We start from the raw sequence: 72089 nt of genomic DNA, 5'->3' as shown, positions 1-72089 counted from the left end.
TCTATCTTTTACCTCAGAGAAGATATACTCAAAAAATTCTCACCCCCTATTCCTACCTCTGGTACTGCTTCCAGGGCATCTTCAAATTTCACGTTCACAAACTGGTAGTCAATTTATAGTGAAGGTGTGCTTGATTTTAGTTGTTTGAAATCAAATCTTTGATTACATAAGTGATTAGTACTCTTTTTTGCTAATAAATGAATGATTTGTATCATAACCCACCATGTATCATTGTTTGTCCCTGTATGAAACACCCAATGGTATTTAGTGAGACAACTTGTACATGCTGGAATGCCCCCTTTTTCCTTCAGTTGAAAAGTGAAAAATCTGAAAAAAAATACTAATCTATTGTCCTGATAATGGGCTTTCATTTGTGCTATAAACCATTTCTTTAGTCAACCATTTGATGTCATTTTTTTGTGTAAAAAAAAAAAAACACCCTAGTATATAGTACTTTCCCCTACACAAGAGGGAGAGAGAGAGAGAAACAATTTATTATAACAAAAACACAAAAACAAATACAGTTTAATAGACACCCCAAAAAATAAAAACTTGTCTTAATGGGTGGCAAAAATCAGCACCACAAACATTATAATAAAACATGTTCAACAAATGTACTATTCTATTTATAAGCCTAGGACTTGTAATTATTTATTTATTCATTTACTTCCTAATATTCTTTGTAAAATCCTCTCAAATTCATTGAACTACTTACCTTTCTAAGTCTAATAGGCCTTTATTTTTTTTAGTCTAATATAACTTTATAAGGTCAAACAATAGCCACAATTTTCAAACTACCTGTGTCATCCTTAAGTGTATTTCTGCTCAAAAATTAAAAAAAATTAAAAAAAAAAAAAAAAAATCATCTCTAACCAAAATATGTGAATTTCCTTCCTCCATAAACCCACCAAATTCAGCTCCTGCAGAATCCAAAGCAAAGATTTGAAAGCAGTAATCAGATCTTTATTGTGAACTAAATCTGGGTTTACTCTTCAATGATCTTTGTTACTACACATACACATATTAAAACTCCCACAAAAGTCCCTAACCTTTGAATCCGTTTTATCAAATCAATTATAAAAACTTCTTGAAAAAGAACTTTTTCAAAAAAAAGTAAAGGGCCACATTAAACATAGAACCAGCAGTGAATCCAGTAATAATTCAAACTGGAACAGTTTGAATTAAATAAAAAGCTTCTGTTTGTAGCAATCTTTAATCATTTCAAATTTGACTTGAATATTCAATTAAAATTTACTCATTTTAAGATATATCTATTCATCTTTTTATTCCCTGTTATCTTTATGTTAGCTATGATTGTGAATTTCTGATTATGATTGTGACTTTATGATTGTGAGTGTGAAATTATGATTGTTAAATTCATTTTAATTTCTGTTTATTTTAAGGTTTTTTTATTCTTTAATAGAAATTTCTATTTGTTTTGAGTTTGACTTATTTGGAGAACTTGTTTTGACAAAACTTTTTTTTCTGAAAAAGATTTTTAAATTAATTTCTGTTTTTTTTTGTTAATATTTCTCCAGTTGTACATGTCTCTGGTTCAAGAATTAAAACATTTTATTATAATTTAATAGATCTAATTAGTGTTTTTTGCTTTATTTCAACATCTCTCTCATTATTCCCTGAAAATTTCAACTAAATACCATTAGCCATTCCTGAAATCTTTCAGATACATCCTTTTGAAAACTGGGATGCATGTACTATCTTTTTATTGAGCTTAACATCTCCTCGATTTTCTCTGAAAGTTTTGTTTTGATGTATTTAAGGAGAAAAGGGGGCTGGTTGCCATCCAATCCCTTTTCACTTATATAGCCTATAGGGCATTTGAATTTTTTAATTTGCAATCAAAGGAGCCCCTTCTGAAATTTATAAAACCACCCCTTCCATGTGAAGAGGCTCTGAGAAAAAAAATGATAAGACATTGAAGCCTTATGGCTCTTTACTATAGGCAATTTTAGAGTATTGCCTCAGATAGTTTATGGTTTCCCATCATAAATGCAAAACAAATTGTTTTTTACTCTTTTTCAAACAAACCTTACTAATAATAAAATAAAATTGTATTTACATGAAAAAGCTAATAAATTTTGAACAATTTCTACTTTTACCATTATGACATCTTTGTATTATGTTTTATGCATCAAAATACTAGTTTATGTTAATTAGTTCTTTCCAGTCATCTTGATAATTATATCTAACTCTGCCTGTTAGGACCCATGCCTCTTGGGGGTCAGTGAGCAGCCTTTCCCAAGCCAGGAAAGGAGGAGGGTTGGGTAATGGGCCAATCCCCTATCCCTGTAAAATTTTTAGATGATTTTTAAAATGACAATGAAAAGCCTTGGACCTAATTTGATCTCTCTGGTAACTTACAAACATGTTTTTAAAAATTTGGTTATTATGGGCTGTTTTGAGCCCTTTAAGGGCTCAAAATGTAATTTCTCCTAAAATTAATTACTGAATTATGGAAGAACATAAAAAAGGCACCAAGTGATATATTCACTTTCTTCCTAGCCAAATTATATTGTAAACTGCAGGTTTACTATGGAATCTTATACATATTGGCTTTTTCTTTTTTTTTTCTATTTGATTTCTGTCTAACAAGTAGACCTGGTAAAAATTTAGAATTGTGCCCCTGATAAGGAGACATGTTAAGAAAACAATTCTTACTTTAAACTATGCATAATGATACTAGTTAACTTATTATCCAAGGGGAGAACCTTTATCATCAAGTCCTTCTTTTTTCCTTCTTTTTCCAACTTAAAAGAAACAAATTAAAATTTTTTCTACACTCTCAACACAATGCATAAATCTCTTGAAATTGCTGCTATAAATTGTTCTTATAGATAGCATTCATCCTGGTCATTGTTAATTCTATTTTTTTTAATGATAGATAAAGCAGTGGCAAAAATTCAAAATATTTCTATAAATATACATATACATACAGAGTATATACCCCCACCCCCCTAATGTGGAAATCATGGGCGCCCAAAAGCTGAATTCCAGGGGGGGGGGGCAAACTTTGTCTAATTGCTACTTTTAATGCTATATAATAGAAATCTCAGAAAAAAAATATAAAAATAAGGCAGCATCATTCAGCCAGGGGGGGGGGCAAGAGCCCCCCTGCCCCCCCCCATATGGGCGCCCATGGTGCAAATATATAACCAAAATTGTATTCTGATTCTAAATATAACCTTCATTTACATCACAAATAAATGTTGCCCCCACTCCCCTGATGAGCAAATATAAACCCTGATTTGGATATATTTGGACATCCACCATATGGCTAATATGGGAATAAAGTTCATTTGTGATGCAATTGGATATTATATTTAGATTAAGGATGCAATTCTCAGTATATATTTGCACATTAGGGGGGTGGGGGTATATATTCTGTGAATATATAGGTCCTAAGGAATTTGTGAATTTCTTAGAAAAAATGGAAAAACAAGGAAAGAAGTGAAGATAAAGGCTATCCCCCCTGCAAAATGTGTTAACTAGGATTATTCTGCGTATCACGAATTAAGAATTGTTTTCTTAATATGTTTCCTTATGTCCAGCTGGACTCCTAGGCTTAAAATACTGGTTGGCCAGTTGGCTAATTTAAAGATTTGTCAAATTAGCCATCTGGCTAATTTGACATATACACTGTCATATACAGTGTATAATCATATACACTGTCAAATTAGCCATCTGGCTAATTTGACATATACACTGTCATATACAGTGTATAATCATATACACTGTCAAATTAGCCATCTGGTGGTATCCTGATATATTTAGGGGTTGGGGTACAGTTCATTTGGTTATATTTAGGTTCAGAATGCAATTTTTGTTATATATCTACACATTAGGGGAGTGGGGGTGTATACTCTGTATGTATATGTATATTTATAGCAATATTTTGTATTGTTGCCACTGCTTTATCTATCATTAAAAAAAAACTAAATTAACAATGACCAGAATGAACACTATCTATAAGAACAATTTATAGCTTCAATTTCAAAAGATTTATACACTGGGTTGAGAGTGTGGCATAAATTGTAATTTTTTTCTTTTAAGTTGGAAAAAGAAGGAAAGACTTAATAATAAAGATTCTCCCCTTGGATAATATGATAACTAGCCTAGGATCATTATATACATTTTAAAGTAAGAATTGTTTTCTTAACATGTCTCCTCATCAGGGGCCACAATTCTAAAATTTTTCCGCTTTTATAAATAAAAATAATCATTTCTAGATAGACATGTTTGAAAATGAAGTCTTTATAGCCTACCAGAGACTAATAGTCCCCAAATGAAAGTGTTAAGCTGTTGTTTTCGAATTGAAAAGTTTGCTGTTTTACGCTATCTATAACTACATGTTTTAAACATTTTTTACGCCCTTTACAATAGATGCGTGCAAAAGACGGGGCTTTTTGAGGGTTTTCTGTGTTTAATCATCAGTCATTACGGTATGGAGGGGGAACTTCTATCATTTTCCAGGGGATGGAAAACGTGAAATCAGGGGAAATAGAATTTATTTAATGAGACGGGATGGATGGGGCATTTAGACAGGGAGTAGGGCTCATGATGAAAACAGAAGCTGCTAAGTCCTGTTTAGGTTGGAGTGGTATTAATGATAGAATGTTGAGTATTAGTCAACAGTATGGATCATAGTAGTATGCACCCCCTGTAGAATCAACGAACAGAAATAATTGCGACTCTGATTAATTTTAATTAAGGCACAAGAACAAATTGTCAGTCGGGTATCAAAAGGACGTATCTCAATAATTATAAATTTTCAGAAGAGCAAAATAAAACCTCACAACTTTTTATTTCTCCTCCGATAACCATAAAATAAAAAGGGATAGACATGTGAAATTAATATATATCAATCCATTTTTGTTTTACGGAATCCCAGGTAGACATTAGGCGTTTTCAATAGGATATTTTAGGTCTCTTGTTGATAGAAATAAGGATAGATGGTATCCAAGCCTAGGTAAATTTTGTGTAGGAAAAGAAAACAGCAATAGCCACCGCTACAGACTGCTGTAATTTTGTAGGTATATTAATCTAGTTAAAAACAATGCAGTATTTGCTCATAAGACGGCTAATAGGATAACATGGTATTCACATGGTGATAAAACAAGTAACTAAGCTGAACTAAGGTGGTAAGTTGAATACTAAAGAATATTTGTGAAAAATGCTTTATTTTTTATAGAGAGGAGGAGAGGCCTTTCAAAAATTATCTGAGTGATAGATCATACGAAAATATAAGGAATATAAATAAAGTAGAAAAATAATTAAAGTATGAAGTAAGGGCATGTGAAGTTGAGCCCAGGGATAAAATTGCTAGGGATCTGGAAGATGCAGCTAGACGACATAATAGTAAAATATTGTACTGGCCTGGTAAGGAATTGAGAGGAGTAGTCTATCTTGACTTTTCCTAGTTGAAGATAGGATCGGAGTCACAATTAGTGATAAGGAAGGAGTTAAAGAGAGATGGGCTTTGAGAATGTGCTAAACAATAAAATACAATAATAGTACAATCATAAGTGCTGATAGTGTGGTAAATGGGTTTCCTAAAAGTGGTGGCTATGAGGTTAGAAATAAACTATTTAAGATTAGGAGTATAATTATTGAAGAAGGGGAAGTACCTAATCTTTTCAAGAAAACCCCAATTAACCCCTTGAATAAAAAAGACGATGAGAATGAATGTGGTAATTATAGAGGCATTAGCCGGGTTTCTTTAGGTAGAAAAGTACTAAGCATGATGATACTTTTCAAACGTAGAGATGCTGAAGACAAAGTCTTAAGAGAAGAACAGTGCAGTTTTAGAAAGGGTAGAGGATGTATCGATCAAATTTTCACTATTAGGTTATTAATTAAGAAGTGCCTGAGTCAGCAAACACCTTTAGTCCTCAGTTTTTAGATTATGAGTAAGCGTTTGATTCAGCTGATAAAATACTTTGAATTAAATAAAAAGCTTCTGTTTGTAGCAATCTTTAATCATTTCAAATTTGACTTGAATATTCAATTAAAATTTACTCATTTTAAGATATATTTATTCATCTTTTTATTCCGTGTTATCTTTATGTTAGCTATGATTGTTAATTTCTGATTATGATTGTCTCATAAGATCTTATCCGTGTACAGACGAATCCATTACTGCTATGTACGAGAATAACAGTGCTGCGGATTAGGTAGTAGATGAGGTTAGTAGCTGGTTTTGTATTAAACCAGAAGCTAAGCAGGGCTACGTTCTATCCCAATTTATATGGGTCATTTTGAAGGCCTTTGTGCTAAGGAGCACAGGAAAGATGATGGAAAACCAAGGATCAAAATGGGGAAGTAAAACCTTCCTGGACTTAGATTGTGTTGATGCTTTAAGCATCCTAGATGATAATGTGAGCAAAATGAATGAACTTTTAGAGGTTTTGCGAGTTCAGGGTCTAAAATAGGAGTAAAAATTAATGTTAAGCAGAAAAAGTCGGTACGGCTAGGAATAAGTGAAGATTCAAAGGTGACATTAGGTAACGAAAAGATCGATCAAGTGGACAGCTTCGCTGACTTTGGTGGTATCATAGGCAGCGCAATCGCGCTGCCTAAGTAAAGAACAATGCATTGTTTATTTATTTATTTTTCATACCAGGGCACTTCGTATCTAAGGAGTTGTCGTAAAAACTTCGAAAAGGGCCAATTCAATTGGAAATTGGAGTGGCTAGTGCCCTTTTTAATAATCGAAAGTGATTAGAGGGCAACTAGCCCTCTAGCCCCACGCACATCATTTCCCCAAACACATCCAATCAAAATTTTGAGATGGCCATTTTGTTCAGCGTAGTTGATTTCCAGATAGAAAATATGTTTTTGAAGAGGTCACTCCACCACAACCCTCAAGACAAGGGTTTTAAGTTATACCCTGAGAGCACATAAGAACGGAGTTGGCAGAATGTATCACTTATTATTTTTTCCTTTAGACCAGGGCAGGTCGTATCGAAGAAGTCGTCGTAGAAATTTCGAAAAGAGCTGAGTCGATTGGATTTTGGAGTGCAGTAGGCCCTTTTTAATAGACGAAAGTAATTGGAAGGCTAGTAACAACCGTTCCACGCCCGCCATTTCCCGAAACACATCCAATCAAAATTTTGAGATAGCCATTTTGTTCAGCGTAGTTGATTTACAAATAGAAATTATGTTTTTAAGGAGGTCACTCCCCCACAGCCTTCAGGGCAAAGGTTATAAGTTATACCCTGGAGGCATATAAGGTTTTTATAGAAGGCGTTGTCGTAGAAACTTCAAAAAAGGCTCATTTGATTGGAGATTCAAAGGGCTAGTGCACTTTTTAATAGTCGAAAGTGATTGGAGAAAACTAACCCCCCTCTCACGCCCACCTTTTCCCCAAACACATCCAATCATACTTTTGAGATAGCCATTTTATTCAACGTAGTTTTAATCTCTGGAAATTAGGTCTTTGAAGATGACAACCCCCAACAGCCCTCAGAGCAAGGGTTGTAAGTAATGCCCTGGGGGCATATAAGGTTTTTATAAAACGTGTTGTCGTAGAAACTTCAAAAAGGGCTCATTCGATTGGAAATTCAAAGGTCTAGTGCCTTTTTTAATAGCCGAAAGAGATTGGAGGGCAACTAACCCCCCTCGCACGCCCACTTTTTTCCCAAACACATCCAATCAAAATTTTTAGATAGCCATTTTATTCAACGTAGTTGAAAGCTTTGGAAATTAGGTCTTTGAGGATAACCCCTCCCCCCCCCCCCCACAGCCATCAGGGCAAGGGTTGTAAGTTATGCTCTGGGGGCATATAAGGTTTTTATGAAAGCGTTGTCATAGAAACTTCAAAAGGGCTCATTCAATTGGAAATTGAAAGGGCTAGTGCCTTTTTCAATAGTTGAAAGTCATTGGAGAGCGACTAACAACCCTCTCGCGCCCACCATTTAAAACACATCCAATCCGAATTTTGAGATATCCATTTTGTTCAACGTAGTCGAAAGTTCTGGAAATTCGGTCTTTTAGGATGATAACTCCCTCAGTAGAGCCCTCAGTGCAAGGGTCGTAAGTTTTGCTCTGGGGGTATATAGAGTTTATATAGAAAGTTGTTGTAGAAATTTAAAAAAGGGCTCATTTGATTGGAAATTGAAATTACTCTTTTTAGTAGAACGATGTTCGCACAATGTATTATTTATTTATTTTTTTTCCATACCAGGGCACTTCGTATCGAAAGAGTTGTCGTAGAAACTTCGAAAACGTCTCATTCGATTGGAAAATGGAGTGGCTAGTGCTCTTTTTAATAGTTGAAAGTGATTGGAGGGCAACTACCCCCCGCCCATCCTTCCCCCAAACACATCCAATCAAAATTTTGAGATAACCATTTTGTTCAGCGTAGTTGATTTCAAGATTGAAAATATGTTTTTGAGGAGGACATACCCCCACAACCATCAGGGAAAGGGTTTTAAGTTATGCCCTGGGGGCATATAAGAACGATGTTGACACAATGTATTATTTATTTTTTTTTCCCTAGAGCAGGGCACTTCGTATCGAAAAATTTGTCGTAGAAACTTCAAAAAGGGCTCATTCAATTGGAAATTGGAGTGGCTTGTGCCCTTTATAATAGTCGAAAGTGATTGGAAGGCAATTAACACCCCTTGCACGCCCTTCATTTCCCCAAACACATCCAATAAAAATTTTGAGATAGCCATTTTGTTCAGCGCAGTTGATTTCCACTTAGAAATTATGTTTTTGAGGAGGACACTCCCCCACAGCCTTCAGGGCAAGGGTTGTAAGCTATGCTCTGGGGGCATTTAAGGTTTTTTATAGAAGGCGTTGTCGTAGAAACTTCAAAAAAAAGGCTCATTCGATTGGAAATTCAAAGGTCTAGTGCCTTTTTTAATAGTCGAAAGTAATTGGAGGGCAACTAACCCTCCTCTCACGCCCACCCTTTCCCCAAACACATCCGATCAAAATTTTGAGATAGCCATTTTATTCAAAGTAGTTTTAAGTTCTTTTTAATACTAGCTTCAATGCGGCTAAAAATTCTGGGTTCATTTCCTCTGCCGAAAGATATGATGACTCGAACAATTTGTTTGGAAAATGTTGACATTTATGCTGACTAAGGTAGAATGGCTAATACCCGCGCCCCAAAGGAAAGAATGAAAATCCACATTTTCCTGATCTACTTAAAGGCCTTATGGGATAATTAATTTTGCAGAAAATAAACGTAATTAAGCTATTAAATCATCATTCCGCTTTTTTTCCTGTTTTTGAATAAGTCAGGTAATATCTGATCTCACAAAGATTGGAGGATCGTAGAAAGAAGAAATCTGACTAGGTCTTGGGAAGAAATAGTACTTTAATCTGGATGTCCTCCAATCAAACTTGTTCCCTAACATTTTTTCAATAAAGGTGAAGATCAAATGAGGAATACCGGCCTATCTTCACGTTCACAGAAACAATGAAAATTTGCCCAAAAAGAAAATTCCAACGAACGGTAAGAAGTTCTATCAATTACGGGGGATTTCTTAGAAACCATAAGGGGAGGGGGTAGGCCCACAATTTCATAGTGCGTGAAAATTGGCAAAGTGTATCCCAGTGGTGGTATCCAGTTTCAGACCCTTTTAGATTAGTCAGATCTCTAAAATTTCAAGGCTGAAATGTAGTGTCAGATTAGAGCTAAATTTGCACGAAAGTAATTTTGTGTTTTTTTTTAATGGATAAAAAGTAATTAATTAATCCCAATAAGATACATTATTACAATAAAATGAAGTTCTTCATAAATTTTAATTAGTTGAGTTTTAAGTTCTGGAAATTAGGTCTTTGAGGATGACAACCCTCTCACAGCCCTCAGGGCAAGGGTCGTAAGTATGCCCTGGGGGTATATAAGGTTTTTATAGAACGCGTTGTCATTGAAACTTCCAAAAGGGCTCATTCGAAAGGATATTCAAAGGGCTAGTGCCCTTTTTAATATTCGAAAGTGATTTGAGGGCAACTAGCCTCCCTCTCACGCCCATCTTTTCCCCAAACACATCCAATCAAAATTTTGAGATAGCCATTTTATTCAAAGTAGTTTTAAGTTCTTTTTAATACTAGCTTCAATGCGGCTAAAAATTCTGGGTTCATTTCCTCTGCCGAAAGATATGATGACTCGAACAATTTGTTTGGAAAATGTTGACATTTATGCTGACTAAGGTAGAATGGCTAATACCCGCGCCCCAAAGGAAAGAATGAAAATCCACATTTTCCTGATCTACTTAAAGGCCTTATGGGATAATTAATTTTGCAGAAAATAAACGTAATTAAGCTATTAAATCATCATTCCGCTTTTTTTCCTGTTTTTGAATAAGTCAGGTAATATCTGATCTCACAAAGATTGGAGGATCGTAGAAAGAAGAAATCTGACTAGGTCTTGGGAAGAAATAGTACTTTAATCTGGATGTCCTCCAATCAAACTTGTTCCCTAACATTTTTTCAATAAAGGTGAAGATCAAATGAGGAATACCGGCCTATCTTCACGTTCACAGAAACAATGAAAATTTGCCCAAAAAGAAAATTCCAACGAACGGTAAGAAGTTCTATCAATTACGGGGGTATTTCTTAGAAACCATACGGGGAGGGGGGTAGGCCCACAATTTCATAGTGCGTGAAAATTGGCAAAGTGTATCCCAGTAGTGGTATCCAGTTTCAGACCCTTTTAGATTAGTCAGATCTCTAAAATTTCAAGGCTGAAATGTAGTGTCAGATTAGAGCTAAATTTGCACGAAAGTAATTTTGTGTTTTTTTTAATGGATAAAAAGTAATTAATTAATCCCAATAAGATACATTATTACAATAAAATGAAGTTCTTCATAAATTTTAATTAGTTGAGTTTTAAGTTCTGGAAATTAGGTCTTTGAGGATGACAACCCTCTCACAGCCCTCAGGGCAAGGGTCGTAAGTATGCCCTGGGGGTATATAAGGTTTTTATAGAACGCGTTGTCATTGAAACTTCCAAAAGGGCTCATTCGAAAGGATATTCAAAGGGCTAATGCCCTTTTTAACAGTCGAAAGTGATTTGAGGGCAATTCACCTCCTCTCAAGTCCACCTTTTCCCCGAACACATCCAATCAAAATTTTTAGATATCCATTTTATTCAACGCAGTTGAAAGTTTTGGAAATTAAGTCTTTAAGAATGTCAACCTCTCCCCCCCCCCACAGTCTTCAGGGCAAGGGTTATAAGTTATGGCCTGGGGGCATATAAGATTTTTATTGAAATCTTTGTCGTAGAAACTTAAAAAAGGGCTCATTCGATTGGAAATTCAAAGGGCTAGTGCCTTTTTTAATAGTTGAAAGTGATTGGAGAGTGACTAACGCCCCTCTCACGCCCACTATTTTTCTAAACAAATCCAATCGAAGTTTTGAGATATCCATTTTGTTCAACATATTTGAAAGTTCTGGAAATTAGGTTTTTAGGATGAAAATCCCCTCAGAGCCCTCAGTGCCAGGGTTGTAAGTTATGCCCTGGGGGCATATAAGGTTTATATAGAAAGTTGTTGTAGAAATTTCAAAAAGGGCTCATTTGATTGAAATTGCGCTTTTTAATAGTCGAAGGGTGAGTGGAAAGTAATTAACCCCTCTCTCACGCCCACCATTTACCAAAAAAAATTCAATCAAATTTTAGAGATAGCCATTTTGTTCAACGTAGTTGAAAGTTCTGGAAATTATGTATTTAAGGATGACAAACCCGCAGAGCCTCCAGGGCAAAGGCTGTACGTTACACCCTGGGGGCATATAACTCTTTTATAGATAGAGTTGTCGTAAACTTCAAAAGGGACTCATTCATTTGGAAATTAAGAGGGCTAGTGCTCTTTTTAACAGTCGAAAGTGATTAGAGGGTAACTAAACTCCCTCTCACGCCCACCGATCCTCCAAACACATCCAATCAAAATTTTCAACCATCCCCCCAGCCCTCGGGGCAAGGGTTGTAAGTTATGCCCTGGGGGCATATAGGGTTTTTATTGAAAGTGTTGTCGTAAAAAACTTCAAAAGAGCTCATTTGATTGGAAATTGAAGGGCTAATGCCCTGGGGACATATAAGGTTTTTGTAGAAGGCGTTGTCGTAGAAACTTCAAAAAAGGCTCATTCGATTAGAAATTGAAATAACTAGTGCCCTTTTTAATAGTCAAAAGTGATTGGAAGGCAACTAACACCCCTTCCACGCCCACCATTTCCCCAAACACATCCAATAAAAATTTTGAGATAGCCATTTCCTTCCACGCAGTTTAATGTTCAGGAAATTATACCTTTGAGCAGGACACTCTCCCCACAGTCTTCAGGGCAAGGGTTATAAGTTATGCCCTGGGGGCATATAAGGTTTTTATTGAAATCTTTGTCGTAGAAAATTGATAGATAGCCATTTTATTCAACGTATTTGAAAGTTTTGGAAATTAGGTGTTTAAGGATGACAACCCCTCCTCCCACAGAAATTGAAAGGGCTAGTGCCATTTTTAATAGTTGAAAGTGAATGGAGATCGACTAACGCCCCTCCCACGTCCACCATTTCCCCAAACATATCCAATCAAAATTTTGAAATAACCAATCAAAATTTGAAAATATTGAAATAACAGCCCTTAGGGTAAGGGTTGTTATTTATGCCCAGGGGGCATATAAGGTGTTTTTAGAAAGCTTTGTCGTAGAAACTCAAAAAGGACTCATTCGATTGGAAATCGAAAGGCTTAGTGCCCTTTTTAATAGTAGAAAGTGATTGGAAGGCTTGACATTTTTATAGTAGAGATCGATTTGGGTATAATACTTTTTTTTTTTTTGTTTAGGGCATTTTTTTGTTTAGGTTATTTATGCCCAGGGCATTTCGTATCAAAGGAGTTGTCGTAGGAACCTCGAAAAGGGCTCATTCGATTGAAAATAGAAAGGGCTGATGCCCTTTTTAATAGTCAAAAGTGATTAGAGGGAAACTAATCCCCCTCCAACGCCCACCTTCCCATTTGCCCATTATGTTAAAAAATAAATGTTGCCTTAAGATTAAATAAAAATGCACTGTGTTAATGCTAATTCCCAATAAGGCATCTCAGCAGTATTAGTAGGTAGTAGTCTTTGGCAGAATATTTGAATAGATGAAAAGGTGGAAATAAGATTATGGAAATGAAAGCAATTAGAATTGTAGTTCGGAAGTTAGAAGATGAGAGCTCTCTCCCACCTGGGGGAGTACTTTTCGTATTTCTAGATCTAAAATTGATGGTTATTACATTACATGGTCTGAAAACGCATTACAGCCAGAAAATAAACAAGATTTGTTACAATAGATCTTCAAATAGCCCCACCTGAGTTTTTTTTTACCAAAAAGAAGTTCAAGCTGATCTCAGAGTTGCAAACAGACATTTGTGTCCTTCTGACCTCCATATTTCATGTACCCCAACTATGTAGCATATAAACTCCAACATCACAGAACCGCCTGGACAGTTTTCCTAAGGTTTCTATTGGAATCACACTGTCCAGAATTAGAGAGGCTACCTGGTCCATTTAATAGGGCCCAAGCCTTGACTAATATAATTTTAGATGCAGTAAAGAAAGCAATACCAAGAAAATCATCAAATCCACCTTTAAGATTCTACCTTAGAAAACAAAAGGTATGGTGGAATAGTAACTCACACGGAATAAGATAATACAAAAAATGCTGCAAAGGAAAAGAAAAAGAAGCAAGAAACCATTTCATCAGAACTGGGGCTCTGAGAAATGTTGTAGAAATGAAAAAACAAGAAGCAAAAGCCCATAAAGTTGTAGACTGGCATAACAGAATGGTTGGCAAGCAGGACCAACTTGAAACAATTCCAACTTTTAAAATAGAAGATTCGTCAATTAAAGTTGGTGAACATAAGGGAAAAATGCTTGCTGAAATATAAAAAAAAACATAAGGCCCGAGGACCAACAGGCCACTCATTAGTCTGCAAATATTATGCGGAAAGAAGTAGCACAAAGAGCAACTGATTAGCCCTATTTTCAATTAAGAGTCAAGCCATTCTCCGGAGGAGAAAATGCTTGCAGAACAAGCACCCAAGCCCGTTCTGTAACCAACGCTTATCAACGGTTGAAACTATTCGGCATCTCCTGTTCAAGTACCCGAAGCCAACAACAATCTCCTCCAAGCTTACCAAGACTACCAGGAAATTGAGAGTTCATGAAGATTTCTAGCTATTGCTAGAAACAGACCTCCCAGTCTTAGAAGAGAGATGGATTTTCAAAGAAATAACTGACTTCTTGTAAAGTCTCAATATTTTATAAAATAAGTTTTAAAACAAGAAGGGCTAAAGAGCCAAATGAAGGGAGGATCCTGTCGAAAGAGCTTTAGCGGGACCCGCCAAGCATCATATTCTTAGACTACGAGGAAAAGCAACAGGACCCTACACTTCTCTTGTTTTGCCCTTTGTAAAGAAGTCAAACCCGTCTTTCCTCTAGAAACTCAACGCTATGGAGGAAAACATGTGAGGACATCTGAGTTATCACGCATCCAACTTTGAAGCCACATGGTCCCTGATTCATGCGAGTCCAAGTGCTATTTGTCGATTGATTCATTAGTTCACAAGACACTTGAAGACAAAAGTTGACCTTCAATCAAATAAATTCAAGGAATCTACATATTGAGTAGTGTCTTCACCTTGTACCAATACTACAAAGCTAAACAATGTAAGATAAACTCTAAATTTACCTTATTATGCTTATCAAATAGCCCCCCCTTCACCAAACTTCTTATTTACAAAATAGGATAGGTATAACACAGAGCCCCTAATTTAAAGTTCTATAAATGATAATCTAGAAAAATTTGGTATTTACCCTAATGAATAAAGATCCTTTTAGTTCAGTCAAAACGTTATTCGCAAGGTGGCTAATACCAGAAGATGTTCGTTGAGGTACGCTAACAAACTCATTTTTTTTATCAACCAGTTAATCATTTTATTCATACTAAAGCATTATTACAAACGTGAAACGGGTATTCAGTCCAAGAAGCTTAGCTTGTGGTGAGCCACACAAAAAAATAAAAAAAAATACTGAAAGAACCACAAGCAATACGCTAAATCACAAAATGTATACAAAATAAAGATAAAGGAAAATATACACTAGAATACAAAAAGAACAAAAAAAAACATTTAATAGTGATAATAATAATAGTGATAAACTGAAGCCAAGAAATTAGAGAAAACAGGAAAGACCAAGTTGACATTAGAACACGAAACAAATAAAATAAAGCCGAGAACTTTAACAGCTAGGAAGATTCCTGAAAATAATTTCAAAAGAAGAGGAGGGATGGATCATTTGGGATAGAATTCCAGAAATAAAAAAAGAAAAATAAACGATGGAGGGAGAAAATTTACTGGACTAAAATTACGGAAAGACCCGTCGAGAAACTGCTTTCGTGGAGAGGGACATTAGAAGGAATAAAGTTCCACAGTAGAATAGATTGATGAACAGAAGAACTCTGAACTGATGTTGATGATCGCTTAGGTAAAGTAAACCTGAGAGGAGAACTGTCCAAAGAAGATGAGTACCTACCTGAGCTTGTCTGTGAAAAGGCTGCTGTAAATGGTGGAAATGTAGACCGTCCTCCAGAACTGCAATAAAAAACGTAGCTATTAGAAAGCTAAGGAAAAATAAAAGCATAATAAGGAGAAAGCATAACATCAGGGGGAAGAAATGAGCCAAGTTGTGTTGTTTGCACTACAAATATAAAAATATTTAATTATCTTTCTGAGTAAGAAATATCAAACAAATCCATGAGAAAATATATTTTTACACGTTAATCTAAAAATTGTAATTGCAATATTCTATGCACAAAATTCTATCAACTTCCCATTTGACTACGAATTATTATGCCTGGCCTATTTTACATTCAATATTCAACTCTCGATTAGGATTAAAAATAACTAATTGTTTTACAAACAAGGAATACAAATTACTGATGGGCGGGGTCTATTTAGTTTTATTTGGTGACCTGGAGCAGATTTTAGTGAAAAAATATCAATCATCATCGTGACGCCGCCAATGACTTGGCAACCGCCCGAGAAAGTCGATAAAATTTAAAAATCCGAAAACCTGCTACTATTTTGTCAGGAATGGAAAATACTATTGAGCACATTATTGCAGTAACAGAGCCGAAATGCCCAGACGGGGTGGTTCGGAATAAAGGAAGAGAGACATTAGTTGATTTCATTGCTGGATCTCTAGGTAGTTTAATTTTAAATATAACAGGCTATTATCTGAGAAGGGTGCCTTCCATGTTAAGGTGCGCTTTTAGTAAATATGGAGGGGTAAATTTTTCCCAGTTCATAACATTGATTTATGAATAAAGTTAACATATCACTCGATGCCTTGTTTATGCTCTTTACAAATATAATAATTGCTTCTATCAGAAATTTAAATTTAAGCCCTTTTTTGAGCTCTTGAAGCATGGGTGCTCCAAAAAGCAGATGAAGATTTACTAGATGTTTTCCAGAGAAATTGCTTAAGGATTGTTCTGGGCACCCAGCTGACTGACTGTATTTCAAACAATAGGTTGTACAAAAAATGTGGTTCAATACTGCTCTCTAGGGCTATAATGAAAGAAAGGTTGAGGTGGTTAGGGCACGTTGTGCGGATGAAGGATGACAGATTGCCAGAGATTGCTCTTTAGGCCAACCATCTAGGGCTAAAAAGAAAGCAGGTTGTCCCCATCTGGGGTGGGAGGATGTCATAAAGAAAGATTTAAAGGAAATGAGAACTTCATGGGTGGGTGTAAAAAGGGAGGCTTTGAATAGATTGGGGTGGAGGAGGAGGGTGCATAGCTGTGTTGACCTCAGGCGGCTTGGTGCTGTGGTGAGTTGTTAGTAGTAGTAGTAGTAGTTTGAGCTCTTGAAAATGACTAAAATATTTCTAGTAGCCTATTTGGGTGTAAAAAGGTTTAAATATCTATTCTAAACTTACTGGTTCATTATAAATCAATTTTTAATGTTATATAATCTACAAGCACTTTCCACAATTAAGTTGGATAAATGAAAGCTCAATAATTAAATTTGGCAATATTATGCAGTTTTCTCTCCCTTGATGCTGGATTTTCAACATTGCGTTTTTGACAAAATGACAATTTCAAAATTATGGTGAAATGACAATTTCAAGATTTCTGTCACTGTTTGGCAGAGAGGGCAGGGCTGCCACCAAGGTCATTATTTCCCTAAAAGTCACTATTTTGTTGAAAAGTTCCTAAAAGTCACTTTTTTGAAGAGGAACCATGAAAAGCACATCAGGCCTATGAACTGCATTTCCCTCATAATGCATAGTGGTTGGTCATGTTCAAGATTATTTTGTTTTATTCTATGGCGCTTGGACTTTTTTTTTCATTCTGTTTTCAAATAATGCTTAAACATACAAAAACTTGTAATAAAATGGTTTTGTCAGATAAACATCTGACACACATGTAAACACAACTACACATATGTAGTGTAACAAAAACATGATTTGTGTTTCACCTGATCATTTCACAGTTGCAACCATGCTATTCCTTATCTTAAGAATGTCCGGGACACAGTTTTGGCTATTTCAATGGCATGCTGATGAAGGCCATGGTAAGATCCACTTTGTAGCACTGTTAGATATTAATGTTGTTTTTTTTGCAGATTTTAATGTTATTCAGTGTTGAAGGTTCTAGCAATGGGGAAGTGTAAGTTCAAATCCACTTGGTTAAAAAAAGTTGACAACCTGGGATAATGCATGGGTGACTGGTGTGCATCCACAAAGAGTGATGAAGAGGTTTTTTGTAAAGTTTGTTGTCAGACTTTCAGTTGTGTTAAAGGGTGGCAAAGATACTACAACATTCCCAAGGAGCAAAGCACGTAGAAAATGTGAAAGCTTTGCTGAATCCCTTGCAGCTAATTCTTCAGCCAAGATCTGCTGCCTGTGAACATTTGACTCTTGCTTCCAGAAAGGATCACCAAATTGAACTGCAAATGATTGCAAAGAGAGATGCATTGTTAAAGGCAGAACTGATTTGGGCTCTAAAGAATATGGTATCAGATATGTCAGCAGCTTTGTGTGATGGTTTTGGTGATGTTTTTAGAGCAATGTTTGGAGATCCTGCTGCTAAAGACTTCAGTCTTGGGCAAACCAAGCTTGGTTATATAATAACAGAAGAATTGTATTTCTATTTTAGAAAAAGGCTCCTTGAAGACATTGGCTCTTCCTTTTTTACATTACTATATGATGAAACAACAAATGCCAAAGGTGTGAAAGAACTGAATGTCACAATATAATATTGGTCTGAGTTGGCAGAAAAAGTTTCCTGCTGTCACTTGGAGACTTTCTTTGTTGGAAGAGCCACAGCAGAAGATCTGCTAGCACATTTGCAACAGTCCTTGGCTAATGCTGATTTACCATCAGCTAATCTTCTGATGTTGGGCTGTAACAGTCCAAATGTCAACAAGAAAGTTTGGCAACTTTTTAATGAAGAGGTTAAGTTGCTACATAGTGACAGAGGCCTCATTGATGTTGGCACCTGTAATATTCATATGATTCACAATGCTTTTTTGAAAGGCTTAGAAGTTCACAGACAGGCTCTTTCTGACCTTGTAATTTGTGTGTACTACTTTTTTCATGGGTAGCCCCTACGTGCAGAGGAATACACAAAGATACAATGTTCCCTTGGGCTTTTGGTTCATTGTTTTGTGAAACATGTTACCTCCCAGTGGCTTACTCTTGGAGAAGCAGCAAGGAGGCTCCTCAAGCAGTGGGATAGACTGACTGAGTTCTTTTTGAAGGACATTCCATCAAAAGAGAAACAGTTAATGAAGTCCAGTGGATATACTGAAATAGTTTTGTTGCTAAAATCACCTGCAACAAAAGCTCTGGTTTTGTTTGTTGTCTCACTGGCTGACCTGTTTGCTGGCTTCACTGGAATGTTCCAGTGGGAGGATCCTCTGGTCCATGTTCTATATGAAGAAATGAGCAGGCTTCTGCTTATCCTGCTGAGTAGGTGCTTGAAACCTGATGTTCTAGCCATGGGGGCCCATAAGCTGAATTCCAGGGAGGGGGGTAAACCTTCTCTAATTGGCACTTTTAATGCTATATAATAGAAATCTCTGAACAAAAATAGAAAAATAAGGCAGCATCATTCAGCCAGGGGGGTGGCCAAAGCCCCCCTGCCCCCCTTATGGGCATCCATGGTTCTAGCAGATATTCAAAGGAGACGGAGCATCAGGGTTGCAGATTTAGACATGTTTGATAACTTTCTTTCCTTAGAAAACATAGAGTGTGGCCAAGGAGTTGGAGAATGCCTTGCAAATCTATCAGAGTTAGAACATGCTCAGTTTCATACCAAGGTCAAAGAAGCCTACGTTTCTGCATTCAAGCATATTTGCAAAAGATGCCTCCACCTGGATCTGTCTTGAAATATTTTTGTTGCCTTTGCTTTGAAAATTGTAAGCTTCCCAGAAGTTTCTCTGACTTGTTGAAGATCTGTCAAGTGATGCCTTTCACTGTAAACTGTGACAGAGTCAAAGATGAGTGGGCGCTACTACAGCTTGAGCCTGAGCTGACAATTGCCACACATAGTGTTGAAGAATTTTGGAAGTATTTTTTTGACCTGAAAGACAGTCAAGGTAACCCAAAGTACCCCCAGATCTCTGGGGTAGTATAGGCAAGTTTGTCCCTGTCACACAGCAATGCTGATGTTGAGAGAACCTTCTCAAAGTCAGGTTGTATTTTAAATGAGGATAAAACCTGCATTGGTTTGAAGATGCTAAATGCAAGCATAGTAATTTGTGATGGTATGAAGATATATGTAAACCAACCTGAATGTTTGCCAGTTATGTGAGAGCTGCTTGATCTTGGCTGGGCTTCAAGTCAGAGTTACGAAGCCCATCTCAAAAATGAGTGTAGGAAAAAAGATGAAATGGAATCACATCAAAAGGAGGAAGAAGAGAAACTTAAGCAGCTGATAGCAATCAAAAAGAAGTAGATTGGAGCATTGGAAGAAAATCTCAAAGACATAAAATTGAATCACACTGAACAAAGAAAAGTTACTGATAAGCTGATCAAGCAAGCTAATGAAAAACTATAGAAGGTGACAAAAGTGAAAGACCTTGTGGAAATTGGGATTGCCCAGGCAATGGTTGAAGCAGCAATAAAAAGGCTAAGTGAAGAAAGAGAAACTGCCAAGAAAAACGAGTGCATACAGCAGAAAGTGTTGAAAAGGCAGGCAAGCTTGATTTTGTCACTCCTCCCCAAGAAAAAGAAGTGATTTGAAGGCAGTGATTTCTAAAGTCAGTACTTTGCAATTTTCAGCTTTTATTTTGTGTTCTTTCCTTTTTTTCATTGTATCCTTGTATATGAATAAAGTCAATGTATCTGAGAAAAAAAAGCTAATGATGATCATCTAGACCTGAATTCAGTGTCTAGTTTTCTGAAACTAACTTGTAATGGTGCCAAAGCTGACGATCTTGATCAGTCATTGTTATTTGTGGGTCCCTAAATATGGTCACTTTTTTTACTTTTGGTTACTATTTGGTCACTTTTTTTTACTTCAAAAGTACCTAAAGTTACTATTTTTATGGTCAAGACTTGGTGGCAGCCCTGAGAGGGCAACTATAAAGAGCAGGGGGGATCTGGTTCACCTAAAGTCTTTTTTCAACATCACAACACACCTTAAAATATCAATTTAATATCCTTAGTTGCTCCTTAGATATTGCTGAAATTCCCTTTTCACAGCCAACAAGCACATAGACTGTTTTGATTGTGTTTTATATCCATCTCAACATTTCCTTAAAATTTTCCTTTATTACCTTAAGCTAAATTAGAGGCCCTTAATACCTTATATAATAACAATGAGCAGTTCACATAAGTTATAGCCCTTACTCTGAAAGCTGGGGGGCAGGGCATATACAAAACTTGGAATTGTAGTTATTTGGTCGTCAGTATATTTTGAACAATTTGGCTAGGCTATCTAGACAAAAGCATTCTTTTATTTTCAAGCCAAGAATACCTGCAATTTAAATGTCCATTATGATAAGGATATTCTAGGCCAAAAATACTAGTCATCAAACGATTTGTTTAGCCTTCTTTCTGCAATGAAGTGGACATTTTTATGGTAGAAGATATCCGAAATCTACTGGCAGAACAGAAACCAGGGAGATTAAACAAGAGAGGCTAATCCCCCATGTTAATACTATGTCAAGAAAGCACCAAAAACAGTAACGACGACTGTACCACTTTTCCGTGGCTAAACCTTCTTCCATTGGCTATAATATTTTTTCAATATTTTGTTGAAAACACATTCTTGAACATTTGGCATCAAGGAATTATTTTGGTGATTTTCAAGAGCTCAAAAAGGCCTTAAGTTTGAATTTTCAATAAAAGTAATTATTATGTTTGTAAAGAGCATAAAAAAGGCACCATGTGGTATGTTCACTTTATTTGTAAGTCAATAATATGAACTGTGAAAAATTTACCTATGGAGGAGTTTAAATAACTGACCTAGCTAAGAAATAGACATATCTTTAGAGTCAGACTTGAATCCTGAATCTAAATGTAAATTCATTTGCCTCAGAAATGAACTTCACCCCCAAACCCCTTTATGTGCAAATATATAGATAAAAGTTCAAATAGGGATAAAATCCTTTTAATAGACAGTGTTTCACAAACAGTGATAGAAATTCACAAAAAAATACCAGATATTTTGGTCACATATGCAGTGACCGTCATCAGTAGTAAAACTACTGTTTTGCTACTAATGATGGTCACTGCCTATGTGACCGAAATATCTGGTATTTTTTGTGAATTTCTATCACTGTTTGTGAAACACTGTCTATTAAAAGGATTTTATAGCTATTTGAACTTTTATTTATTTTCATGGAAAGTCAGTGTGGTCTCTGAAATCATCTGTGCAAATATATAGGTTAGGCTATTCAGGGTAAATATTTGGACATTAGGGGGATGGGGTTACACTTTATTTACAATGCAAATGAATGCTAATTTTGGATTAAAGATGTAATTTTAACTCCAAAGATATATCTTATGTCTTAGCTTGGTGAGTAATTTAATTGCCTCTATATTTATGGTACTTTCAGGCTTCCATGAACCTTGGCATCTGAAAATAGATATAAAAATTACTTCTTGGTTGAGGTTCATCAATCTACTATTATACCATTTCTTTATTTCAAGGGCTTAGGCTAGAAAGTTGCATAAGCCAGGCCTAGATGACAGGACTATACCTAGCCTATTTAAATTCAGTAAGTTTAGAGATAATTCCACTTCACCTTCAAATTCAAACCAACCCCTAAAAATTTGACCCTATAAAAGCAGAGACACAACTTCCCCTAATTATGTAGAGAGAACATCAACAAACTAATTGAGTAGAGCCACTGCCCCCCCCCCCAGAAGGAAACACATTGAACAAAAAAATATTACTTCTTAGCATGCAGAAAGAATAACCTCCTTGTGATAATATCTGTTTTTTTAGGCTTGAGTTGGTTATCAGTTGTAATTTTCTTCTTTTGTCTGTGATTATGGGATTGGGCATTAATATTACAGACCTAGACTATGCAGATAACATTGATCCTCTTGCTGCTGACCCAGCTACAGCCAAAGTAATGCTAAATAAAATATCTTAGCTACTGGGTATGAAGATCAACATGACCAAACTTAAAGTCCTTCACCTAAATATGCAGTTGGATTATCAGCTTGTGCTTTATAGACAAAAATTGGAAAAACTCAGTAGCTTTACTTATCTTGGCTCACTAATAGACTTTCATGGAAGCTATGATGCTGTGACCTTGATGTTTAAAACAGAATCAACAAAGCCCAAGCTGTCTTTTCTCAGATTTTCTGCCATTTGTGGAACTGATGAGAGATTAGTATGAAGACCAAAACTTGTGCCTATAAGGCTGCTGTTAGATCTGTTCCCTTCCATGCAGTTGAAACTTGACCACTGAATGCACTTCATCTCTATGATATAGAAGTCTTTGACCAGTGCTGTTTACAAAAGCATCCTAAGGATTCAACATTGTAATGGAATCTTAAATGTTGATCACCACTTCTGTAACATGAGCCTAATGCCACAATTGTCAAACAGGAGCCAGCATATCCCCCCCCCCAATATATTCCCCCTGGAAAATTCCCACCTATATTCCCCCTGGATAATTCAAGATATTCATTGGAAGGGAAATTAACAGTTATTTATTGGTGTCAAAGTGTATGTACCAATACTTGTAAATTGGTTGATAGCTTCTCACTTTTTCATTTTGCTGCTTGAGAATTCAAATATTAGATTATAAATAAAATTTTGGAAAAGATTTGATTTTTTTGTAAAAATTTTTGATGAAGAGCAGCTTTGTTAAATAATTTCTTAATAATAATTTTACTAAAGAGATTAGGGTGGATAGCAATAGGTATTATTGTTCATGTAAATGAAGTTCTGCATGACTTTGTCTTCTACATGGCTGAAGCCATCATGACCTCGGTAGTGTTCACTGATCTTTAAATACATTGTATGTGTTTTTTTAAATACATTTAACCAATTTAAATACATTAAATAATTTTGTACAGGAAAATAATAAAATTACCATTAAAAATCAGTGAAAACAAAGCTTCTGGCAATATTTGTTACCAACCATCCCCCAAGAATTTCCTGGCAAGGCCCATGATACCCTGCCTCCCCCTCCCTCTGTGCTAGTAGAAACATGAATGGCATACTTAAACAGGTCCAGTAATTATACATTTGGGGATGTCAATCCCCATAGCCCTTGGGGCAAGGGCTGTAATTTAGGCAATTTATTCATTGTTTACATATGGTACATGTTATTGACAAATGTATGCAGGTCTGACCTTTAATTTCCAGAAAGACAAATAGCATTCAGGTGAGCCTTTCAGAGAATGGTGAGGGGAGTGTGAACTAAATCAAAACATGTTATGTCTATATGAATTGTCAAAAGGGTTTGTCTCAGGAATTTCTTTAATTAATTACCTTAATTTGCACTTTGGAGCAAACTAAGATCCATCTTGATTATGGATCTTAATTTAATAATGGAATGGCCGAGTATATTAATTTAGAACTTTCAGGAAATGATAAGGGAGATCATCAATTGACCAAAAAGTCAATATTTGCATGCTACTATTATTGCCACAACTACCACCATTTCCACTGCTACCACTACCACTACATTTACAATATTGAGGGGAAATTTGAACTAAATCATTAGGGACTATGTGCATGCCCATTGTCAAAAGAGCATATCTCAAGAATGGGTTTGGGTATTAAGTTTAATTTAGTTTTATATCTCCTCAAGTTGACCTGGAAAAAAAAACTTAATACCGTTCCAAAAAAATTTTATTTATGGTCTTTGACAACCTAGATGCACTTACACTCTTTTGATTTATCTAAATTGCAAGAGCAGAAGTAGCAATAGCAGTAGCTCTGAAAGTTTCAACCTAATACCCCAAGTTGTTCTTGAGATATTGCTGAGGTGTATTATTGGCAACCATATACACTGCGCTTTTTGATTTAGTTTTGAAACAGCATTTAGTTTTAAACCATAGTGGGCAAATTGCATTTTTACAGCAAACTAGAGACATAGTTTCTGGAATGTTCTACTATGTGGAACAAAATAGAAAATTTTTGATTGAACATGGCTGGAAAACGAATGGGCTTGGGGAGAGGGCTCCTTGCCCTCCAATCACTTTTTACTCTTAAAAAAGGCACTAGATCTTTTAATTTCCAATTGAATTAGCTCCTTTAAAAGTTTCAATGATATTGCTCATTATTATAGAGCAGTGCTGCCTTTGCTGTTGCTTACATGCCCTTTTGAAAACCTGCATGCATATAGTTTTTGTTTAATTGAAACTCCCCTAAATGCTCCCTAAAAGTTTCACCTTTATTGGGAGCTATTGAAAATCACTCTTCTGTAAATTGGAAAAGGAAACTGAAAACCCTCCCATATATTACAGAAGAAATTAAAAAGGCCAGGAACAGAAAAAAGAAATACTTCTGGCTGTATATAAAGAATCACAACCAGGTGGACTATTACATTAAATATAAACAGGTGAGTAACCTACTGAGAAGTCTTGCTAGAAATACCACCAAAAAATATGAAGAATCAGTAGCAGCCACAATGGAATCTAACCCCAAGGAATTTTGGAGGTATGCATCATCTGGTAACCTGGTAGGCATTCTGTTACCCAACTTCTACTAGATAGTATGAAAATCTGTGACCCTTGGGAGATTGCCAATACATTGAATAAGCAGTTGATCCTGGTATTTACTGTCCCTAATAATGCTCCAATTCCAGATCTCCCAAGGTATGAGATTTTAAATGGTATGGCGCCCATTAATATTACCAAAACTGATGTAGAAACCCGATTCAAGTAGATTAACCCAAATAAATCTACAGGACCAGGCAAAGTACCCCGTCCTTCAGCTCCTTAACAAGTCATATGCAGTGTTGTTGCATCCTCTTACTCTACTTTTCCAAAGGCTTGAGTACTAAATATATTCTGCAAGATTGGAAGGATGATTACGTCATGTCTGTACACAAAGGGGGTAATAGAGATGAAGCTAACAACTATCAAACAATTAGTAACTGTGAAACTACTCAAAGGCATAGTCAGTTCAGCCATTATGGTTCATTCAAATACTAATAATCTACTATCACCTAATCGACATGGATTTTGTCCCAATCATTCAGTTGACACTAGCCTCATTGATACATACAAGTATGTCTCAAATCTTATGGATGAGGGATCTCCTATTGACATGATATTACTGGATCTATCCAAAATATTTGATAAAGTTTGCCACAGAAGACGAAACTCTGTGCAATGTGCACCAATGATGATGTTGTCAAATGGATAATGCAAGTTCTTACCAATAGAAAGCAGGTGGTAAGGGCATTTGGAGACAATGGATCAATCTTCTTCTTGGAATTTACAGATGTAGAAAGTGGAATGCCCCAAGGAATGGTTTTGTGTCCAACTTTATTTAGTATTTTCATCAGTGATGTGCATTCAATCACAGAGAATAAAATTTGCTTGTATGCAGATGATTCCAAAATAATTGATCCTGTCCATGACCTGCAAGTGTCATAGCCATCCAGGCTTGATGCATTCTAAAAGTGAGCACAATCCTGGTGGCTTGAATTTAATATCCAGAAATGCAGTCATTCATTTTTGAGCAAATAACCCTCTGTGCCAGTATTTTCTGGAATTCGGTGATGGTTCAAAACAGCAAAATACATGCAATTATGGTGAAAAAGATCTGGGAGTCTTGGTTGATGATATACTCAAGTTTGATTTTCATGCACAGTCTGTAGTAGCCAGTTCCCACCAAACTCTTGGTTTAATAAAAAGAACATTCTGTAGCAGATCTCCAGTTGTGATCATCAAGCTCTTAAAGGGCCAGATCAGACTAAAATTAGAATTCGGAATGTGTATTGCTACTCCAGTTAATAAGGTAATATATAAATTCTGGAATCAGTACAGCAACATGCAACTAAATGCATAAAGGGATTTCAACATATTCCATATCCTACTCAATTACATAAGCTCAAATTACCATCTCTCACATATAGACCTAGGCAAGGAGATATATTAATGACGTACAAGTTAGTATGTAACCAGAGTGTGATTCCGAACCTGTTTCAGATAGTCAGTTCAGCAAGTACTAGAGGCCACCCCTTGAGGCTTTCTAAAAACATGCTAACACCAGGCAGGCTGCAGAACAAATTCTTTTCAAATTGCATAACCAGCCTATGGAATTCCCTTAGCCAGAATGCTGTTCTGTCTCCCAGTGTTGAAGCCTTCAAGTCTGCAGTTGACAAAGACTGGTGCAGGAAATCTTGGCTCAGAGTATTTGATGCACCTAACGAGTTGAGCTATCACCATCAGTGACCAGTGTTCACAGGACTTGTCCTTAATGCTGAAAAGTGATTTAAGGTAATTTTTAAGGTAATACCCTTTGCATCATTAGTTACAGTAACTGTAATATTAATAATATACACATAGTACCTTCTGGCTAGTTCAAAATGTGGCACAACTTACCCTTAAAGGTCTGACTTAAAAATGTTGGCTGTTCTTAAGATATTGCTTTGTCACCTTTTTTAAAATCTACATGCTCATAGTTTGTTTTGATTTCTTTCAACATCCTCATAAATATTCCTTGAATATTAAGAACTTATGCAACAAAACTACTGTTTGTTAAAAATTTTGACTAAACAATCAAATCTTGTCTGAAATTTTACTTACAGTCTAATATTTGAATTCTCATGCAGAAAACTGACAAAGCTTGAAGTTCCCAACCAATTTACAAGTGGTGGTACATACAATTCAAAAGCAATAAATAACTTTTAATTTCCCTTATAATGAACATCTGAAATTATCCAGGGGAAATATGGGTGGGAATTATATGGGGGGAAGTTTTTCTGGGAGGGGGGATATGCCTAGACCCTTGTCAAACAGAGTAGACTGCATTGGCTTGATCCTGGGAAGATGTCCTGGGAAGACCCAATGATTGCTGCAATGTTTGGTAGATAAATCTTTATTTAAAACCCTGGCACCTATAATAAAGAACATTATAAGCAAAGCAAGCATAAGCACATCAAGGCAAATAAGCATAAGCACATCAAGGCAAATAAGCATAAGCACATAATAGCAAGTTGGTACACAATCACAAGCATTAGAGCAGGGCATCACATAATGGTACATCCCCCTTCAGCTATTTCCAAAAAGATGAGTTTCTTTTACCTCTAGGCACAGAGGCACTAGCCTTACTCTGCTAGTTGCCAATGAATTGGAAAATTATCACTCACACAACAGAACACTACATGCAGGAGGCGCAAGGCTCACTCCTATCAGCTGCTAATGGGTTTTGGCAGAACTACACTAGACACGAATGCCACATTGTCACTTGGTTATTCCTTATAGGTTTAGTCTCTCTGGTGCCTTCACCACTCTGCCGGATCTCATAACCTTAGCAACTATGGTTTGTACTGGAGTTCTGCTTGACAGTTCACCTGCTGGCAGGCGGGGCTCAGCTACGGCCATACCGGGCTCGGTGGTAGTATTCAGGAATCTCTGTAATGATCTGTGCGGACTCATGTTTGTGGTAGTGTCAGGGCAATCTGCAACCCGACCCGGATTTAGTGATCTTGATACAGCCTTGGGTGGGTATTCCATGGCAGGTCTATGATCAGGTTTGAATCGAGAAGCTGCTTTGATTAAGTGTCTTGTGTTCTGGCGAAGGATCAAACCATCTTTAGATGACAAGTAGTACAATCTAGGTTCATCTGCCTCTTTTATTATTTTCCTGCTTTTCCATGGCGCTTCTGGCTGTTTGCTGAAGAAAACTTGGTCGCCTCCTCTGAGTTCGGGATGTTCTCTAGCATATCACTCATGATAGGATTTCTATCTGTGTTGAACCATCCCTGATTGCCCAAAATTCAGAAGTCTGTACCACTCTCTTTTCCAAGTCCTTTTCTGTGCATGAAAATTTCGGGTTGAGCTGGCGGCTCATGAGCATTTGTGAGGGGGCAGCTAAACCATCAGCTGGGGTGTTATGGTATTCCTGAATTCTGAGGTGTGGGTCTGATCCATTTTCACTTGCCTTGGTCCTGATGCTCTTGCAAGTCTGGATAATCTTTCCCACTAATCCCTTTGACTGGGGATGTATTGGGCTCGAAGTTTTTGACTTGAATCCTCAGTCTCTGGCAAACCTCTTGAATTCTTGGACACAAATTGGCTACCATTATCAGAAATCATGACCTGGGTTATGCCATGATGGGCAAAATACAACTTCAGTTTCAAAATGACTTCTGCCAATGTTAAATCATGCAACAGATCAGTTTCAAAAAACAGCTATGGTAGTCCACCACTAGGAGGTAGCTGGCTCCATGCCAGGTGAATATGTCACAGGCAACTTGTTGCCATGGGAGAATTGATACTGGTGAGCAGATTAGTGGCTCTTTGTTGACCCCTGCTATGTTTTTGGCATGTGTAGCAGCTGACAATCAGATTTTCTGTGTCTGCATTCAGATGAGGCCAGTAGATGAGCATTTTGGCTCTCTGTTTAGTTTTCTCCACCCATAAATTGGAAGCGTGTAGCTGTTTTACCGTGTCGGATCCAAAACATGCTGACACCACTGTCCTCTCTCCCTTGAAGATGATTTCGTCATTGATGTACAGTTCGTGTCAGACTCCCAAAATGGCAGTACATGACTAGGACATAGCTTTTGGCAAACTGGCCAGCCAGTTTCTATAATTTGTCTATGTGCAACTAGCTGGGGATCTTCTTTAGACTGGTTTTGGATTTCTTGCAGTTTTGAATCGCACACCAGAAGTAACTTGACTACTTGTTGTACATACGCTTTGAGTTCATGTCTGACAGGTGGAGCCTTGATAGTGCATCAGCAACTGGTATTTCAGCACCGGGTTGGTAAATGAAACTCAAGTTGTATGGCTGAATCTGGAGCATCATCCTTTGTTGTCTTGCTGGGGTCTTGTGCAAAGGCTGTTGTAAGATGGTTTCAAGAGGGCAATGATAAGTGAACACATTGACTTGCCTTCCATAAATGTAGTGGTGGAAATATCGGCAGCCAAATACAATGGCGTAAAGCTCTTTCTCTAGCTGTGAGTGTCTTTGCTCGGTAGGCGTAAGGGCTCGTGAAGCGTACGCTATTGCCTATCCATTCATTGAGATGTATTCTCCTAGGCCGTGTGATGAGGCATCGACTGTGAGGTCGATTGAGGTACTTTGGTAATCAAAGAAATGAAGGTGCAACACAATGGAGCCCTTAATTTCCTTTAAGGCAACATCATGCTTTCTTTCCTAAACAAAGTCTTCGTCTTCGCAGATGTCACAAAGGTCCTTACACTTTGTTGATAGATTAGGGATGTATCTAGCTAAGTAATTTAGCATTCCTAGGAGGGTAGTCATCTCTTCTTTCTTTGCTGGCTGAGGCATTGCGTTAATTGCACGTAGCTTCTCTGGATTGGGGCGCATCCCTTTTTCACCAATCACGTGGCCAAAGTATGTTACCTCTTGTACGCCAAATTTACATTTGCTGAGGTTGAACCTTCCCCCTTTCGCTCGTGCCCTCTTTAACACAGCAACAAGACGCTGATTATGCTCTTCCAGGGTTGAACCAAAAACTAGCAGATCGTCTATGATAACTATAAAGGCAGTGAGACCTTTAAACACTTCCTCAATGCGCCTCTGGAACTTGTCCTGTGCTGATATTATACCGAACAGCATACGCTTGAAACGTTATCTTCCAAAGATAGTGTTGAAAGTAGTTAGGTCTGAGAATTCCTCATCAAGCAACAATGACTAGTATCCTGAACATGTGTCTAGCTTTGTGAAGTACTTTGCTCGATACAGGTTGGATGTTGAGTCTTCTAATGCTGGAATAGGGTAGTAGGGTCTTCTGATGGATTTATTGAGATCCACAGGGTCAATACAGAGGCTGAGAGTGCCATCTTTCTTTTGAACAGCCACGATGGAGTTGATCCATTCAGTAGGAACTGTCACCTTCTCAATGACACCGTCTTTCTCAATTTTATCAAGCTCTGCTTTAAGCTTGTCAGAAAGAGCTGATGGAATTTTCCTTACAGCATGAACCTAGGGATGGGCTCCATCCTTTGAATAAAAATTGCACTTGCCATCCAGCTTTCCTAGCCCATCAAAGACATCGTTAAACTCTTTAATAACCTCCAAAACAGAGTTGCGGATTGGTACTTCAGTGCTTGCAACAGAGTTGACATTCATGATCAGTTTCATAAGGCTTAGATCCAAGCTTGATCTGAAGCTGATTATGGGAACAGAATCTGTTTCTACAGTGTAGAACTTCTGGTTGGAAGGCCTATATTGTTCACAGGTACAGCTCACAGTGCATGTCCCTCAAACAGAAATCCTGCTACCACAGTAACTAGTAAGCTTCTGCTTAGCCTTGGTTATTTCTGGATTTGGCAAGAGCTTGTCAAAATACTTGATATGAAGGATATTTGCTTGGGCTCCTGTCTCAACTTTGAGGCTAACTGGGAACTGGGCGTTTGCTGTGAGTGAAACTATGGCTTCTTCCTTGTTATTTGTTTCAGAGACTTCATGCAGCAATATATTGTCCTCATCATCAGAGTTTTCAAGTGTGTTGTTGGTACCTGAAACTACATTTACGACCTTGTTGCTTCTGCAGACACATACAAAATGGTTAGGCTTGCGGCACTTTGTACATGTCTTTCCTTTTGCAGGACATGCATGATTAGGGCTGTAGCTGCCTCTATAAAAGTAGCACTCTCTAGATCCTGGGCTAGTGGTCTTGAGCTTGTCATTTCTTCTGCTTGGACAGTGATAGATTTTGTGGATGGAATCAACTTCTTTGTTTATGCTACCTTCATCAAACGTTCTTAGCTGTGTCTGGGTTGTTTCAAACATGGAGCATTTCTCTATAGTTGTTTCAAAGGCTAGGGCATCCTCTTCTACTAGAAGGCGCTCTCTGATAAATGGGTTCAATATTCTGCAGACTATTCTATCTTGTACCATTTCGTCTGCGTTCCTGTAGCTACAGGCCTTAACCGAGGTTTTCATCTCTGTTACGTATCTCTCTTCCCTTGTCTCTTACCCTAATCAGTAGGTAGGCGCACATAATCTTCTCGGTTTTCCCAGATAAGGGGCCAGAAAACATAAGACAAGCATGCTTTTCAAATCGTTTCCACTCAGCTGGAAGACACAGCGAGTCCCAACTGATACTTGGCTGGTTGACATCCATTATTGGTCACTCACTTCTGACACCATGTAATGTTTGGTAGATAAATCTTTATTTAAAACCCAGGCACCTATAATAAAGAACACTATAAACAAAACAAAGCAAGCATAAGTGCATCAAGGCAAATAAGCATAAGCACAAAATAGCAAGTTGGTGCACAACCACAAGCATATGAGCAAGGCATCACATAATGCTACAATTGCATCTTAAGCAAGTGCTTTTAGCTGCTCCTTTGCCAGATTGGTACCGGCATCCTGGCAATCAATTGAAGAATTGGTGGGCAACTCAAAAGCAACCTTGATCTTATTGATGGATTTCAAAAGTTTGCCAGAAAGTGGGAGAGCTGTTGGCCTTTGCTTGCAGAAGAGCTGGCACAAGATTCTGAAAAATATGAGTCAACCATACAGAGTCTTCTAGATGCTAGGGGAAACATCTGTGTCTAGTTCTGCAGCAAGTACAAGTAAGCTTTATGATAATTTTACACTTGAATTATTATTTGACTTTATTTCTGCTTGTCGTTGGTTTCATGTAGCTCTTTACTTTCCTTTGGAAAACTTCTTTTGTGGAAAGATGTTTTTAAAAATTAATTCCTTTTTGTTTTTAATTAACTCATTTTTTATTTCATTGGTTAATATTGAGAATTTTTCAATAATATTGAGATTAAGATAATATGAGATTATTTTTCTGCCACTTTTGCCAGGTAAGCTCAAAATGATCACTACCTTTGGCCTTAATCCTCCTGCCTCCTTTGGGGGTATTTAAAATTTCTAGAGTCAAGCTGATACAAGACCTTCAAAGGAGGCAGGAGGACTAAGGCCAAAGGTAGTGATCATTTTGAGCTTACCTGAAATTAATGGCAGAAAAATAATCTCATCAGCCATACTTAAACAATAACAGTAGCTGAAGAGCAAAAATACTCAAAATACTCTTCAAAAAATATCAATACTTTCTTAAATCTTAAATACTTAATGCTTATAGTTACTGGAATATTTACTTAATATTTACACTACTTAAATCTATTTAATCTGATTTGGATACCATCAGTTTAGGCTACACCTCAGTAAGGTTAACACATAGGGGGAGGGGGGATTAGGATGTCACCAGAGAGTGGTTTTGAAGTCTTCATGCGAAGTTGTTTTTCAAATAGTCTGTGTGAATAAAATTTAAGGAACAAGCGAATTGTGCCAATAACAACCGAAACTCTAAAAAACAGAATATTTTTAAGTAATTTGTGCATCAAAATTATTACCATTTTATCCTGATTCCAAATATGCAGCATTCATAACATTTAAAGGTTTCAAAAAATAACCAAGACAGTAACTAAGCCCCCTCTTATACAATAGTTCAGTCCAGTGATCTGCCATTGCCAAAAATTCAAAGCATAATTATTAGTAAAAAAGGTCATTCTTATTTATCACCCAAGTACTTTGGGTTTTCACAGCTATTAATAGCACTATACTCCTAAAAATCCTAAAAATGGTGTCAGATCGAAACACAAAGTACACTATTAGAACCGCCTTGTCCAAAAACCCTGTATAGGAAACTTATAGTTCCTTGGCTTGAACAACAAGGAAAATCCTTTGGCTTGAGACTAGGTGGGCACTGAAACATCATAGAGAGCTATTTAGTGGCTCATTTTAAAGGAAATGCTGTATATAGTGCCTTTTGTAATAAATAAAAAATAATTTTAGAAATAATTTTAATCCTATTGCAGCAGTAGCTCTAACCTAGTAAATCGTGGTTGCTGTGGTAGCTGCTAATTATGAGAATTAAGATCTATGGTTACCCCCTGTTTTAGGTGTATTTGCTCAATATTGTTCTGTTTTGTTTTTTTTTATCTTCATTAAACAAATTGAAAAATATCCTTGGCCCCCCCCTACATTTTCGTGAATTGGCGCCACTGGTTCTAAGGAGTCTCTCAGGTTTTTCTGAATTGTCTAGAAAGACTTTTGACAAACTTGCTTTCAGTCAGATATGCTGGCTCCATGTCACAAACGTGTCACTTGGTCATTATTGCTTTTTCTGGGATATTGCACAGGCATCCTTTTTTGACAATTTGAATATTATACTGTCTTGTTTTAGTTTAAATCCCCACAACTTTCTTTGAAAGGTTCGTCTTAATGCCCTTAGGCATCCCAGGGATAATGCAGATATGCCCATTTGAAAACCCAGATGCATATAATTTATTTCTATTAGTTGAATATGCCTGAAAGTTTCAAGTTAATGAACTAAGCTGTTCTTGAAATATTGCAAGTATGTCCTTTTAAGAACCCTGGATGCACATACCGTCTTTCAATTTAGATCAACATCCCCAACAACATGCCCCGAAAAATCCAGTGTAATACCCTTAGCTGTTCCTGGGATATTACACAGATGTCCTCTTGACAATCTTGATACTAATGATGTCTGTTGGTTTACTTTTACGTCCTGCTGAATTTTCCCTGAAAATTCCAATGTTCTTGAGATTTTGCATCTATGGCATTTTGATAACCTTGATGCACTTATACTCTTTTGATTTAATTCAATAGCAGTAGTATTAGTACAGTAGCAGTAATAGTAGTTGTAGTAGCCTTTAAAGTTTCAAATTTCCCGGAGATATTGCATCTATGCCATTTTGACAACCTGGATTCTCTTAAACTGTTTTGATTTAGTTTAATAGTAGTAGTAGCAGTAGTAGTGGCTTTAAAATATTCAGCTGAATTCTCTAAGCTGTTCCTGAGATATTCCTGATAGGCCTTGTTGACAACCTGTATGCACATAGTGTGTTTCGATTTAGTTCAACATTCCCTGAAAGTTAATACCCTTTGCCTTTTTAGAGACCCAGGGTCAAACATGCCTCTCTTTTCCAATAACGAACCTCAAAATGTCAAAATTTTGATCTGATATCAATAAAGAGAAGGCAGGAAGAAAGTGCAAGGGAGAGGCTGGTTACCCTCCAATCAGTTTGGACTCTTAAAAAGGGCACTGGCAGTTTTAATTTGCCATCCAATGAGCTCCCTCCAAAGTTTCTACAACAACTTCTTCCAAACAAATAGGCCTGGAAAAAACAACAAACAAATAAATAATGCATGGAAGCCAATTCAAACTTTGCTTAGGCAGTGCTATTGCACTACCTATGATTTTAAGATTTGTATGCTCTCTGACAATCTTATTTAACAAATTCAATAATTAGTGACAAATATCCTTCTCATTTAACCTGCTTTGGCTGAACAATTGAAAAAAGTATGTCAGATTCAATGTAGTAGCAATTGACTAAGTAAAGAACAATATCTCTCTTTATTTTTTTCTTTGCAGCTTGGTATACTAGGATTGTTCTTAGAAACTGGAAAAGTGGCTCATTTGACTTGAAATTGAAGTTTCTATTTGTCTTTAATGGGCCAATAGGGATGGGAAGCAACTATTCCTCCCCTCAATTGGCCTTTGTGGCTTGATGCGCCCACATCCCAAGATCCAAGGCCAAAAATCTATAAAGGTCCTAACTGCCTCTGACAGGCTATTCATGAATCCTTCTATATGACAGGACTAATCCTTTAAAATTTTGGATTGCAGAATTGGGTTGCAACCTTCTCTTGAAGATTGCATTGGGGTTGCTTTCTCTTGAAACGTTTTTTTTAATTTAATTTTAACCTTTTTTACTAATAATTATGCGTTGAACTTTTGGCAATGGCAGATCACTGGACTGAACTATTGTATAAGAGGGGGCTTAGTTACTGTCTTGGTTATTTTTAGTTATTAATAAGGGCATTCCTCTTTCTCTAGTTTGATGTAATTGCCCCTCATGGCAAAAACAAATAAACATACCCACAAGCCACTAAAAGCATAAGATTTGGTATTTTGTAGTCAAGGGCTTAACAATTCTACCAGGAGTTCTTGAACTTCCAGAAGCTAATGATGGGATCAATTTTGGGAGAATAAGGGCAACCCTTTTTCAGAAAGCATATATACAACTTAAGGTTGAAACCTTTAAAGGTTATGAATGCTGCATATTTGGAATCAGGATAAAATGGAAATAATTTTGAAGCAGAATTACTTAAAAACATTCTGTTTTGTAGAGTTTCTGTTGTTATTGGCACAATTCGCTTGTTACTTAAGTTTGTTCACACAGACTATTTGAAAAACAACTTCGCATGAAGACTTCAAGACCACTCTCTGGTGACATCCTATACTCCCTCCCCCTATGTGTTAACCTTACTGAGTTGTAGCCTATGCTGATGGTATCCAAATCAGATTAAATAGATTTAAGTAGTGTAAATATTAAGTGACTATTCCAGTAACTGTAAGCATTAAGTATTTAAGATTTAAGAAAGTATTGATATTTTTTGAAGAGTATTTTGAGTATTTTTGCTCTTCAGCTACTGTTAATGTTTAAGTATGGCTGATGAGATTATTTTTCTGCCACTATTGCCAGGTAAGCTCAAAATGATCACTACCTTTGGCCTTAATCCTCCTGCCTCCTTTGAAGGTCTTGTATCAGCTTGACTCTAGAAATTTTAAATACCCCCAAAGGAGGCAGGAGGATTAAGGCCAAAGGTAGTGATCATTTTGAGCTTACCTGGCAATACTGACAGAAAAATAATCTCATATTATCTCAATCTCAATATTATTGAAAAAATCTCAATATTAACCAATGAAATAAAAAATGAGTTAATTAAAAACAAAAAGGAATTAATTTTTTAAAAAATCTTTCCACAAAAGAAGTTTTCCAAAGGAAAGTAAAGAGCTACATGAAACCAACGACAAGCAGAAATAAAGTCAAATAATAATTCAAGTGTAAAATTACCATAAAGCTTACTTGTACTTGCTGCAGAACTAGACACAGATGTTTCCCCTAGCATCTAGAAGACTGTATGGTTGACTCATATTTTTCAGAATCTTGTGCCAGCTCTTCTGCAAGCAAAGGCCAACAGCTAAAAATTTCAAATACAACCAAGAAATTTAACTAAGCAAATTCTGATTGGAATCTGTTATTGAAAGCAAAATTCTCTGAAATCCATCTTGAAATAAAAGACTCATGTGAATACCAATCAAAACAAGAATACTATTAGTACAATTTTACGAGTGAATAAATTGATGCTCTATTTATTTTAACCAAAATTCCCCCGCCAGAAAAAAAAAGAAATTTCAACTGCGATGCAAAATAGGTACGGTTCTCAGTAATATAGCCACAACAAAAACACAGCTGATACAAAACACAAACCAGATACAAAACACAAACTTAATACTCATTTATATAGCCAATTTTGTCAGTGGGTGTTTAAAGTTTGGCTACTTTTAATATAGGTTATGTTTTGTACTAGTCATGGGTTTGCAATAGTTACCAGGTAGTCATGGCATAAAATTGATTTTGAGATATGGAAGACCATCAGCAAATTTTATTGTTGGAACTTTTCTAAAATGTAACTTAACTTTTGTCAAGTTACAAATTAATTGTCATCTGACTCCTGGCTAATTTTAATATATTTTGTTTAGGCTACTTTCAACATAGGTTACATTTAGCTCCTTACGCTTGGCATTGTTTACTTGACTAAATCCTCTATATTTAGGTAAAACAGGTTGATTTTATTGGGAATAGTCTTAGATGAAATGTATGTATTATTTTTAGATTGGTATTCAAAAGGATTTTTGTTCTAAGCAGGCGCGCAAATTAGGGGGCAAGGGGGGGACAATTGTTCCCCTAGATTTTGAAAAATGCCTTCTTATTTCTATTTCATAGCATTTCTATTTTAGCCATGTGCTATATTAAAGCAGCAGGACTGGCTAACTTGGTCATTCTTGTTTATCACCCAAGTACTTTGGTTTTTCACAGCTCTTAATAGCACTGTACTCCTAAAAATCCTAAAAATGGCGTCAGATCGAAACACAAAGCGCATTAACTGCCTTGTCCAAAAACCATACAAAGGAAACTTACGGTCCCCTTGTTTCAATAATGTGGAAAAATCTTGGGGATTTAGAAACAAGCAAAGGGGCTGCAATCCTGACATTTTGCATTGGAAGCATCTTTTTTTTTTGTTTCTCCTTCTCTGCAGCTAGGTGGGCACTGAAAGATTATAGAGAGCTGTTTAATGGCTCGTTTTAAAGGAAATGCCATATTTAGTGCCTTTTGTAATTAATTAAAATTATTTTAGAAATAATTTTAATCCTATTGTAGCAGTAGCTGTAACCTAGTAAATCCTGGTTGCTGTGGTAGCTGCTAATTAAGAGAGTTAAGATCTATGGTTACCCCCTGTTTTAGGTGTATTTTCTCAATGTTCTTCTGTTTTTTTTTATCTTCATTAAAAAAAATTGAAAAATATCCTTCCTCCCCCCTACATTTTCGTGAATCGGTGCGACTGGTTCTAAGGAGTCTCTTAGTTTTTTTCTGAATTGTCTAGGAAGACTTTTGACAAACCTGCTTTCAGTCAGATATAGTGAGTGGCTCCAACTCACAAACATGTCACTTAGTCATTATTGTTTAACAACGTTTACCATCTTTTCCAGTTACAGTTCATTCCAGCGTCATTTCTTTTTCATTAAATTTGAATAAAAATTCTGAATTTCCCAAAAATTCTACAATATATTCTGCTTTGCAAAAAATTTTCTTTGCTTCCCTCTTGAATCTGTAATTCCTATCTTGTAGAAAACTCAGCATTTTTGGCCCCATTATTGCTATCGAAATTTAAGTTTCTGTACGTACTGTATTGAATTAAAGAACCTGAACCCTCCTTGGTCATTGGTGCTGGCCCAGTAATTTATCAAAGATTTTGTCTCTTTTTGAGTATTTTTCTTAATTTAATTATTGAAATTGAACCACCTACAGTCAAGGCACTGACCTAGAATTTTGAAAAAGCATTTGCTATGTTTTTGACTGTTTGCTTTGCATTTAGTGTTGTTTCTTTTTCTTTTATCTATGTTCCATCTTTCTTGCATTTATAGAAGAGGCATGGGCGTCCGGAGGGGAGGGGGGATGCTACCCCCCCCTAGAATTTTAAATTTACACTAGATGTGGCTGAAAAAGCAGTTGAAAAAGGTAGATGGCTAAAAAAGCAGTTGATAACAGGTAGATGGTTGAAAAAGTTGGAAATAAATAGCCGAAATGGCAGAATAAAAGTCAAACAAGAAGTAATTATCCATAATGTCTTGGAAAGATTTGGGTCTAATGCAAGAGGATTAATGCTGAAGCTTAATGATGATTTTTGGTGATTACTTATTAATAAAGATTTCATAGGTATGATAGAACTTGCTGGCAATGTAAGGTTTTGTGAACTGACAATATAACTTCAGCTAACTTAGACAAGAAGCTACGTACGCCCATGATGAGAGGTCTTCAAAAGAATAAATATATAAGGTGCATCTAAATCCAGTTTAATTAAATTAAAATATTAGACTCCTTATTAGACTACTAAACTATTAGAATTTACTAAAGTGCTATTATACTCCTGTCAGAACCTAGCTTAAGATCAGTGTTCTAAGCAAAAATATAGCTTACAAAAAAGTACAACTATAAAGAAGTATTTCTCTTTTAGGTGGAATAGCTAATGTGTATGTTGGTCAGTCTCTTGATACAGTTAAAGTTAAAATGCAGACTTTCCCGGATATTCACAAAAATATGGTGTCTTGTTTTGTTGAGACTTTCAAAAAAGAAGGAATTAGAGGACTCTATGCAGGAACTACTCCTGCCTTAGTGGCGAATATAGCAGAAAATTCAGTGCTATTTGGATTCTATGGAGTTTGCCAAAAGCTTGTTTTGAAGTTCACTAATCAAAAGGTAATCTCGAAAATGTAGATTTCATAGAATGCACTAACAAATACCAAGTAGAGAGTGATGTGCCATGCATATATAATGAATTTCTTGGTCAGTATCATACTATAGAATGGACGGTTTTAGAATGTTGGGAGAGGGCTCATTCAATCATAAATTCCAAGATGATTACTATCTTGTTCTAGAAGGGTGTGTTTTATTTTCCATTGTGTTGGAAATACTGAATTTCACTAAGAGAGAGTGAGAGTGACAGATAGAGAGAGAGAGAGAGAGAGAGAGAGAGAGAGAGAGAGAGAGAGAGAGAGAGAGAGAGAGAGAGAGAGAGAGAGAGAGAGAGAGAGAGAGAGAGAGAGAGAGAGAGAGAGAGAGAGAGAGAGAGAGAGAGAGAGAGAGAGAGAGAGAGAGAGAGAGAGAGAGAGAGAGAGAGAGAGAGAGAGAGAGAGAGAGAGAGAGAGAGAGAGAGAGAGAGAGAGAGAGAGAGTAGAGAGAGAGAGAGAGAGAGAGAGAGAGAGAGAGAGAGAGACACTGGTGGTAGGAGTGAAACTAATGTTAAAATATTGTCTTTTTAACTTTACAGAATTGAAAAGTGAAATCCAATTCACTGATTCATTTGCCTTTTTCATCCAATATTCTGCATATTTTATTGGCATGCAATTTATGCGCCTGAACATTGTTTACCTTTTTTCTAACTCAAAACATTATTTGCAGTCACAAAAGAAGCAAACGTTAAAAATTGTCTTTTTTTTTAGCTGGAACTATACAGACAATGTGGGGTAATTTATTATTTTTGTTATTCTTATGTCAACTATAATTAGATACTTTTTGGCTTATTTCTATGGCATCCTCATTTGCACATCAGGCTTTATCACAAAATCGATTTATTAATAATGGGAAGAAGTTTCGGTAATCTTGATTTTGACTTCATTTAATTTAGTGTATCTCTCTAGAAGAGACCATAAAGGTAGGAGCTATTTTTAGATCAGATATTTATTTTAACAAAATAATTATTACAAGCCCACAAAGGGTCGAATTCATACTTCGGAGGTGACAAATCATATGATTACACGAATACTGGCAAAAATGCAAAAACAACAATAAAAAAGAAAAACCATAATAAATAATTATTTATGAATCAATAATTTAACTGTAAAAAGTCAATTAAAAAGTTAAATAGATAAAAACTGGTCAAACTAAACTTAAACAAATGCACGTAAGACGATTTTTTTTAAAGGGACGTTAAAGGGGGCGGGCAAATTAATCGAATAAATACAAAAAAAGAACGAGATATAAATATATGTAAAAATTAAAAGGAACACTAAAAAAAAGTGTCAATAATTTCACTGCGTAAACTCAGTAAAGGTTAAGAAGATAAAAACTGGTCAAAAAAAGGGAGGGAGGGACAAAAATAAGCGAATAAACACAAAAAAGAGAATGAAATATAAATATATATAAAAACATTAAAAGGGACACTAACAAAAAGAGTTGGGGGAGGGGCAAAACAACCAAATAAATGCAAGAACCTGGGCAGCACCATCAGCCAATAAAAAAAGGAAAAGGGGAGATGCTAGTGGGATATTTTATTAATTTTTTCTGTGATTAATTAAAAAAAAACTTTCCGAAAAATAAGTTTTTCAAAGAAAAGTAAAGGCCATTTTAAACTTAAGCTCAGGAGATATGAATACCTGTTAAAATTCAAACTCAAAACGACCAGAAATTACTATTAAAGAATAAATGAAACCCAAAAAGAACAGAAATTAAATAAACAATCATAGCAAAAAACATACAACAAGTAATAATATAAATGAATAAATAAATCTTAAAGCGAGTAATTCTTAGATTGAATATGAAAATCAAGCTTAAAACAAAAAAAATAGTTTGCTATTAAAGTATAAATGAAACATAAAACAAACAGAAATTAAATAAACAATCAATGCGAACAAACATACAATATATATAAATAAATCTAGATTTATAATTAAGATTTATAAATAAATCTTAAGACAAATGAAACTTAAATTGAATATATAAATCAAGTTTGAATCGAATAAAAATACCTACAAAAAATAGTTTGGCAATCGCCTCACTGCAGAAGCCTAAAACCTACTGCGTCATTGGCGCTTTAGTAAAAACAAAATATATTATAAATGTTTTCTTTCGTACTTAATATTGAAAATAAATATTAAAATTATAGTAAAATTCTGAACTGGGGCGGTATTTGCCCTTCGATCGATTTTGACTCGTAAGAGCTGGACTAGAACTTCCAATTTCCAATCAAATGAGCCATCTCTGAAGTTTATACGAGAATCCCTTCCTGCCCCTAGGCCCTGGGGGGTTTCGGCGACGCCAGGGTTTTGCTACTTCACCTGTCAACTATTTTTAACACAATTTTTATCTGATGCATTTAGGGCGTGGAGGCGGGGGGGGGGGCTAGTTTACCTTCAATCTCTTTTGATCCTTAAAAATTTAACAAGAACTTTCAATTTCCAATCAAATGAGCCCTCTCTAAAGTTTATACCTTCCATATCCCTTCCATAAAAAATAATATGAAGGATTCCCAGAATCCTTCTACAACCCTTGCCCTGACGGCTGTGGGTGAGTTGTCATCCTCAAAGACCTAATTTCCAGACCTTAAAACTACGTTTAATAAAATGGCTGTCTTAAAATTTGATTGGATGTGTTTGGGGAAAAGTTGGGCATGAGAGGGGGTTAGTTGCCCTCAAATCACTTTCGACTATTAAAAAGGGCACTAGCCCTTTGAATTTTCAATCGAATGAGCCTTTTTTGAATTTTTTTACAACACCGCCTTCTATAAAAACCTTATATGCCTCCAGGGTATAACTTAAAACCCTTGCCTTGGGGGTCGTGTGGGAGTGTCCTCCTCAAAAACATATTTTATATGTGAAAATCAACTACGTTGAACAAAAGGGTTATCTCAAAATTTTGATTGGATGTGTTTGGGGGAAGGATGGGTGTGGGGGGGGGGGGGGCTAGGTGCCCTCTAATCAATTTTAAATATTAAAAAGGCAATTAGCCAATTGAATTTTCAATCAAATTAGCCTTTTTTGGAGCTACGTCAACACAGCCTTCTACAAAAACCTGACCTGCCCCCGATGTTTAACTTAAAACACTGGCCCTAAGGGTTGTGGGAGATTATTCACCTCAAAAACATATTTTCTATGTGGAAATCGAATACGCTGAACAAAATGGCTGACTCAGAATTTAGAATGGATGTGTTTGGGAGAATGATGGGCGTGGGGGGGCCTAGTTGCCCTCCAATCCCTTTCGACTATTAAAAAGGGTACTAGACCATTGATTTTCCAATTGAGTGAGCCTATTTTGAAGTTTCTACGACAACGCTTTATACAAAAACCTTAATATGCCCCGAGGGCATAACTTAAAACCCTTGCCCTGAGGGTTCTGGGAGATTGTCCACCTCAAAAACATTTTCTATCTGCAAATCATCTCCGCTGAACAAAATGGCTATCTCAAAATTTTGATTGGATGTGGTTAGGGGAATGATGGGGGTGGGGGGGGGGCTAGTTGCCCTCCAATCTTTTTCGACTATTAAAAATGACACCATCCCTTTGAATTTCCAATCGAATGAGCGTTTTCAGAAGTTTCTACGACAACACCTTCTATAAAAACCTTATATGCCCCCAGGGCATAACTTAAAACCCTTGTCACGAGGATATTGGGGGATTATCCTTCTCAAAAATATATTACTATCTGTAAATAAACTATGCTGAACAAAATGGCTATCTCAAAATTTTGACTGGATGGGATTGTGGGAATGATGGGCGTAGGGGGGGGGGGGCTCTCCAAACACTTTTGACTATTAAAAAGGGCACTAGCCCTATGAATTTCTAATCGAATGAGCCTTTTTTTGAAGTTTTTACGACAACGCCTTCTATAAAAACCTTATATGCCCCCAGGGCATAATTAAAACCCTTGCCCTGAGGGTTGTGGGGATTGTCCTCCTCAAAAACATGTTTTCTATCAGTAAGTCAACTCCGCAGAACAAATGGGGTATCTAAAAATTTTTAGTGGCTGTGTTTGGGGGAATGAGGGGCGTGGGGGGGGCTAGTTGCCCAACAGTCACTGTCGACTATTAAAAAGTGCGCTAGCCCTTTGAATTTCCAATCGAATGAGCCTTTTTTGAAGTTTATACGACAAAGCCTTCTATAAAAACCTTATATGCCCCCAGGGCATAACTTAAAACCCTTGCCCTGAAGGTCGTGGGGGATTGTCCTCCTTAAAAACGTGATTCCTATTTGAAAATCAACTACGCTGAACAAAATGGCTATCTCAAAATTTGGAGTGGATGTGTTTGGGGGCAGCCGGGGCGGGCGGGGGGGGGCTAGGTTCCCTCTAATCCCTTTCGACTATTAAAAAGGGCACAATCCCTTTGAATTTCCAATTGAATGAGCCTTTTTTGAAGTTTCTACGACAAATCCTTCTATAAAAACCTTATATGCCCCCAGGTTATAACTTAAAACCCTTGCCCTGAAGGTCGTGGGGGAGTGTCCTCTTCAAAAACATATTTTCTATGTGAAAATCAACTACGTTGAACAAAATGGCTATCTCAAAACTGTCATTTGATTTGTGTGGGGGACTGAGGGGCCTGGGGGGACCTAGTTGCCTTCCAACATCTTTTGACTATTGAAAAGGACACTAGCCCTTTGAGTCTCCAACCAAATGAGCTTTTTTGAAGTTTCTACGATAACGCCTTCTACAAAAATCTTATATGCCCCCAGGGCATAACTTAAAATCCTTGCTCCGAGGGTTGTGGGGGATTGTCCTCCTCAAAAACATATTCTATCTGGAAATCAACTACGCTGAACAAAATGCCTATCTCTAAATTTTGATTGGATGTGGTTAGGGGAATGATGGGCGTGGGGGGGCTAGTTGCCCTCCAATCACTTTTGACTATTAAAAATAGCACCATCCCTTTGAATTTCCAATCGAATGAGCATTTTCAGAAGTTTCTGCGACAACGCCTTCTATAAAAACCTTATATGCCCCCAGGGCATAACTTAAAACCCTTGCCCTGAGGGTTGTGGGGGAGTGTCCTCCTCAAAAATATATTTTCTATCTGGAATTCAACTACGCTGAACAAAATAGCTATCTCAAAATTTTGACTGGATATGTTTGGGGGAAGGAGGGGCATAGGGGGGGGCTAGTTGCCCTCCAATTACTTTCGATTATTGGAAAGGGCACTAGCCCTATGAATTTCTAATTGAATGAGCCTTTTTTGAAGTTTCTCCAACAACACCTTCAACAAAAACCTTATATGCCCCCAGGGCATAATTAAAACCCTTGCCCTGAGGGTTGTGGGGGATTGTCCTCCTTAAAAACATATTTCCTATCAGAAAATCAACTACGCTGAACAAAATGGCTATCTCAAAATTTTGATTGGATGTGTTTGGGGGAATGATGGGCGTGGGGGGGGGGCTAGATTACCACCCATCAATTTCGACAATTAAAAAGGGCACTAGCACTACGAAATTTAAATCGATTTAGCAAGTTTTTAATTTTCTACGACAAAGCCTTCTATAAAAACCTTATATGCCCCCAGGGCATAACTTAAAACCCTTGCCCTGAAGGTCGTGGGGGATTGTCCTCCTTAAAAACGTATTTCCTATCTGAAAATCAACTCCGCTGAACAAAATGGCTATCTCAAAATTTTGATTGGATGTGTTTGGGGGAATGATGGGCGTAGGGGGGGGGGCTAGTTGCCCTCCGATCACTTTTGCTATTAAAAAGAACACTAGAACTCTCGATTTCCAATCGAATGAGCCCTTTCTACGACGACTCCTTCCATATGAAGTGCCTCTGGGGAAAAAAATAATAATAATAAAACATTGGAGCCGTATGGCCTTTACTATCGGCAACGCTATAGCGTTGTCTCTGATGAAAGGGTCTAAAGTTTTTTCGTAGCTGGAAGTAACGCAGTGAATGGGGGACAAATAGGGACGGGCTCAGAAACAGCTCGATGCGGCCGTAATCTAGATGGGGAGTTATGCTTGGGGAAAATACTTGCCGTCGGAGGGTTTCTTATTGATTTTTTTGCAAAACGGGGGCACAACGAAACCCTTCTGCGCTTAAGGGTTTCCAAACTAGCTTTTTTTACGAGCAGGGAGTAGGCACCTTGCCTTGTTTGGAAATTATTCGGAAATTTGGATTGATTCATTTTTTTCTGATTCTTTGCGAGAGATACACGGGTGCCAAACTGGACAAGCATATTCGAGATGCGGGCGGGCAAGAGATGTGTAAATCCTTAAGGAATGGGAAGGGGAACGCTAAATTTGTTTAGGAGCTAAAGGAGGGCGATAGACACATTAGCTCTACGGATGATGTCTTTAACGTGGATATCTCAGTTTAAATTTGAAAAAATTGTGACGCCAAGTAGTTTAAAGGAGGACACAGAAAGTTCAGGAAGGATAAGATTAAGAAAAGAGGGCGAGGATTTGAGGAAACAAATCGGTATTATCATGGACTTAAAGGGGTTTACTGTCATGTCTAAGTCCGAGGCCTCACCTTTAATTACAATGAGGATACTCATAGGGTCGCTTCTTTATGTTTTATTGAACTTTGAGGAACTAAGTCCACTGGATGACCCCATTTTGACATCCATTTTGACCCCATTAGCTATTTTCTTTTGTTCTTTTACAGAACACTAGAGCCCGCACCGTGTCTTTCTTTTGAGTTTATTGAACTTGAGTTTTGAGAGGAACTAGCACTGCTGGGTACCCCATTGTGGCGTTCTTAGCTACATCTGTTTTTTTTCTTTTATGAACACCAGAAACCAGTAACGTATCATCCTTTTAAGTTTCTTGAACTTAAGCTTTTGAGGAACTAGCACAACTGGGCAACCCCGTCGCGGTATGTTTAGCCATATTCATTTTTTCTTATATAAAAAATCCAAAAATCAGTAAAATATCTTCCTTTTGAATTCTCTGAACTTAAGTTTTTGATGCATTAGGTCCATTGTGGCTTTCTTATCTACAAACTTTTGTTCTTTTACAGAACACCAGAAACCAGTAACGTATTATCATTTTAAGTTTCTTGAACTTAAGCTTTTGAGGAACTAGCACAACTGGGCAACCCCGTCGAGGTATGTTTAGCCACATTCATTTGTTCTTTTATAGAAAGCCAAAAATCAGTAAGATATCTTCCTTTTGAATTCTCTGAACTTAAGTTTTTGATGCATTAGGTCCATTGTGGCTTCCTTATCTACGTTCTTTTGTTCTTTTACAGAACACCAGAAACCAGTACCGTATCTTCCTTTTGAGTTTTTAAAATTGAGTTTTTTGAGGAACTGGGTACTCTGGGTAACCCCCAAAAAATGGGGGCAATCCATTTAAAAATCCCTGTATCTTTTTAAAAGCTGGGGAGTGAGATCTCCTAAGTAACGTTCTCCTGATTCATACAGTCTTTTTTTTTTATTATACAATTCTTGATTTTCATTTTCTTCCACAATAGTATATGTAATACTCAATGTTCAAATAATTAATTAGTTAAATTGAAATTTATGTTATATTTTTTTTTAGAGCGTAGAAAACTTGTCCAGTAGATAATGCTGTTGCTGGGTCCTTAGTTGCATTTTTTGTTCTTTTACATTGGTTCCAACAGAACTGATTAAGTGTACCTACTCCAAACTTAAATTAACATGGATAATTAATTAATATTATCGTCAATTAATTACAATGATTATTAATATAATTTATTACTAGTGAATTACAGTTAGAGCATTATAAGCAGTTAATTAAATTATAAATAGATAATTAGGTAATTAAAATTATGAAAACATTCTTTTTAAGAGCTAAATCCGCTTGGTAATGCCAACGCTGTTGCAGGACCCTTAGTTCCATTATTTTGTTCTTCTGCATTGTGCTTGACGGAATTGATAAAGCGTTGATTAGTATTGCAATTAATTACTTATGATATGAACTTTTATTGTGAGTCAATCCCAAATATGTAAATATCAAATATTTGTATACCCTGTGGTAGTACAGGTAGCGAAGATTGATGCTCTGCTTGGGTATACGGAGCCTGGGGTTCAATTCCCACTGTCGCAAGATTAGGCAACAGGATTGCTACCAGTCCTTGTAAAAGAGACCCAGTAGCAGAAACGTGGATTCGATGCCCTATGCCCTATTATTAGCTCTGGATGATCATTATTCTTTTTTTCATATAATTAAATGTAACTTAATGAATATATATTGTTTACTATATTGTAATTCGTTGATTGTATTGCATGATATAATTAGGTAATCGAAATTGTTTAAGATGTATTTTTTTTTTCTATTTTAGAGAGTAGAAGAGTTAAATCCACTAGGCAACGCTGTTGCAGGATCTTTGGCTGCATTTTTTTGTTCTTTTACATTGTGTCCAACAGAGCTTGTTAAGTGTAGACTCCAAGCGCAAATGGAGATGGAAGCCATGAAACCAAAAGACCATCCAAGAGTAGGTGCTCTTTTCTCTTTTTCCGTTCCACTATTTCTTTTTTATTCCACTTTCTTATGTTAAATAGATTATGAAACCCCTGTCTTGCCATGTGTTTGGTTTTATCAATGTTATTTTATGATAATATATGATGTACCTGCATGACATGATCAGAAGGGCTGGGGCTTGTCCTGCGTAATGGATTCTGATTAAGGTCGTTCGATACAAAAATATCATTTTGTGAGTCTCAGCGTCGGCTGACCGTCTCAAAGACAAAGGGCCCATTAGCAAATTTTTTGAGCACCACAGGGAGTTTCCGAAGCAATTTGGTATAATTTGGTAGGGGATCTTAGATGTGTCAACAGTTCAAAAAGCTAACGAGAAGCTAGTTTCAATAAAAGGAAACGTATAATCTCTTACTAATTGTTAAGCGAAACGCTGTCTAATCAGTATGCGCAGAGCGTAAATGATGTGCATCCTGTGTCCACAAATATTTTAATCAAGGTAGTTAGCACAACAGGAAACTTCCAAAGCTGTCAAATTATTCAAAGAGACTTCGTTTGAGCTGGTTTTTAATGTTTTCCAAGCAGGTATACTGTAATATTTAGGGACTGCCCTTTCCTGAACCTTAAAAAGAAAATTCTGCTCCGCTCAATAAAAAAATATATATATAAAATTTACGCTTTCTAATGATGTAAGTTTCATTTAATCTAAATATCCTTATCTTTGGCTCAAGAAAGGAAAAGTTAAGTGATTTTTCTAAGGTCTCCAAGAAGGTAGGGGTCGGCTTTTAGTTTTCTGTCCTTTATTTGGATCTCTTATCAAAGCTTTACAAGTTATCGTAGGACTGAATAATCGATTCTGATTATTTTGGTCGTTTGATTTGCTTTCTATGATATCAGAGAACTTCTTTGAAAGCTTCAGATGAAAAATAAAATTCCACTTATTAAAAAAGATCTATGCATTTAGTACACCAGTAGTTGATAGTAAATAAGTATGGCTTCAGTTCACACATCAAAACTTTCAGGTAGGGAGGGGCGACTCTAAGGTTTTTTTTTCCGAGTGTCCGAAACCTCTTAGAGTATTATTTTTTCTGTTTTCTTTAGAGTTACCATGGAAATTGCTTTTTTTGGGATTCGTCTCAGGAGAAGAGTGATTTCCTCCATCAGTAGGAATGGAGTAAACACAAAGAGGCAGATACAATGACGCTGCGCTCTGCGAACTTTCACTCTTAGCTGTGTTTTGTTTCTTGTTGTTTCTGTGTTTTGTGTTTTGTTGCCACTGGCTATAATAAGTTTATAAAACTTTGCCTTTAAAAAATGGTGTAGTTCTCAGATATTTGAACACTTTTTGTGTTGCAGAATAAGGGTACTGATTTTGTAAATTTTTCTCTGCTTCGTAATCAGTATTCTGGATTACGGGAACTGTAAGAGTTCGAAATTGGAAACTTTTTTTCCAAATCGAGATTGAGAAACCTGGAATAAACTCTTATGGAATCGGTGAGATGTTTCATAATTTTCCAAAAATATTGAATCTTTTTTTTTTAATTTAAAAATAATATAAGAAACAACGGAACTGTACAAGCTTCAAAAGGTAACTTCCTAGGGACGAGTGATTTAGAGATCATGTAATCATTATTCTGTACCATAAAAACTGCAAGAGTTAGAAATTGTAATTTTTTTTCCAAATGGAGATTGGAAAACCAGGAACATGCCTTTGAAATCGGTGAAATGTTTCATAACTATTCAAAATGAAAAATGAATCTTCTTTTCTCTAGTATAAGAATAGTATGAGAAATAACGGACCTGTCCTAGATTTAAAAAGTAACTACCTAAGGACAAGTGATTTAGGGATTGCGTAGAGGATAGAACTATCTTTGGTTTGTTGGTATGGTTTAGGGTGTTTAAGAATTGTTGTCATTAAGCTACCAGAAGAGGCTATTGGATTACAACGGTACCTTGTGAAAAGTAAAAGCTAGTGTTCTTAGTTATTCCTTTCGTAGGTGTGTATCCAATATGAATTTTGAGGGGGGGATACGCCATCATTAATTGTCATCATAGCCTTTAGTGTGCTGGCTCTACCTCTTTAAAAAAAAGGGGGGCAATCCAATCCCTTTCGGGTAGGAAAAAGGAGGATTCTACTTTCTTGTTGTCAAGTGATCCAGAAGAGTCGTCAAATCTAAAAAATTAGTCAGCGAGGACAATAGACAATGTGTTAATTATACCCTGTTGAATGCCGAGTCCATCCCAATTTTTCTGGGGGGGGGGTAGCTGGAAGATATGTCCCTATATTTGTGTCATCAGTACATTTATCAGAAGGAATGTATGATACCAGTAAAAGTTGGCGGAAATAAGAGTTGTTGTCTCAAAAGTGACTTTCTACCTCGATGGATTGCAGCCTCTGTAAAAGGGAGGGGGCCCCTAAATTGTTTACGCATCAAAAGTGTATTAATTATTCTTGCTCTATGGTGACATGCCCATCTTAGGGCGCAAGAGCCACGTTCGACTCAGTAGCACTCATATTGTGCTTCATAAAGCCTTTTAAGGTGTGCAATATTTTTATTGGCATAAAAATATTATAAGTCTTTTTTTTTATCTAAGTTTGCTCAAATAGAATCTAATAGAAATGAACATTGAACATTCATGTAATTTTCTATGATGGGAGTAAAAACACAGTGAATATGAATGTAAAAACTCAGATGGTGGCACAACCTTACAGATTTTTGATGCATTGAAAACAGCTTTGAAAAGCTTTGTTCTGTTATTGTATAGGTTTTTACTCCTGTTCTTCACTTGAGTTCTTACTTGACTCAGCTCTTTACCCAACTTGATGTGGAGGAAGAAAAAAATAGCTGATTTTGTAAACTAAATTTTCATTAAAGTATTCTTGTATATTGAAAAAAATAAGAGTTGGTTTCGAGGCCGTATCCAAAAAGGGGGCTAGGGTGTGTGAGGTTCGCGCTTTATTGTCACTTTATTTCGTGTATTCGTTTTACTGTTATTTCTATTTTCTACAGAAATTAGTTAATCATCATGGTTGCAGCTAAAGTTAATTACAGAACATAATATCAAGATAAAATTGGAAGACAATTCTTGTTTTTTAAGAGGTTTGCCGGCTGTCCTAACGTTAAATCTCAAAAGAATCTGTGGAAAATCGTCGCCCCTTTCGTGTTACTATTTTGTGAGAATTTAAGCCAAGTATGTACGTAATTGCACTTAGGGTTGGTTGTTTTTTTTTTATAGAAAGTAGTTCCAATGTAAAAGTTAGAAAAAAGCTTCTTTGGACGCTGCTCAGCTGTCACAAGGTTTAAATGTTTTCACTTTCTCTCTTAAATTCGTATTAGTTTTAGTCAATTCTGCAAAACAAATTTGTAAAGAAGAGTAACAATATAACTTGAAACGAGGAGAAATTAGTTCTAGTTAGCTCTAGTAAGTTCTTCTAGTAATTAGTTCTAGTAAGCTGTCAAACTTCAAATAAACCTTTAAATGTTCATCTAACATCATCATAACTGCCTTTAGAGAACTAACATCATCATAACTGCCACCAGAGAACTAACATCATCATAACTGCGTTTAGAGAATAACATCATCATAACTGCCACCAGACAACTAACATTATCGTAACTGCCACCAGAATTAACATCATCATAACTGCGTTTAGAGAACTAACATCATCATAACTGCTTTTAGAGAACTAACATCATCATAACTGCCACCAGACAACTAACATTATCGAAACTGCCACCAGAACTAACATCATCATAACTGCGTTTAGAGAACTAACATCATCACAACTGCCACCAGACAACTAACATCATCATAACTCCACCAGACAACTAACATTATCGTAACTGCCACCAGATAACTAACATCATCATAAATGCCACAAGAGAATCGACATATCATATGTACTCATCATATACATGCAAGTCTGAGTAAATGTTAGAGTTTCGGTATTTAAGATGTTTGCACTGTTCTTGGTGCGAATTCTTAGTTTTAAGTGTATAGAGTTAGTAGTTTGAGTTTGTAGGAAGGTTTTTAGATGATTTACTGCTAAGTATCTTGCATATAATATTCTTCTGCCTCAAACAGTGGCAACAATTCACGGAAATGTAAGGGGGAGGGGTGAAACATATTTTTTAAAATCTAAGGGAGGAGAGATTTGGGTATAACGGGATTTTTTTTTTTTTCAAATACAAAAAAGCATTTTCAATGAAGATACTCAGAAAAAGGCACTTTTTGAATTCTAGGGGAAAATTAAGAATTTGTATGGTTAATTATGAAACTTAGAAGTGTCATTACATAAAAGTTGTCTTTGTGGCAAAAAAAAAAGATTATGGTTATGAAATTTCATTACTTTCTCACACTTTCATCTTTAGTCTTGAAAATATTTGATTTTTCTGGGTAGTAAGAAAAACAAATATTTTTAATTTTTAGTTGATTTGGAGACAAAATAGTTTCTGCCTCAATTTTTGGATGATTGACGAAAATTAGATTAAGGAGTCTCGGGGTTGTATTAATAATTTGTCGGATTTTTCAAAACGGTTTTCTTTCTTAGGAGTAAACTTGTTATATTTTACTTTTCCAGGTAAAAATCGGACCGCTTAAAATGACTGAGACTATTTTGAAAACGGAAGGTATTCGCGGATTATTCCATGGGCTCTCAGCAACAGTAGCTCGAGAAATGCCTGGATATTTTGTCTTGTTTGGAGGTATGGAAGTCACCAAACGTTTACTAACTCCCCCTGGCAAAACAAAGGAGGAAATTGGTTAGTAATTACTGTTCCGTTTCTATGACCTTCAATATAATCCGCAATTAGTTACACTTGTGCTGAGTATATTTTCCTAAAGTTTCAACTGCCCCCTCCCTTATTTTTTTACTCACCTATGCCCTCATAAAGAAGTAACTAAGAAATTCGCTCCCCTTAATAACAGAACTTCTAAATAAGTAAAAAAAAATGGTACTTGTATGATATGATAACGAAATATACCAAAGTATGATAAAACATTATACCTAAGAAACAAATTTGAACTATATATTTGCACATTAGGGTGTGGGGGTAAAGTATAGCGGGTCTGCATGCCTAATGTGTTAGGTGCAATTATTCTGCATATTATGTAGTAAGAATTGTTTTCTAACTTCAGACTGGCCAAATATTTACCCCCCTCCCTAATCTGCAAATATATAGCCCAAATTATATATTTTCTATCTATTCTGTCACTTCTCTTTGTCTTATCTCACGCTAAGCTGAAAGAAACTAACGAAAAAATAATCGGTTCTATAATCCGACAATGAATGAACAACTTGAGCGGTAGTGGGTTTATGATAGAAGTACAGAAAAAACTATTTCTTAAAATAAACATTGTTGCCTCGTTTCTTTTTTAATCTATCTTTATTGTCAAATAAAACTTCTGTTTGACGTACTGATGATTAGGATATGCTGGTTTGATTTTCTGTATTCCTTGGCACGAAATCAGCTTGTTTTATCACTATATTTTTAACTTTTCACTATAAATTTTTGCTTGAATTTTATCGTCTACTGATTTTTTGAATTCTTTGACAGGAAATCAGCTTATTTTATCATTACATATTTTATTTATCAGTATATCTTCTATTCTTGTCTGATCTTATTTATCGGGCCATATCCTATACTAATATTATAGTCTGATCTTATCTGATTTTTTTTATCCAACCTGATTTTTTTTATGTTTTATATACGTCATGAAAGTTCCCATAATAATTGCGCGGCCGTGATTAGATTGATATAAGTTAATATTAATAATATGCTGGGCAGAATCTAGGAGGGAAGGGGGGTTGGCATTTTGATTTCCCCCCCCCCACAAAGTAAATTGGTTGTGGAAATGCAGGTAAAAAAAAATATTTCTCTTAAAAAACTAAAACGTATTTCTCTGACCAAATTGGTCTACAAAATGCAGGTGGAAAACCACTTATTTAAGATCATTAGACAAATTCCACGGGAATTAAAACTTATTTTTTCATTCTTTTTGTACCCTCCCCCACTGAATGAAAATTCCTGAACAAATGATATTTAAAAAAACAATGCTTCTGATTATTTTTTTTTTTAAATATACCAAAATTAGAATTATGTAGTTTTGAAAAAATGAGGGTTCTTATTGAAGTGGGGGGGGGGGGCATATACCCGCGGATGCCATAGCAGGGAATACAAAAAATAAGATTACGACTAATCATTTAGTTTTATTTCGATGTAAAATAAAAAACTTGGATGCAAGCTAAAATACCAGATAAATACCTGGATAAAATGCATCAACGATAAAAATATCGATTCGCAATTCTATCCACTTTCTCTCTCCCTTTTATTTTTGATATTGGTTTGTTCAATTTAGGCCCGGTAAAGACTGTTGTGGCTGGAGGCATGGGTGGAATATGCTTCTGGACATTTATCTTCCCATTTGATGTTGTGAAATCACGGCTGCAAGTTGCAGGATCTGGCGAACGGATTTTTCCAGTCCTAATGAATATTTTCAGAAACGAAGGTACGTTCTCGCGACATTTTATGCAGTATGGTTTTTCCAGTTAAGCCACCAACTGACAAATGTGAAAAGAATAGACACAGTAATAAACTGAAAAAGTAATTTTAAATGTTTTTAACGATAAAGAAAACTACCAACAGACAATGAAATTTCTGGTTGAAATGTAGAGTTAACCGCTCTAGACATCCATAAATTGAAATAATTTTAAAACGCAGAATGCTTTCAAAGGTGGAAAAATATAAGGCTATGCTATTAAAATGCCATCAAGAAATTTCCTGGTGGCTGCTTTAGTCAACGGGTAGTTTCCGAAGGGTTCGACGGCTACTGACGACATTTTTTTTAATGATGACATTTTTTTGACGACAAGAGTTCGGCGGCTACTGACGACATTTTCTTTTTTCGACATTTCGTTTCAGTTTAGCAATCATTTAGTGTACTTGTATGTGGCAAGAAGTAATTTTTTTTTAAAAACGTTCACACAGACACAAGGATATGGGAGATTTCCCCGCATCTGAAAAAAATACTCTTTAACCCCCCCCTCCCTCACTCAGAAAAAGATAAAATTGTGTTCCCGCGTCTGTTCAAGAGAAATTTGAACTTAAACCGGGGTGAATTTTCAAGTACCCTTGTAATCTGTTGCGTCACTTCTGCGTGTGAATCGGCAAGGTCGAGTATCCTTGCTTACTTTTTAATTAACTAAAAAATGCCGAGAGGCACTCAATACATTCAGTCCAATTGTAAAACTGGAGCCCCCCCCCCCCCCAAAAAAAAAAAACGGTTTATAACTCTGAAGTGTTGGTATTAAAAAAAATACTGGCAATAATATGGGCAGTGTAGGAGGCGACTTAAGTTGGACTCATTTTTTTTCTAATTTGCGAAGTGTTAATTATTGTTAAAAATCAACCAATTTGAAATATTATAAATGACTAAAATTCCCAGGAAATACTGTTTTGAATTTAAACTATATAGCTTATGTTGATCTTCTATAGTCTAAATGTAATTATTTCTCAGTCTTAGCTTCCCTTGAAATTTGCTGGCTGACTATTTCACTCCGAAGTAACTAATTTCATGACTGTCTTATCTTTAGTTTTAATAACAGAGGCCACCTGCAAGTAATAATAAATTTATGACATTATTTTTGTTTTAAAACAAAAAATAAAAATATAATGAATATATTCTCAGATTTAAAAGTGCAGACGGGGCTACATCGCTATCCTTTTAACTAATTACTAGCACTTAAAGATGAGAATCCACTAAAATCCACCATCTTAGAATGAAAATGGTAACAAATAATATAAATACAACAATTATAAAAATTGAATCTGGGAGCGCATTTTGTACGTATTCCAGGTTTTGCGAAAGCGATAACGTTCAACCCCATATGGACACCCCATCTGGTACTACTGAATGAATATATATATATATATATATATATATATATATATATATATATATATATATATATATATATATATGTATATATATAATTTAAATATTACAATACGGTGAAACTGAAGCTAATAATTATATGTATTTTATTTTCAGAAGTGAATCCTTTCAATTATTTTTGTAGGTTTTCTGAGATTGCCATTTTAGGTTATTATCGGAATCAAAGAAACAATTCCATTTATTTGTAATTAATTTTGTCCTACGGTCAAAGTTAAAGTTAATTATAACACCATTGTCATTTCAAGAGTTATTCAGTTGTTCTGACTAAAAAAAGAGATTCGATAGAATTATGGGGATTTCAAAAACGAAATACGTTAGAGAGTATTCAGTAAATTTCATTACCAAATTTTTAAGGTCTAAACGAAATTTCAATGGAGTAGTTTTAAGGGGTGATTTGGGGCTGATTAATGCAAGAGCAAAGGAACTAGTTTGCTAGTTATGTTTTGGGAGAAACTAATATCCCTGGGAGATTATTGGCTATTAAAGGTCGCCAAAAAATTAAAACTGTTGAAAAATTTTTGTTAAATCGAAGGAAAACGTTGAAAATTTAAACCATAGGGCTACAGAAAAATAACAGAACAAAAGCTTGTACAGGGAAAACAAACCATGAAAGTTTAAAAGCTGCTGAGACACTTTTGAAAATCAGATTTTCGTGCGATCAAAACAGAATATATCAATAATTTTTGTATACTGATAAGGTCATGTCTAAGATATAGAATAACGACCCATTTTTGCTTAATTTAATGTTTTTATCTGTCTTTTCAACAGTTAGTGCAGATCATAGGCAGCGCACTAGCGCTGCCTAAGTAAAGAACGATGTGGCCACAATGTATTTTTTTTTCTTCGACAGGCACTTCGTATCGAAGGAGTTGTCGTAGAAACTTCTAAAAAGGCTCTTTCGATTGGAAATTGGGGTCGCTTGTGCCTTTTTTAATTGTCGAAAGTGATTGGAGGGACACTCGCCCCCCCCCCCTCACGCCCGTCATTCCCCCCAACACATCCTATCATAATTTTGAGATAGCCATTTTGTTCAGCGTAGTTGATTTCCAGATAGAAAATATCTTTTCGAGGAGGACACTCCCCCACAACCCTTGGGGCAAGGGTTTTAAGTTATGCCCTGAGGGCATATAAGAACAATGTTGGTACAATGTACCATATATTATTTTTTTACTTTAGAGCAGGCACTTCCTATGGAAGAGGTTGTCGTAGAAACTTCAAAAGGGGCTCATTCGATTGGAAATTGTGAGTTCTAGAGCCCTTTTTAATATTCGAAAGTGATTAGAGGGCAACAAGCCCCCCCTCCACGCCCATCATTGCCCCAAACACATCCAATCAAAATTTCGAGATAGCCATTTTTTTCAGCGGAGTTGATTTCCAGATAGAAAATGTGTTTTTGAGGAGGACACTCCCCCACAACCCTCAGGGCAAGGGTTTTAAGTTATGCCCTGGGGGCATAAGAGGTTTTTGTAGAAGGCGTTGCCGTAGAAACTTCAAAACAGGCTCATTCGATTGGAAATTCGAAGGGCTAGTGCCCTTTTAAATAGTCGAAAGTGATTGGAGGGCAACTAATCCCCCTTCCACTCCCACCCTCCCACGCCCACCCTCCCATTTGCCCATCATGTTTAAAAACTTAATGTTGCCTTAAGATTAAATCAAAATGCACTGTGATAATGCTAATTCCCAATAAGGCATCTCAGCAGTATCCCAAGAACGACTGAGGGTATTATGTTCAAACTTTCGGGGCTACTTCTGCTCTTAAAATTTAACCAAATCAAAATAGCGTAAGTGTATCCAAGCTATCAAAAAAAGTAAACAGATTTTTTTGCGAATGGTATCAAGTTTTCCTTTTCAGGTTAACTAGAGGAGGTATGAATCTAAATTAAACAGTACTATTTGTGTCCAGATTTATAAAAGGGTGTATGTTGTTAAAAATTGCTGAATATTTTTATCTATCATACAAATAGCAGGCCAAACTATAATGTCTTAAAAAACGAAAAGATTTAAAGTATTTTTTTCTTTTTCCCTGAAAAGACTATGTCAATATAAAACGAACAGAAATTAATTAAAGCAAACTTTTCCCACAAAATAAGTTTTTCAAATATAAGTAAAGAACTCTGTTCAACAAAAAATGAGCAACCATCAAATCAAATAATCTTAAAAGCGTGAAGAAATCACAAATAAGCATAGATAAATAAATGAAACCAAAAACTAACATAACTTAAAGAAATTAACTTAGTCAGATTCAAAAAAAGCAGAAATTAACATAAGTTGGGTGCAAAACCCCTACGCCTTCCCAAGGCCAGAACAAAATTTGCACTTTACTGAAAAAATACAAATGAATGTGTATTGTCAGTTTAATATACATATACTGATATTTAGTAATCAAAATGTTAATATTATTTGATTTATTAAAGTTATAAAAGTAAAAACATTTATATCTACAATTGTATATAAGGATCCTGTCGTTGATTAATTTGGCAAAAGGAGACGGTAGAAATGACTAAGGGTATGAGCTGCCTTATTCTGTATCTTTTAAAGTGGAATAAGATTAGACTGATAAGTATTTAAGTAAACCAATCCTTTATAATCAAAATGAGATTTTGATTATACTAAATGAATTTTACTTTATTATATTATATTATATATTTTATTATATTATATTATATTATATTTATTATATAATTTATTATTATATTAAATTATTATACTTTATTATATTATATTAAAAATATATTTACTAAAGTCACTTTATTTTGCCAAAGTAAAATAAAGTGACTTAAGTGCCTAGTTAGAAAACTATTTTTCAACCGGGTCATAATACCAATTCTGCGTGATGCTTTCGCACGAGCAGTATTGATTTGACCTTTCCATGAAAGATTCTCGCCGATAACTACACCAAGATAACGAATGCTTCTCACCCTTTCAATAGACGATAAACCATCTTCTAGCATAACACAAATGTTAGTTAGTTTTGAAAACCTGCACCCAGCTCTACATGAAATAATAAGCCTATTTTTTTTTCTTATGAAGCCCAAGTTTATTGTCATCAATCTATTTTGAAATGCTGTATACATGGGAAATATTTATTTGAAGCTCATTCAAAGATTTACTGCACAGAGAAGTAGCTGTATCATCAGCAAACTGTGTAGAGAAGAGGAAGCTGTAGCATAACCCGGATCATTAATGCAAAGAAGAAAGAAAAGAGGGCCCATAATTGAACCCTGAGGGACACCAACCAATGACGATAGGAATTTCTCCTTCGTAGGAATCGTAGGAATTTCTCCTTCGTCATGAAAATGACTCAAAAACTGGTTAATAATAATCATAGGATGATCAGTACCATGTCCCTTTCGGAAACCAAATCTAACCATTGAAAACAATTCTGATTTTTCAAAAATATTATATATCCGATCACATAACGCTCTTTCTACAATCTTAGAAAACACTGAGAGTATTGAAATTGGGCAGCCATTAGACAGATTATTTTGGCCATCCCCTTTATATAGAGCAATAACGTTTGAAACTTTAAAAGACGAGGGGAAAACCCCTGTCTGAAATAGTAAGTTTATTATAACACCAAATGCATTCGTAATATCAGGGATAACTGCTTTCACAGGGTTAATAAAAGATCTAAAGCCGAACTGGCCAGCCATGACCAAAAAAAAACAACAAAGAAACGAATAGGAAGACGACAAATGCATGGGCGCCCAACGCTATGGCTGAATGATGCTGCCTTATTTTTATATTTTTGTTCTGAAATTTCTATTATATAGCATTAAAATTGCCAATTAGACGAGGTTTGCCCCCCCCCCTGGAATTCAGCTTATGGGTGCCTATGGAAAAACGGGTCTATGACCAGTAAATGAAGATACAGAGAACAACAAAAAAAATCAAACGAATATTTCACCCGTATACAACAAGGCGTCTTCAGCGTAGAAAAAAAAAGAACAAGAAAAAGCTACAACTAAAAATGTAACTAAAGAATGTATACATAACTAAAATGGACTACCATAAAATATATAATATACAATTACTTACATAGACAATTGGCAGCTACCTTCATGAAAGTTTTGTGGTTGCATGAAGATAGCTGCCAATTGTATATTTAAGTAAATGCATTTTATATATTTTATGTTAGCCTATTTTAGTTGCACATATACATTTTTTAGTTATAATTTTTAGTTTTAGTTGTTCTCTTCGTCTTAATTTACTGGCCATAGACCCGTTTGTCGTCTTTATATTCGTTTTTTTGTTTGTTTTTTTCACAGGGTTAGAAAAAGAACCGTCTAACGCTTCAGAATTGCCACGTTTCATAATTGTAATGTTATTCATTGACTTGAACTTTGTGACTCGAGTCAGGAACATCGGTTTGTCTAAAGGTGGTAGCAGGTACTTACAGCGGGAATCATAATCTGACAATGGTGATGATAAGTTGGCTGGTATTTCACCGATAGTAACAAAATGCTGATTTAAAACATCGGCAATTTATTTTTCATCCTGTACCATAATCCCATCTTGGCCAATCATTTCACTTGGTTGTGAAGGCTTCTTCTGGTTTACAACTAACGAATTAATTAACCTCTCTGTTGTTTTTGTCCCCTTGTGATTACAAAAATAAGCCTCAAAATACAACTGTTTTTGCATTACGAGTTAATTTTTAATGTGTTTTTATAATTACTAAAACTTGATTTATTCTCCTGATTCGGTTCTGAAACATATTTTTTAAATAGTAAATTTTTTACCTATTTCAATCTCAAAATACCGGACGAAATCCACGGCTTAGTAGGCGTATCGTACTGTTTACACTAACGACACATGAACGAACATTCTTCGTTTAAAGCATTTTAGAATATTTCGAGGAACATCACTGTAGACTCTTCAGGGCACTTTGATTCTAGAATATGATTCTTATCCATTCCTGACAACTTATTTTTAAGATTAAAAATATCAACTTTACTAAAATTTCTCTTTCTAACGTTCACAACGTTTTTAGGGTGATTTTTAAGCATAGATCAGACACTACATTGATCACTCTCATCATTTAGAAGAACTCATGTTTGGAAAAAATTAATTGATGTAAAAATATTATCTAATAATGTTGCAGTTTGTTCTGCTATTCTTGTAGGAATTCTACATGACGGAACCAACGACTTCGCAAAATTTTAACACAGAAAATTCCGCCACTTTTCTTGAGTGTATCGATTACGCAGCTCATTATTATCCCAAGACAGGATATTAAAATTAGAATATCCCATAATCACAACCTGATATCCATTTTCATCAATCTTTCTAAAAACTATTCAGATACATTCAAAAATTCAGGGACTGACGCAGAGGGCCGCTATTATGTTGAAGAATAATTTTTTTTTAGTATTGGCCATAATCTTAATTGACAGATTATCAAATTACATTTCCTTGTTAAAACTAGACAATTCGTTATTAAATCCCCAAGAGATCCCGTTCTGAACAAAAAATGCTAGCCCTCCACCTATTACTGTAAGGAACCACACTTTACAAGGTTTTCTCTTCTATTTATAAGAAAGGTTTCACATAAACCTAAAACTAAATATAAATTAAAAATAAAAATAAACCTTAAAAAGCAAAGGACTCTGAAAGATAGAGGGACTTCGTTCGTAAGACTTTTATCAGCGACACCAACCTCCTGTCCCGTACGACGCAGATCCCACTGTCCCTGCAAGCTGCGCAACTCTCACTGAGGTGGCATGGCCTCCTTCTCGGAATGCTAGAAAAAATACCTTGTCGCATCGTATATGATTTCAAGTTTTCAACCCTGTCGCCGCTGGATGGAAACGACCACACGGCTACCCAAGAGCAAGATGGTCCGGTAGTTTATATCATTTCCTATGCTATGCAAGGATAAGACTTGAAGATACACCTGCGGCAGCTGAAGACGGAGTTTGCTGGTGGAGAATGGTGTCTGCTCTCTTGACGCTGTTGCCAAGTAAGCAGGAGAATTAAGGTCTAAAAAAAAAAAAAAAAAAAAAAAAAAATGCATGAAAAAGTACTAGTGACATTCCTCATGACAGATTGATAGTTTCACACTGCATTTTATTCTGATATCAGACCGATATTAACTGTTTCATAAACAACGCACAAACTTAATTGTCGAAGAATAAAATACGTTATCTGTATTTCTCCCAGTTGAGATTGTTGTCCTTTTTTATTTAGAGTCAGATTTTTGCATCCATTTGTTTAACACGGGTCATTAGGACATCACCTCTTTCACTTAATTTTTTCACTTTGAGTGGGGTCTGCTGCAGAGGTTTTTTTTAGCATTGGAGAAAGGTCTGTTGAGATACGTATCCTGGATCCTTTAAGCTTCGAAGCAGATTTAAAAACGCTTTGGATCTCAACTTCATTACCTAATGAGATCAGGACAGGTCTTCTTTGGGTCTTCTATGCATGGTAACTCCCTTTGCTGATGTATCAGGAAGACGGTAACATTTTGTCATATGGAGACTATCGACTTTAAAAAAAACATTTTTTTTTAAAGATTTGAACATTTGGTTCTTGTCACACCACACAGCGCTATCTATTGAACTAATTTTTTTTTCGATAGATGTTGCTAAGACTAAAAACCAAGATTTCTTCTTTAGAAAACTGGCTCAAAGAAAGCAGCTTCAAACTGCTGCACAGTCTGGTCACAAAATGGGCAAAGATTTTTCTTTATTGTGTCGGTGAAGTTCTTAAAGTTTTTGTGCGCATAATTAAAGCCTTTTTTTTTGCAGGGATTTTGGCTTTATACAATGGCCTGGGACCGACGTTAGTACGGACCTTTCCTGCCACCGGGGCCTTGATTTTAACCTACGAAACAACGAAAAAATACATGAATGAAGCTATTGACACTTTGTAAGGGTTTAAAGGTGGGAGTTGTCTTTTGAATACGTACTTTCTCAATTTAGGAAAGTTTTAGTTTTGAGCTTTTATGGAATTAGTTAGAATTTTTAAAAGATTGGTAGGATCTATAAAGTCTTATTGTACTTACTAAAGACGGACTGAAAAAGAGCTTGATATTTCATTTTTTCATTTAAAACTAGGGATTATTCCCTTGGATAGGAAATCCTTTTTTCGTGAGACAGATATAGGAAAAAAGGACATGGCATAATAACATGATTATTTTTGTTTACTAATGCAGTATAGGTAGTTGCTAAAAAGTCATGTGAACAAATATAAAAGTCTTATATAGCAGTATTTTTTATAATAAAGTCAAATAAAAGTACAAAAAAAGTCATAAATGTGTATAAAGTCACATACATAAAAAGTCTGTATTTATGTAGTCAATGAAAAATAAAGTAAAATTTTCGCCTTGAAATCCTCTCTTTGAAGACTACGGTGCCAAAACCTATAAATCGTGCTTTGTATTAGCCGTTATATGTACTTTCTTTTAATCTAAACTTTCGAATATGATGATGAGATGCTATTAAAATTAGAGGCAATATAAGAATTAATCAAAGAATTTAGGGACAGTGCCCCTTGTCTGAAATCTCATGGTGGCTCCAGCTCAAAAGTGCAGAAGCAAATAAATGAAATTAAAGAACTTTTTGCCCTAAAATTACAGGAAAATAGTATCTCTAGCTACAGGAAATATGAAATTAAAGAACTCTTTGCCCTAGAATTACAGGAAAACAGTATCTTTAGAATTACAGGAAAATAGTATCTATTTAACTTAGCCCAGTCTGAAAATTTTAATGTCCTTAAATATATAGCCTATCCATAAAATTAACTGCGTAATACAAAATACGAATAATAGTATTAGTATTATTAAAAAACGAATTAAATATATCATATATTTATTAAAATATATTTATTAAAATAGTATATATTTTTAATATATATTTGTTTAAATGTTCCTTTGGAAAGATCATTTTAGGTTCTTAATAATTTATCTTTTTAGATCATTTAAAAAGATCTAAAATATTATCAGATTCTATAGTGTGTCCTATGATCTTTCTTTAGCACGGGAGAATCTCGCTTAGCTTTCTGTGGTAGGATCTAGTCAATTAAGTGGTTAGTTATTTTGCTATAAAACATTAGGTTTTAACTTTCCTGGATAATTTTTTTTTATTTTGTCTAGAATAGCATAATTTTAATTATTGTTTACATATTTGAAAAATATACAAGTTAATCTTATTTGTTTGTTTTTCACGGCTTGAATCTTCTCGATTTTGTCCAAGGCTTATGGAATGGCGGTCCAAAAAAGAGGGGAAAACAACAAATAAGTGAGGCTACCATATTATATATACTAGTATGTATGTATGTATGTATAAATTTATTGCCCATCATAAATGTAAAATACAACACTGATGGAGCATAAAGAAAGAAAATGGAAAGAAACAAATAAATTCTGACAAATACAAACAGAACCAAAACAAAGAAGAACAGACAAGAAAAAAAAAAATTACAAATAAGCGCAATATGTAAGAACAAATATATTATCAACGACGGACAATTTCAGAGGTGCTTTCACCAATAATTTGCCTCCGAGATCTCTCATTTCTTTTCTGTACCGCGGACACTGGACTTGCATCTCCATACCGTGAGGATAGGGAGCTGTTATTAGTCCAGAGAGGCAGCCTTAGCAAATATTTCGCATACTTGTAGAAACACTTCCATATACCCTCAATATTTGAAGTAGTAAGAAAAGACCAAAATTCTACAAGGGCAAGTAGATGCGGAACAGCAAAAGCATTATTAATGCTAGCTAAGATACGGCGGTTAAATTTAAACTTTAAACGCAATTAGTAAATCGCACGCATTCCTAGTTTTTTTGGCGAAAAAATCTATCAACAGTTGACGCATGGTACAAAGACTTGACCCAATCGGTACACCAAGATACGTAAGTGTATCTTGTGTTTTAATAACATGTTCGCCCAACTGAACCTTTGTCGGACAATCTGAGTGGTGATTGAACACCAGGAACTCAGTCTTACTCTCATTAAATCAAAGACCAGTACGTTTATACTCCCTATCGAGAATTCCAAAATTTTCCTCAATTCAAAAGGCTGTTCTACTAATATCAAGGATGTCATCAATATAGTTAGCTAGCGAAACATCAATACCATTAAATATACATTGGGTTAGAACGTTCTTTTGTGGCACAATGACACTGTTATTAAACAAAGCTCGCGATATGACTAGTAAAGAGTGAATCTTAGCCTATAGTATCCAAAATTTAAAAGAATAAATTTGATAAAATTTCAAGATCCAAAATTTGAAGAAATTTTTTCATATTAAGTATTTATTTAGAATAGAATAGAATACGCTTTATTCTTAAAACTTTTCATAAGCGATAAATCACCGAATATAAGTTCGTGTCATACAAAAAAAAAAAAAAATGAAGTAAACAACAACCATCACAAGCACTTCAATGAATTTAGAATCAGGGACACCAAAACATTGAGAAATATAAACAGACAAAATACAGACAAATATAAATTAAACACTTAAGAAAAATATTAAAGTAGCTAAAATAATATCATATCAAGCAGGCCATACATTAAAGGTAAAATAAAGTCATAAAACGGCATATAATAAAATAAGTCATAAATAAATAAAATAAGAGTGTCAGTAGAGTAAAAAAAAAGAAGAATTCATTAAGAGGTATTGGAGGTGTTAAGGATTTGAGTGAAGGTTGGTATAAAGCTATCTAAATATCTTTTTGTTTTTAGTCTTTACAGGTTCTAGAATAGGGATGGGATTTTTTTCCTCTCTCGGGAGAGGCTTCTGTTCAGAATTATGGAAGGCGGAAAAAGGTCTTCAGTTCGGTTGTTGGTTCTCGTATTACCACCAAAACGGAGGCACAGGTCATGTCGTTTCGTCTATTTTCCAGGGTTTTGATTTTAATCTTTTGTAAGAAGTAGTAGTAAGGCAACTTCCCTTCCCGTGCGATTATTTTCAAAGCCCTTTTCTGAACGGATTCCAACCTTTTGGTTTGGTTTTTGTTTAATGAGAAGTGTCATAGAGGGCAAGCATGTTCGAGAGCTGGGTGAATATATTTAACCAGGAGGGGTAAACTACGGTCCCTCGGTCACGTACAGCCCACCATATTATTTTGTACTCTCTTTCTCTAACTCAATCTACTAAAAAAAAAAAATTTATTACCTCCTCACTTGAAGTTCAAATATCCTTGAGTTCCCTTCTTATGACCTCTTGCCACCCAATTTGGGATCATCCTTTTTTTTTGTTCTAAATAGGTCACCAAAAATCGTCATCTTTGTCAACCTGTCATCGATGCCAATTTAACATTTCTTTTATCAAGGCCCTAGAAAACGGGATGAAATCATATTTCTTGTACAATTTCGTACTTCTACTACTAACTTTGGTTAACATTAATTTTCTGGCAGATTTGGTAGAACCCTATAAACTATAGAGAAAATTTAAAGAAACCCTGAAAAAATTTGGGGGGAAAATTGAGGCACTGGGTAGATGCCCTCATTCTTCAATTTAGATTTTTTTTTTTTTCTATATGTCATGATAGACCGTTGGAAAAATTTCGTTCTGTTACTGCTACTACCAGAGTCGTTCCTATAGTCGGTGGCACCCAGGGAAAAATTAATTCCATTACCCCTCCTCCGACTCAAATATAAGCAAAAAAGCCCAATCAAAGAGAAAAACTTGATCAAGGTGGGCACTCCCCCAGCCACGGCGCCATCGCCCCGTTCCCCCCCCCCTCTTTGAACGGTTCTGGCTACTACTAAGGCTAAGTTCATAAGTGGGAAACTTTACAAAAAAATTAATTTTTTCTTATAATCGTCATAAAAACCTACAGCTACAATACTTATAATTCTCCTTAGACAATTCCTCTAGAAACATTTAACAAATTTTCGTTAGCTTTAGGAAGCGCCCATGTCTCAGAGCCATGCTTGAAAAATGTCATTACCGTGGTCTAAATTGAAAGTTGGGCTTTCGAGCCTGATTCCCGCTTGTAAAGAAGTTTGCCAAGCAGTTGTTTTGTATTGCTCTTTGTTAAAATACGCACTAGTTGTATGTCAGCGGACTCGGTTTAGTTTAGGTGTTTTACTGTAGAGTCATCTTGTCGTTCAATGCGTATGCTGATTACCTCCTTCTACTAAGTCGTAGTTCTAGAAGCCTGAATGATGATTTTTCTTTACTCAAGCTGCATCCTACTCTAACTATATTCTACCGTACGTCTGTCTAACGCCCGTTCAAAATAGCCCGTTAGGTACTTTCCCTTTTTCAAAAATCATATTCATAATCTTCAGTAACTTATTTCTAGCCTCAGAGCCACCATATTTAAGAAACTCATTTACCCCCCTATCAGCACCTGAAGCCTTATTACTTTTTAATCCTTTTAGTACTGTTGCTAATTCCTCCTCACAAAACAAATCTTCCTTCACATCCAAGGTATAACAAACTTTTTCATTTTCCTCTATATCTCTTCATTCAACTCTATCTTGGTTAAGCAAATTCTCAAAATGTTCGGCCCATCTCTCTCTAGTTTTTTCCTTATCGGTAATAGCGGCCCCGTTCCTATCTTTAACTGGGCCAAGTTCGGATTGGCTACTCCCTCTCAATTTGTTAACATGCCAGTACAATATTTTACTATTATGTCGTCTAGCTGCATCTTCCAGATCCTCGGCAATTTTATCCCTGATATGCTTTCCTTATGCAAATTCCTTTGGAGTGATAAGCCTAAACTTTATGAGCGTATGTATTTTTGAAAGTGCCAACAGGAAAATTCTTCTCACTTTTTTAGAAACATAGTCAAAATCATATTTGTACGCATCATTGCGCAGTACCCATCATTACGCAGTACGCATCAAATGATGTTGTACCAATTTTATCCAGTTATCCCTTCAAAATATGAAATTATAGATTATAACAGTCATTAAAAAGTAGCCACTTTAGGTCTAAAAAATAACTTCTCTTCCTCAGTGAATTGGCTGGCAATTTCCTTTGGATGCCCACTCTCTACAACTTCTTCAATCTTCATAAAAATGTAAGGGTAAGAACCCAAGAGTAGCGCATGGAGAAATTTTACCCAATAAAAATATATATAATTGAAAAGGTCTGTACTGCGCATCACAGCTGTAAGTTCCTAGTTATATATTTTTCTTTCTAGTACTACTAATTGATTACAGAAATTCATTTCGGAAAATAACATTGTAAGGCCCAGCGTGCGGTATATTTGGAATAATATAAGAATTAGCTTTGTTAACCACGTTTGTACCGAAGCATTTAGCGGGTAAGTTTGAACTTATTGACACACGATCTTAAATCAACGATGTCAATAAAGCTCTGCGTAAGAGAACTTGAAAGTTTTATTTTTTTTTTAAAGTAGAGTTGTGACAAAGAGTCAAACTTTAGCATAAAGAGTGAAGCGTTGAGGAGGGGACAGCCCCTTTTATATACGGAATAATTTCTGTTCGGTATACGTTTTAGTGTCGTTCCTTACTTTCAGTTAAAAAAATTATTATTTTTATTTAATTTCTGAACGTTTTTCAACTAATGCAGGTTCGAATTTGGCTACCGTACATAAAAAATTTTGGCAGATTTATAAATATTAATTTTGGCAGATTTATTCCGTATATGAAGGGTTCCCCCTCCTTGATACGTTGCTCTTTACGCTAAAGCTGTTAGCACTTTTTAAATAAGCTTCCTATTCTAATTAAACGGTCCCCCGTGCTTCAGTAGACACTCTTAAAAAATTAGGACAAACAGTCAAACTTTAGCGTAAATAGCAATGTATTGAGCAGGAGGCAACCCTTCATATAATGAATAATTTCTGTTCATTTTCCGATTAATGCCGATAAATCTGGCCCACCATCCATGAAATATACCCCTCCCCCTATGGAAAACTCCTCCGCGGAAATTTCACCCAACGTAATATGCACCCCCTCCCGTTAATTTTTTTCCCAACAGTTCTATCCTCGCTAAGAATCCCCCCTCCGTGTAAAATTGCTTGCGGACGATTCAGTCTAAAATGTTTTCCTAAGCATTCTTTCATTTAAATAAGACTTCAATCTCTAATCGGTTTCTCAATCACTCCAGAAATGTTTCCTTCCGTGGAAAATGTTTCCCGAAATCAAAACACGCGGAAAAAATCCCATGGACAATCCCCCCGGAATATCTCGACATGAGAAATTTGGCAAAGAGAATATAAGACAATTAAAAGGATTTCGTATAGTAATTCTGTCAAATCCTCCCGGTGTAACATGTCCACTGGAATATTTAGCCCCCAGAAATTTTCCTCCCCAAAGAAGATTCTCCCTATAGAAATCCATCCAAAGCACACACACCCCCCCCCACCCAAAAAAAAATATCTGTATACTTCCCAATAACAAATACTATACGTAAACAACGGGGGAATTTCATAACTTATGGGCCTCTCCCCACGAACTGCGAGGTGTCATTGTACACATAGAGACATAATTATTTGATCTGTCAACTATATTTAACAAAATAGCTATCTCAAAAATTTGTACCAGATAATTTTGGGGAAAATTGGGCGTGGGAGGGAGCCTAGTGGCCTTCCAATTTTTTGTCACTTATAAAGGGCACTAGAACTTTTAATTTCCGTTTGAATGCGCCCTTTTCCGATCTTCTAGGACTTTTATTCCGATACAAACCACCCCTGGGGGAAAAAAACAAATAAACACGCATCCGTGATAGTAGAAATGACCCTAAAGGTCCCACCGGGACTCCTTATTTGGGCATAGAGTCCCTAGGGAGATGGTTTTCTCACTGAGAATGAAAAACCAGGATTTTTCTCACTTGAAAAAACAGGATGTTTATTTCTTTGATGGATTTTTAATGGACGTCTATGAGTGTTAGTAATTTTACTTGATTTTTTTATTATATTTCAGCATCAATTTATGTCCGTTATATGGTTTTTGTCACTGAGAATGAAAAAAAATAGCGACGACTACAGCAATTTATGGATTTTTTATGGTTTTTGTGAGTGAGAATGGAAAAACAGGATTTTTCTCACTTTGATGGATGTTTCAAGGTCGATTTATTTGTTGTTGTTGTTATTGTTCGTCCAGGTGTAAGCTAGGGGGAATGTATTGATCTAGGACAAGTGAATTTCCGCGAACTTGATTTACATAATCAGTGGGGAGAATGTATTGATTTACGACAGGGGAATTAAGAAACAAATATGGCTTCTTTGATTTTAGGTCTGAGGGATAAACGGTTTTATTTGTTGTTGTTGTTGTTTGGCAAAGTGCACGTTCGGGGAGAATGTTAAGATCTAGAAATAGGAAAAAGGATCACTTGTCTCATTCTTAGCCAATCAGAGACTCGGATACATCCCCCTTCTAGACCAATCAGAGGGCTGGTTACATATTAGCGGCGGAGATTTGCAGAGAATATGAGGAAAGGATTTTGCCATAGTTTTATTAGTCTGTGAATAGAATTCAAAGGAGTAAGAACAGTTTGACTTTACTCATTTGGATATATATTTGTGTGTTGATGATGACGAGTGGAATGTTTACTCTCTTAGAAGTTGATAGTGGAGTTGGTAGCAATAATACAAGAGCCCCAAACATTGCGGTGGAAATCACGAGAGGATCACGGCTTTGTCTGGAATGGGATGAAGTATATGCAAGATATGTGATATCCTTGAGCAAATTTAAAATGGAGAATCAATTATGTTTTGCTGCAAAAGTTGATATAGCACATGTGAATAGACTTCAATGTGCTTTAAGTGCATTAGTGAAACATATCGATGACAATAAACTGTATCGCTAATTGTACATGCTTAGTATTGTTGTTGTTGTAATTATTCAATAAAATTGTTCCGAAATCGAAAATGTTCCCTTTCTTTTTGTTAGAATGCTAGGGCTAAAGAATCAGGGTCAGTCTAGAGTCAGCAGTCAGAGTGAAAGGATTGAAAAATGAATAAATTTGAGAAAGAGAGAATTAGATCAAATCTAGTGTTTATGGAAAAACATTTGATTTTGGATGACGATTTTCTCGAGTTATCACTTCAACGCAGGATATTCTCTCGTCAGGGAACACTTGACAATATAATGAATACTGATTCTCCCCCATTGGACTATTGTATGAAACTTTTAAAATGTGATTCAAATGCTTATAGTCAATTTATTTATATATTAATTGGAACAAAGCAGAATAATATCGTGGATATACTTTTGAAAACATTGCCAATGGATTCAATGTAGATGGCTCCACCATTCGAAAGAGGTGACGACACAGAGTTACTCCTCTCCACATTCCTCCACCTTGAATTTATCGAACGAGGACGATCAGTTTAATTTTAGCTGTGAGAGAGTTGACATTGGAAACCAAAAAATGTTCTATACATGTCCATTGTGCATGTACACTCTTGGCAGTTGGACTCAATGTGAGAATTGTACAATTATTGATGACTATAGTGAAAAGTGTAAATTATGTAATCCTTGTAAATTACATAGAGGCTATGCAGTACAAGTTAAAGGATGTAATTCATGTCTTGAAGAGATTTGTTACTCTCACCCTAGAGGGCACCTGTGCTCCAATTGTCACTATGATAAATGTGATCAGTGGGAGAGTACTTACCCCGCCACGATTGGAAAGAATACCAAACGTGATTTTAGTTTATTTCTACGAGATTGGTATCGTCGTGGATTTAAATTATTCTTGGAAGAGGAATCTGGTCTACGGTTCAACTGTTGGGGTAACAAGACAATTTGGTTTCTACGTCATCGTTGTGACGACAATGCCTATTATGACTATAAACCAAGTGATTTTTATTTGGCAGTTACCGAATATGATTCACCATTTGAAAACACTGTATTTGATATTGCTTCAAATAGACAGATTGAAACTCGTGAATTTCATAATATGAATACAAATAATATCATTGACTATACAAAGAGATATGTCAAAAGTGAAGTTACATTGTGCTACAGAAAATGTGACCCTGACTTTGCAGCCAATCAATATAAATTTACAGTAAATCTATACAATTTAACGACATTAGTGTCTCCCAACAATTAAATATACACCGAAGAAGAAGAAATATCAAGTGAAGATTTAAAAACATTATTGTGTATACATGCATTTTATTAAAAAACGAATTTACAAATATTTTTTAAGTAGTTTGTTCTTAGGGCACGGTAATCAATATTATATAGGTCTGAGCGGATATTTTCCACTAGAAAATCATTCAGACGAGGATTCTCACCATAAATGGGGAGAAACTGCGTGTAA

General features: G+C 35.9%; 2 protein-coding genes and 1 pseudogene across 2 annotated transcripts in view; 1 reads left to right on the top strand and 2 right to left on the bottom strand.

Moving 5' to 3' along the window:
- Positions 1 to 4336, bottom strand: part of Polr3K (RNA polymerase III subunit K) — a 12382-nt gene extending 8046 nt beyond the window's left edge. The window contains exon 1 of the mRNA XM_089088751.1: positions 4284 to 4336. The gene's annotated coding sequence lies outside the window, so the exon portion shown is untranslated. The remainder of the gene's footprint in view (positions 1 to 4283) is intronic.
- An 11734-nt stretch (positions 4337 to 16070) lies between these two features.
- Positions 16071 to 64037, top strand: LOC148951860 (mitochondrial ornithine transporter 1-like). Its single transcript, XM_089088750.1, has 6 exons — positions 16071 to 16203; positions 39251 to 39492; positions 47800 to 47952; positions 52519 to 52699; positions 54297 to 54446; positions 62642 to 64037. Exons 1-6 carry the CDS (start codon positions 16092 to 16094, stop codon positions 62764 to 62766), a joined length of 963 nt encoding a protein of 320 aa, XP_088944876.1. The 5' UTR covers positions 16071 to 16091; the 3' UTR covers positions 62767 to 64037.
- LOC148951861 (uncharacterized) lies at positions 30608 to 31570 on the bottom strand (annotated as a pseudogene).
- Positions 64038 to 72089: the final 8052 nt, after the last annotated feature.

The sequence above is a fragment of the Artemia sp. Qi Xiang Cuo genome, chromosome 5, assembly GCF_049724085.1.
Source record: "Artemia sp. Qi Xiang Cuo chromosome 5, ASM4972408v1, whole genome shotgun sequence".
In the NCBI taxonomy this organism is placed as follows: domain Eukaryota; kingdom Metazoa; phylum Arthropoda; class Branchiopoda; order Anostraca; family Artemiidae; genus Artemia; species Artemia sp. Qi Xiang Cuo.
Note: the sequence above shows the minus strand (reverse complement) of the source record. Positions and strands in the feature narration are given on the sequence as shown.

Excerpts from the sequence above, each read along its gene's own strand:
- LOC148951860 (XM_089088750.1), top strand. The coding sequence starts at position 16,092 with ATGGAAAATACTATTGAGCACATTATTGCAGTAACAGAGCCGAAATGC. Across the intron at positions 16,204-39,250 it reads TTTCATTGCTGGATCTCTAG|GTGGAATAGCTAATGTGTAT; the intron begins GTAGTTTAATTT and ends TTTCTCTTTTAG. Across the intron at positions 54,447-62,641 it reads GAATATTTTCAGAAACGAAG|GGATTTTGGCTTTATACAAT; the intron begins GTACGTTCTCGC and ends TTTTTTTTGCAG.